The 72,089-nt window shown below is 46.9% G+C and overlaps 1 pseudogene; it reads right to left on the minus strand.

Annotated features, from left to right (window-relative positions):
- Nucleotides 1-1,709: 1,709 nt before the first annotated feature.
- LOC139229684 (butyrophilin subfamily 1 member A1-like) lies at nt 1,710-60,245 on the minus strand (annotated as a pseudogene).
- Between the last annotated feature and the right edge of the window lie 11,844 nt (nt 60,246-72,089).

Consider the following 72,089-nt stretch of genomic DNA (forward strand, 5'->3'; position numbering starts at 1 on the left):
CTGGGGATCGTTTCTTTATATGTTAGAAGGCCGAGAGGTGACCTGACAGAAGTCTTTAAAATAATGAAGGGGTTTGATAGAGTCGATGTAGAGAAGATGTTTCCACTTGTGGGGGAATCCAAAACCAGGGGGGAATAAATATAAGACAGTCACTAATAAATTCAGTCGGGAATTCAGGAGAAATGCCTTTACCCAGAGAGTGATGAGAATGTGGAACTAGCCACCACAGGGAGTGGTTGAGACACATAACATAGATACATTTAAGGGGAAGCTGGATAAGTACATGAGGGAGAAAGGGACAGAAGGATAGGGTGATCGGTGAGATGAAGCAGGATGGGAGGAGCCTCATGTGGAGCAGTTGGGCCAAATGGCCTGTTTCCGTGCTGTAAACTCGATGTAATTCTACGTTTGTTGGTTTGGCAGATTCTTTCTGGCTCCAGTGAAGGGTGAAGATCAGCTCTCTGTCTGCACTGTGGCCCTACCAATCTCTAGCTGTTGGGAGCGTGCTGTGTAAAGGTCTGGAGGGAGATAGAATGTAGTCGAGCCATTTAGTGACTGTCGGTTGCAGGAAAGCTGAATGTTGCCTCCAGATGTTCCTTTGTGTCAGACTGAAGTAAGCAATGAGAAACAAGTGGTGGGACTGTTATTACTTTCTGGAAGTGAAGAGAGGATCTTATCAGAAGGATTTTTATCAATAAAAATAAGAAACCTTTGGAGACTTCTTACTGAATGTTGTAGCTGTGGGTTGAGTGATGCAGGATAAGTTATTTTCTAGAATAGGATGCCATTTCTGGGGTATACCGTCCACAATACACGATTCCCCTCAGCCCCTGCGAGCAGCACTATGAGTAATTACATCCCTCCTGACAGGAGAGAGCTCTGGAGCCAACAGTCTCCATCACAATTGTGTTCGGTAACCAAGGTACCAAGTATACACTCAGTTAGAATCAGAGAATCAGAGAGTGGGACAGCACTGAAGGAGGCCATTCGGCCCATCGAGTCTGCACTGGCTCTTTCGAAGAGTAATCCAGTTAATCCCACTAACCCCTGCTCTTTCCCCATATAGCTGTAATTTGTTCTCCTTCAAGTATTATCCAATTTCCTTCGAAGGCGACTATTGAATCTGAATCCACCACCCTATCAGGCAGTGCATCCCAGATCCTAACTACTTGTTGCTTAAAGTTTTTCCTCATGTCGCCTCTGGTTCTTTTCCCAATCACCTTAAATCTGTGTCCTCTGGTTCTCGACCCTTCTGCCAATGGGAACAGTTTCTCTCTATCTACTCTGTCCAGACACCCCATGATTTTGAACACCTCTATCAAATCTCCTCTGCTCTCAGGAGAACAATCCCAGCTTCTCCAGTCTATCCACTAACTGAAGTCCTTCATCCTTGGAACCATTCTAGTAATTCTCTTCTGGAACCTCTCCAAAGCTTTCACATCCTTCCTAAATTGTGGTGCCCAGAATTGGACACAATACTCCAGCTGGGATCGAACTAGTGGTTTATAAACTAGTTAACAATACAAGCTTCACCAGTCTCTCCACTGAAGCCCTACACCGCTTGTAAGACTTATCTTGTATAAGAACAGGTTTTTATCCTGTAAAATTTTGTCTTGTTCTTTTCACTAAACAGTCAAGACTTATTTACGACTTGACTCTACACTTTCAGAGTTCGAACTTGTGAGACAAAACAATGCAGACACAGGATGTTCCTTCACCACCCCAATCCAGGGGTTATCTTTACTTAGAATAGTCAAAAGAAATACAAGCAACTTACTTGTGCATTAAATGTACAACAATTTCTTAATTATTAGCTCGCACCAACCTATCCCGTTAAATCCCTGATAAGGGTTAAACTTGCCCATCCCCCAAGTGATTAATAGAAAACAAAGACCTTCACACCAGACCGTGGTTAGCGATTGGAAATTAACTCCCTCATTCTCTTGGCACTAACCAGGTGCCAGTTCTGTTGCCTGCCGCAGTTCCTCCTATCTCCCGTGTTACACCCATTTTATATCCTTTTCTGGGACGTTTGACCACCGTGCAACTAATTGCTGAGTTTAAAACAAAGGAATATTCTTAAACAAATCCTTCCCATGAACAGATCTTCTCATTTCTTTATCACCATAGTTGGAGCTTTCTTCACAGTTCAGAGACAATTGAAGGACGTCTCTTAGGGCCTGTGAAAAATGTCTCTTCTCAGCTGTGCGATCTCTCAAATGTTCATTAAAAAAAGGTCACTTGACTTTTGCAGAGCATTAAAAGAAATGGTCGTCATGTGTTCAACCATCTTGGAGCAGTTTGCAAGTATAGTTAATAGCATAAAAATGAGATGAAAAAATACACACTTTTATTTTAATATTTAAGATATCTGTAACCCTTCGAGGAAAAATTATTTTTGGTTTGAAAGGCGGAATTACCGCAGGCTCAAAACAACATAAAATGGAGTGGGCCACACTGCAAAGTATGTCCCAGACACCCCCGGGAAATAAATGTCATGTCTTACCTATATTGTGAAATTCCACACTCCCAACCTTTGCCTTTTGAACATTGGGCAGGCCGGGGTGCGGAATTTCCCAGGAGCACGGAAGTGGGAAGTGTTTATTTTTCCTTATGCAATTATCTTTCAGTTAAGAACATAAAAAATAGGAGCAGGAGTAGGCCATTTGGCCCCTCGAGCCTGCTCCACCATTTAATAAGATCATGGCTGATCTGATCATGGACTCATGTTCTGAATGTCTTGCCTGAATTATCAGATGAGCCGAGTGTTTCAGCATTTTCTGTTTTTGGGTATTCCCGCAGTACCGGTTTCTACCAGCAGGTGGTCATATTGCACCATAAAACTATACAGCTCTCTGTACAGCTCGCCATCACCATCTCCCGGCTGAAAGCGGCATTACAGCGACCTGCAAGGGAACGTGAAACACTCTGGGGTGAATTTTCACTTTTACCACCGGGTGTTAGCGGATCAGCCGTCAGTTTTACACCCCACACGGCAGTAAAAGGGAACATCCAGCCCTTTAAACCGAAGATTACCAAACTCCCGGTGTTTTTGAGGAGAGACAGTTTGTGTATTTCCCATCCCCAATGGTGCGTGGTGCTGAATACCTGAGGAATGTGCTCATTGTCAGAGCACACCTTATACCTGCTTTTTAATACAAAGGAGCGGGGCAGTGATGAGAAAGAGCTGGGATGGACTTGCTGTCGGATTTTACTTTTTATTTAAGTCTCCTCACATTTTATATTTGTATGGGTTGTATTTACAGTCTCATTGGGATCTTACAATGCATCATTTGGAAATTACATTTTCTAACTCCCGACCCCTGACCTCTGCTCCTGACCCTATCCGCGCGGGGTCAAGTCATTGTGAGGTCATGGATGACGTGTGCCGGCCCGAGGCCCCGCCCCTTTTACAGACCCGGATCGGAACCGGAGCAGATTCTCAGCCACTTGTTCTCATCCCAAGTCCCGAAGAAAGGATAAAGTTTCTCCGGGAATTTATTCCCAGTGAAGGTGTGGAGATGGGACTTGGTGTCCGCGCTGTAAAATGTAACTGTCCCGGACTCGTAACTGAGATAAACTCCCACCTTCCCGGGGATCTGACCGGCAGGGAGAGGGGATGGAGGGGAGGAGTTTACATTAAACTGATCATTGTACCGCTCGATGGTCCACAATCCATTCTCCGGGCTCAGTCTGACACATCGCTTCCTCTCCACAGACTCTGCGGCGACTCCCAGTCTCCAGTACCGATTCCCCTCCACCTCCACCTCCCAGTAATGTCTCCCCGATGTGAATCCCTCCGATCCCAGCACACAGAGCCGGGCTGTAAACCTCTTCTCGGTGTCAGGGAGATTCCTCCGGGTCCCGGTCCGTCTCACACTCTTCAGATCCTCAGACACCTCGAGCCATGGATTCGCTGTTTCCACATCCAGGGTCACAGAGACTGGGAGAAAAAGCAGAGAATTAGAGAGAGTCACTAGAGGACAGGGGGGAGAGAGTCACTCGGGGTCGACGGGAGGTCACTCGGGGTCGGGGGGAGAGAGAGTCGCGCGGGATCGCGGCACCGGGGGGGCCGCTCGGGGTCAGGGGGCGCCGCTCGGGGTCGGGGGGGAGTCCCTCGGGGTCAGGGGGCGCCGCTCGGGGTCGGGGGGGAGTCCCTCGGGGTCAGGGGGCGCCGCTCGGGGTCGGGGGGGAGTCCCTCGGGGTCAGGGGGCGCCGCTCGGGGTCGGGGGGGAGTCCCTCGGGGTCAGGGGGCGCCGCTCGGGGTCGGGGGGGGGGGGGGGGGAGTCCCTCGGGGTCGGAGGGGGAGCCGCTCGGGGTCGGGATTGGAAAATACATCTTCTGGCAGAGTTAAATCAGCTGGAGTAAAGCAGCTCTAACAAAATAAATATTTGTTCAGAAGATGTATTCTGATGAGCTGTTTCAGCAGTGACAGTAAAGTGTCCAGGAACTGTTCTTCAATTTGTATTATAAATATGTGGACAGTTGTATTGAATTGTGTAATGGTTCTGTACTTACCATAATCTATATCTACTTCATCATATCCTGCCGAAACAAAAATATTTCACATCTTACACTTCTTGCTGACTGCCAGTTAAAACTATGAGCTGTATCTTCACAGACTGAGAATAGGAACAAGGAATCCCCTCACTCAGTCTGCACCATTCTGCTGGGTTACAATCCAACGATTAACAAGACAGATCAAATGTTCTATTCATCTCAAAATAATCATCCCATTCAATGCAATGAAAAGACTGAGCTGCAGATTGAACACAGAGACTGGAATATTGGGAAGGGTTTACAGTATTTACATCTCATGTGATCAGCCCACAATTATTACATTCCAACTCTGCACCAATCACAAGTTGGGAGCTGAGAACCTGACAGCTCAACCCAACCATAATGCTGCTGTCACTTTCACCTGTTTCTAGCTGGTTTTGGAGCAGATCCCCGTGACAACATGCAGCCTGGACTGACAGTCAAATGGTGGCTGCAGTGAGAGGCCTCTCTCTATTTTTGAATGGGTCACTGGGGAAGGTTAAGGAAATTAGGTGGGAGGGTCCCGTTCTGCTCAAGATAAGCTGTCTTCTGGAGGTTAACCAATCAGCAAAATTTCTCTATCCCCTCCCTCAGTGAAGAAATAAATAAGCAGAGAAGTGTAAAGCGAGAGAACATTTCTGGTATAATTATGAAATACATTTACAGATTTAATTGATGTGAAACAATGGGGCTGAATTTGTAGGGGCCCCACAAGTTCCAGGTTTAGACATTCACTGCGTAATCGCTGAAACCCACAACTTGCGATCTGTCAAGAATCCTCGCCAGATCGTACGAATCCAAAAATAAAGGGCCTTTAAGGGCGGAGAGTTGGGCTATTTGCCCAAATTCTGCCCAGCAACTGTCCTTGAAATTCATACGTCTGGTAAAAGTAGGCACAAGACCTGCTCTAACCAGTGTAGGAGTGTAAAAACTTATTTCATGTGTTTGTGTATTTTCTTTTAAGTGATCCCCATTCACACTTATGGGAGTTCGGTACAAGGAAATCCCATCAGTATGAATGGGGAGGGGATTCCCTTCTTTTATTGGTTGGGTAAGCCCATGTGATCTCGAGATATGCAGGCGTCTACTCATGTGTACCCGGAGAGGCTCAGGAGCGTGAATCTACGAACCACCAGGTAAATTTGCAGATTTTTTGCAGGTCGGAGTCATCTGCTCGTGGGAAACCTCCAACCACAATTTAGCCCCATTATTGTATTTCACTCAGTATTCTGCCCCCACACGTGAAGTGTAGTTTCCAAGAACAGATAGCAAAGAATAATTAAATACTGATAGCAAAAAGGAAAGGACAGTATCTAACACATTGCACCATGGGGTTCCAAAGCTGAAAGGGACAGTATCTGATCCACTGCACTCCCCAGTCTCAAAGGTGAAAGGACAGTTGGAGTAAGCTAGGCGGCATATGTGGAGAAAAACACCAAAGGAAAGTTGATGGTTCTGTGATTTAACGGTCCAATATTTACAGTGTCTGTAAATGCACCAATGGGTTGCAAAAATGAAAGGTCAGTGCCGAACCCAACACTCCACCCAAGCCCAAAGGTGAAAGTTCAATGCCTAACACATTGCACCAACCAGCAGGGTGTTGTTCTAACTAAACAAGGTGTGAAGTTCACAGAAATGTAAAATGGTCAAGACCATTGGTGTACGCTTTTCAGGGAAAATAAATGGGATTATAGAACTCTATCTTCAAAATTCCTGGATTCCCATGCAATGAAACTAATATTTTTATTCAGTCATTTAATCAGAGCCCTGAAATGATTCTTAAATTGCTTACCTTCTAAAGTGCAAAACAGCTGTAGTTCTGAAAATCAAGAACACAGGGATGTGTTAGTGTGAGAAATTCTGCAGCTCCTATATGGCTCAGAGACGTGGACCATATACAGTAGACACCTCAAATCGCTGGAGAAGTACCACCAGCACTGCCTCCGCAAGATTCTGCAAATCCGCTGGGAGAACAGACGAAACAACGTCAGTGTTATTGATCAGGCCAACATCTCCAGCATCGAAGCACTGACCACACTCGGCCAGCTCCACTGGGCAGGCCACATTGTTCGCATGCCTGACATGAGACTCCCAAAGCAAGCGCTCTACTCAGAACTCCTACATGGCAAGCGAGCCCCAGGTGGGCAGAGAAAACGTTTCATGGACACCCTCAAAGCCTCCTTGGTAAAGTGCAACATCCCCACCGGCACCTCAGAGTCATTGGCCCAGGGCCGCCCTAAGTGGAGGAAGAGGCTCCGGGAGGGCGCTGAGCACCTCGAGTCTCATCGCCGAGAGCATGCAGAAACCAAACACAGACAGCACAAGAACATAAGAAATAGGAGCAGGATTCGGTCATTTGAGTCCTTCAGCCTGCTCCGCCATTTAATAAGATCATGGCTGATCTGATCATGGACTCAGTTCCACTTTCCTGCCCGCTCCCCATAACACTTTATTCCCTTATCATTCAAAATTTGTCTATCTCCATCTTAAATATATTCAATGACCCAGCCTCCACAGCTCTCTAGGGCAGAGAATTCCACAGATTTACAACCCTCTGACAGAAGAAATTCCTCCTCATCTTAGTTTTAAATGGGTGACCCCTTAATCTGAGACTATGTCCCCTAGTTTTAGTCTCCCCTATGAGTGGAAATATCCTCTCTGCATCCAACTTGTCCAGCCCTCTCAATGGCCCAGACATTCCGGCCTCCCCGGGTCGGTACGGAGTTTCTACAGACCCGGAAAGGCACCGGAAAACCCAGTTTTCAGCGCACAATGAGCATGCGCTGAAAACCAGCTTTTCCGATCCACCAAGCTCCTCCGCATCTCGGGAGCAAGGACATTTGCAAGAGCAAGATTGCGGTATTTACCCATATCTTGCCCAGCAAATGTCCTCAAAACTCTTGCGCCGGATAAAAGCAGGCGTACAGCCTATTGTTACAGGCGTAAGAGTCTTAAAACACACTTAAAATATAAAAAATAAAATTAAAAATACGCATTTTATTTTTAAAAACCCTGCCACTACGTTAAATTTATTTTAACCCATAATGAAAAAAACTTTGTAAAAACTCAAATTTTTTTTTTCTCCAAGATATTTATTAACTTTAATTTCAATTAATTTTAATTTTGTGAGGTGTGTTTTTTATTTTTTAATTGGTGTTATTGTGTTTGTTTTTTTCTCAATTAATAGCAACGAGAACATATAGATATAGAGTTCCCATTGCTATTGAGAATACTGTACCTGATTGGTTGAGCAGTCCTTCTGCATCCGAACCTCGAGGACGGGAGCGCACTTCGCAGTGCGGGATGATAGGGCCTCCCCACCGGAATTCCAGGCGTCTCCGGGACCGCCAGGTACTTTCCGAAAAATTCTCCGGTCGGAGGCAATTGCCCGCGGGAAGCCTCCGACCGGAATTTCAGGGCCATTATCTTATGGGCCAGAAATCCCTGTTTCTTCTTCCCGCAGGCATTGGATTAAAAAGAAAAGAAAAGATGTGCACTTACCTTTTGGTCGAATGCCCGCCAGAGATCCCGGACTCGAGGCCTCTTCTTGCGCAACGGAGCGCATTCACGTCGGGACACTCAATGCAGGAAAAGTATTTTGTCATTCATAGTAATAGGAGTTTTGTAAGTCCGAAAGTCCTATTACTTTGAATGGGAAACACACCCAAACACGACATAAAATATAAAAAAACACCTCACATAAATACACTATAGAAATTAAAGTTCATAGAAATGTTTTTTAAAGAAAAAAAATTTGCCGATTTTTAAAAAAAGTTTTAATTATGGTTAAAAATAAATGTAATGTAGCAGGGCAGGATTTTTAAAAAATAGGATGTTTTTTTTTTAAATTGAATTTAATTATATTTTTGCATGTTTTTAAACTCTTACGCCTGTAAAAGTAGGCTATGCGCCTGCTTTTATCAGGCACAAGAGTTTTAGGGACATATGGGTATGCAATCTTGCCCTTTGCAAATGTCCTCATTCCCAAGATACGGAGGATCTATCAAGCCAGAAACGCATTACGCACTGAAAACCGACTTTTCCGATGCCTTCCATGGTCCGTAGAAACTCCGTACAGACCCGAGAGGTCGCGATTTCTGGGCCAATATGTTTCGATAAGATCATCTCTCATTCTTCTGAACTCCAATGAGTATAGACCTAACTTACTCAACCTATCTTTATAAGTCAACCCCCTCATCTCTGGAATCAACCTCGTGAACCTTCTCTGAACAGCCTCCAATGCAAGTATATCCTTCCTTAAACACGGAGACCAAAACTGCACGCAGTACTCCAGGTGTGGCTTTACCAATAACCTGTACAGTTGTAGCAGGACTTCTCTGCTTTTATACTCCATCCCCCTTGCAATAAAGGCCAACATTCCATTCGCCTTCCTGACAACTTGCTGTACCTGTATGCTAACTTTTTGTGTTTCATGCACAAGGACCCCCAGGTCTCTCTGTACTGCAGCACTTTGCAATTTTTCTCTATTTAAATTATAATCTGCTTTTCTAGAACATCGCATTTTCCCACATTATACTCCATCTGCCAAATTTTTGCCGACTCAGTTAGCCTGTCTATATCCCTTTGCAGATTTTTTGTGTCCTCCTCACAATTTGCTTTCTCACCCATCTTTGTATCATCAGCAAACTTGGTTACATTACACTCAGTCCCTTCATCCAAGTCATTAATATAGATTGTAAATAGTTGGGGACCCAGCACCGATCCCTGCAGCACCCCACTAATTACTGTTTGCCAACCGGAAAATTACCTATTTATCCCGACTCTGTTTTCTGTTAGTATGGATTGAGGATTGGCTAACTAACATATTACCCTCAACCCCGTGAACTTTTATCTTGTGCAGTAACCTTTTATGTGGCACCTTATCAAATTCCTTCTGGAAATCCAAATACACCACATCCACTGGTTCCCCCTTATCCACCCTGCTCGTTAGATCCTGAAAGAACTCCAGCAAATTTGTCAAACATGATTTCCCTTTCATAAAACCATGCTGACTCTGCTTGATTGAGTCATGCTTTTCCAAATGTTCCACTACAGCTTCCTTAATAATGGACTCCAGCATTTTCCCAATTACAGATGTTAGGCTAACCGGTCTATAGTTTCCTGCTTTCTGTCTGCCTCCTTTTTTAAATAGGGGCATTACACTTGCGGTTTTCCAATCCGCTGGGACCTCCCCAGAATCCAGGGAATTTTGATAGATTACAACCAATACATCCAAATATCTCTGCACTTCTTTTAGGACCCTTGGATGCAAGCCATCAGGTCCAGAGGACTTGTTCACTTTTAGTCCCATTATTTTACCGAGTACTACTACTTTAGTAGTAGTGATTGTACTAAGTTCTTCCCTCCCTATAGCCCCTTGATTATCCACTATTGGGATGTTTAGTGTCTTCTAATATGAAGACCAATAAAAAATATTTGTTCAAAGTCTCTGCCATTTCCCCGTTCACCATTATTAATTCCCCAGTCTCATCCTCCAGGAGACCAGCATTTACTTTAGCCACTCTTTTCCTTTTTATATACCTGTAGGAACTCTTACTATGTTTTTATATTTTGTTTGCGCTAGTTTACTTTCATAATCTATCTTCCCTCTCTTTATTATTTTTTTAGTCGTTCTTTGCTGGCTTTTGAAAGTTTCACAATCCATGACCTCCCACTAGTCTTGGCCACATTGTATGCCCTTGTTTTCAATTTGATACCATTCCTTATTCCCTTAGTTAGCCACGGATGGTTATCCCTTCTCTGACAGCCTTTCCTTCTCATTGGGATATATTTTTGTTGAGAGTTATAAAATATCTCCTTAAATGTCTGCCACTGCTCATCAATCGTCCCTTTTTTTAAATCTATTTCCCCAGTCCACTTTAGCCAACACTGCCTTCATAATTTTGTAGTCTCCTTTATTTACGCTTAGGACACTGGTTTGAGATCCAACTTTCTGACCCTCCAACTGAATTTAAAATTCAACCATGCTATGATCACTCTTTCCTAGAGGATCCTTTACTAGGAGATTGTTTATTAATCCTGCCTCATTACACAGTACCAGATCTAAGATAGCCTGCTCCCTGGTTGGTTCCACAATGTACTGTTCAAGGAAACTATCCCGGATACACTCTATGAACTCTTCCTCAAGGCTACCCTGGCCAATTTGCTTTGTCCAATCAATATGAAGGTTAAAATCGCCCATGATTCTTGCCGTTACTTTTTTTTACAAGCCTCCATTATTTCTTGATTTATACTCCGTCCAATAGTGTAGTTACTGTTAGGGGCCCTATTGACAAAGCCGCTCAGCGACTTTTTCCCCTTATTATTCCTTATCTCCACCCAAACTGATTCAACATCGTGATCCTCTGAGCCAATATCGTTTCTCACAAATGCACTGATCTCATCCTTTATTAACAAAGCTACCCACCTCTTTTTCCTTTCTGACTGTTCTTCCAAATTGTCAAATACCCCTAAATATTTAGTTCCCAGCCTTGTTCGCCTTGCAACCACGTCTCTGTAATGGAAGGAGCGTGCGGCAAATCAGTCCCGCACACCCTTTCCTTCAACCACTGTCTGTCCCACCTGTGACAGAGACTGTAATTCCCATTTTGGACTGTACAGTCACCTGAGAACTCACGTTTAGAGTTGAAGCAAGTCTTCCTCGATTTCGAGGGACTGCCTATAATGATGATGATGACTGCCACACCCTGTAAAGGAACACTTTGTACACAAACAGAACACAACTTAACATGCTTCTGAATCTAGATTAATAAAGAAACAGTGTGGTAATACTAATAAATAATTGATCACATTTTAAACTCTAAGAGCTTTTTTTTCAGTTTGTTGCTGCCTAGGTTTTCGCCCCGGAGGGGCGGTAATGGCGACGGCCCTGCTGGGACATTCGGTGCAGGTTTGCGGGGGGCGGGGAGCAGTACCGCCCGGGACAGGCGAGCCGGTGTGTAACATTCCTCGTTGCGATAATGTCTCAATACTTGTTTCCTGCCTGTGCCATAGTGCCCCGCAGTATGCCCGAGTGAGAACGCCAGTGAAAGCTGTAGCGGCCGCAGTGAGGGAAGGAATGTCGACCTGAGGTAAGTGCGATTGGTTTTTATTTTTGCGATTGATGTTGACGTGGAGTCAGTAATGTATCGGGAATGTTTTTGTTGGGTTTTTCAGATTTTCTTTTTTTCACGGAAGCCTTAGCTCGGGATTATTAGTTGCTCGCCTCCCTTAGTGCTCCGCTCCACACTCAGGGCACAGCTGGTGAATTTTGCGGCTGGAGACACAAACTATTTCTGGTGCAAAGTTTACCGTTCCGCCTGGATTAACGGCGCAACAGAGGCGCGACCAAATTTCCATCCCGAACTCTCTGAAGTTTAAGATCATGACTGAATTTAAAATTCATGTTTTTCACCTTTCATCCAATGTTCCAGTGATGATGTAATGGGCTGTATCTTATTATCTGTTCCAGCTAATGAAACGTGGGCAGTGATAGGATAATAGTTAGTGTGCATATTCATGATTTGAACTTTTTAACCCCGGGTTTCTGCCCTCTCTATTCCCCATTTATTACCAGTATAGATCGATCCAAATCTTGCTGTGTAACCCCACCTCTGTAACTTGAGTTTCCCGGTGTCCAATCACGTGCACCTTTTGGATGCCGATCCAGACCCGAGACGATCACTTCTATTTCCTCTTTTTCTCTTCACCCCTGCTCGGCCTGCTCATTTCATTTCTCCCCTCTTGGGTACTCTGACCAAATCCCTACCCCAATCCCTCAGCACTTCTCAACCTTCCTACTCTCCTGCCAGGATCCTAGGTCTGACTCCCTCTTAGACAAGCCTAGAGCTTCCCTCTGTGCCTCTCTTGGCATCCTCCGAAGGGCCCATTGAGGCACTCGTTGCTGTCTCCAAACGAGAAGCAACCCCAACTGCTCCATCCTACTCTCTCGCCAACCATCCAACCAGTGTGTCAGCTGGGGGCTAATTTTGCCAATCTCTTTTCTGTCCCACTCGCCCCTCCCAATGCTGACCCTGTGGACTCTGCCAGTGGATCAGCTATCACCGCCCACATCCACATTTCCCTCCAGAATGTCCAATTCCTTGTGAACAAGGCCCTTGACATCCATGAGCTTATTGCACATGATTGCATCGACATTATGCCCATCACAGTAACTTGGCTGATGGGTGATGACACCTCCCACCTGGCTATAGCTTCCATCACTTGCCCCGTCTAAACTGCCGTGATGGCGGTATGACTCTCATCACCCAATCACAGCTTGGTCTGTCCCCCTCCTGCTCTGGCACTTACTCTGACTTTGAGCATCTAACCTCGTTCCACCCTCCTCACCTCTCCTTTAAAATCCTTGTTCTCTACCACATACCCAAGTACCATACCAAGTTTCTCAGATATCTTCACTCTTTCCTCCCTCAGCCCCTGTATCGAGCGATTTCTCATTCTCCGTGATTTCAACCTTCATCTCAATTCATCATGCTCTCTCTCCTGAATTCACTGCCCTCCTATCCTCCCTTAATCTCCATATAAACTCCCCCATCCATAGCCACCCCCTTGACCTTGCCAACTCACGAGGCCTCGCTACTTCTATCATGCCAATCACTGATCAGCCAATCTCTGATCAATTCCCTGTATCCCTCTCCACACACATACCCCTTCCTTCCATGTCTGCCCCTGGAAAACATAAGAACGTAAGAAATAGGAACAGGCGGCCATTTGGCCCCTCGAGCCTGCTCTGCCATTCAATATGATCTTGGCTGATCTGATCTTGGGCTCAACTCCACTTCCCCGCCCGCTCCCCATAACCCTTGACTCCCTTATTGTGGAACGATCTGACTACCGCCACCTTAAATATATTCAATGACCCAGCCTCCACAGCTCTCTGGGGCGGAGAATTCCATAGATTTACAACCCTCTGAAAGAAGAAATTCCTCCTCATCTCCATTTTAAATGGGCGACCCCTTATTCTGAAACTATATTCCCTAGTTCTAGATTGCCCCACGAGCGGAAACATTTTCTCTGCATCTACCCTGTCAAGTCCCCTCATAATCTTAAGCGTTTCAATAAGATCACCTCTCATTCTTCTATATTCCAATGAGTATAGGCCCAACGTGCTCAATCTTACTTCATACGACAACCCTTTTATCTCAGGAATCAACCTAGTGAATCTTCTCTGAACTGCCTCTAATGTAAGTGTATCCCTCCTTAAATACGGAGACCACAACTGCACGTAGTACTCCAGGTGTGGCTTCACCAACGCCCTGTACAATTGTAGCAGGACTTCCCTACTTTTATACTCCACTCCACATGCAATAAAGGCCAATATTCCATTTGCCTTTCTAATTACTTGCTGTACCTGCATGCTAACCTTTTGTGTTTCATGTACAAGGACCCCAAGATCCCTCTGTACTGCAGTATTTTGTAATCTCTCTCAGCAAATCTGGCTACATTACACTCAGTTCCTTCATCCAAATCATTAATATAGATTGTACATAGTTGAGGCCCCAGCACTGATCCCTGTGGCAACCCACTAGTTACAGTTCGCCAACCTGAAAATAACCCATTTATCCCGACTCTCTTTTTTCTGTTAGTTAGCCAATCCTCTATCCATGCTAATATATTGCCCCCAACCCCGTGAACTCTTATCTTGTGCAGTAATCTTTTATGTGGCACCTTATAGAAATCCTTCTGGAAATCCAAATACACTACATCTACTGGTTCCTCTTAATCCACTTAAAAACTCTCCCCAAGTCACTTGCAATGGCACTTTCAAATTCTCAACAGTCTAGCCTTTGGCCTCCCATTCACCATGACATTCTGCAGCTACCGATCTGCTCAATTACACCCTCACCTCCACTTTTGATGCCCTAGTCCTCCTTAAAACTGTCATGTATTCAACTGTCATTGTAACCCATGTATAAACTGACCTAAGTTGTACACCGTGAGAACATTGACCACTAGGTGGTGAACTTGTGGAGACACTCCTAACCTGGACTTTCAGGTATAAAAGGGTAAGCTCCACCCACCTTCATCACTTCAGTGCTGGCTAATAAAGGTTACTGGTCACAGAGTGACCTTCTCTCAAGTATGGGCCTCGCGTGCATTTATACTGCATAGTAAGGACATATCATTGGCGACGGGATACTGGGATTTAAACCACGTGAGCATGGCCACTAGCAGCACAGAAGAGAGGTACTGTGTTGGTGATGATTGGGACTGATATGTCCTTACTATACAGTATAAATGCAGACGAGGCCCACACTTGAGAGAAGGTCACTCTGTGACCAGTAACCTTTATTTCCCAGCACTGAAGTGATGAAGGTGGATGGAGCTTCCCCTTTTATACCTGAAAGTCCAGGCTAGGCGTGTCTCCCACAAGTTCACCCCCTTGTGGTCAATGTTCTCACGGTGTACAACTTAGGCCAGGTTATACATGGGTTACAATGATAGTTGAATACATGACATCACCTCCCCCCCAAAGTCTTATTGGGATCACAGATTGAGTCTCTCTGGTGGTTTACGCTCCCTTGTAGAGCACCTGAGTTGGGGCTCCGGTTGTTGAGCGCTGGCCTGAGTGTCTGCTGTTTGCAGTGCCTCGGGCCTGTCCGGACTGCCCACAGTGACTGGGCTCTCCTCCGCTTGGTTCTGGTGTTCAGTCACCTGTGGAGGAGTGAACTCTACATCGTGTTCTTCCTCTGCTTCTTCTATGGGGTTGCTGAACCTCCTTTTTGTTTAATCCACGCATTTGTGGCAAATTTGTCCATTGGTAAGTTTAACTACCAGAATCCTATTCCCTTCTTTGGCAATCACAGTGCCTGCGAGCCATTTGGGCCCTGCAGCGTAGTTGAGGACAAAGACAGGGTCATTGACATCAATAAATCGCGCCCTCGCATTCCTGTCATGGTAGTCACATTGTGACTGGCGCCTGCTCTCAACAATTTCTTTCATGGTGGGGTGTATGAGGGATAAGCTGGTTTTGAGAGTCCTTTTCATTAGCAGCTCTGTGGGTGGAACCCCTGCGAGCGACTATGGTCGGGATCTATTGGCCAACAGGAGGTGTGATAAGTGGCTTTGCATGGAACCCCCTTGGATTCTGAGCATCCCCTGTTTGATTATCTGCACTGCTTGTTCCGCCTGGCCATTTGAGGCCGGCTTGAACGGTGCCGTTCTGACATGGTTGATACCATTTCCTTCCATGAAGTCCTGGAATTCAGTGCTTGTGAAGCACGGACCATTGTTGCTGACCAAGATGTCCGGTAGACCATGGGCGGCGAACACTCCCCATAGACTTTCTACCGTGGCAATGGATGTGCTTGAACTGAGAATATCACACTCGATGCATTTGGAGTAAGCGTGTACTACAACCAAATACACTTTTCCCATGAAAAGACCTGCGTAGTCCACATGGCTGCGTGACCATGGCTTGGCTGGCCAGGATGAGGGGCTAAGGGGTGCTTCCCTGGGCGCATTGCCCAGCTGGGCACACGTGTTGCACCTGCGAACACAAAGTTCCAGGTCTGCATCTATCCCTGGTCACCAAACGTGTGATCTGGCAATTGCCTTCATCGTGACAATGCCTGGGTGCTCATTGTGGAGTTCTCCGATGAACATCTCTCTGCCCATCTGGGGCATGACTACTCGGTTTCCCCATAGTAGGCAATCGGCCTGAATCGAGAGTTCATCCTTGCACCTGTGAAATGGTTTGAATTCTTCGGGGCATGCCCCGTACGTGGCTGCCCAATCCCCATTCAGGACACATTTCTTGACTAAAGATGGTAGCGGGTCTCTATTTGTCCAGACATTGATCTGACGGGCTGTCACGGGTGAGCCTTCGCTTTCGAAAGCTTCAACGGCCATGACGATCTCAGCACCATGCTCAGTTGCCCCCTCGGTGGTGGCTAGTGGGAGCCTACTGAGTGCATCGGCGCAGTTTTCAGTGCCCGGTCTGTGCCGAATTGTATAGTCATAGACGGCTAACGTGAGTGCCCACCTCTGTAAGCGGGCCGATGCATTAGCATTTATGGCCTTGTTGTCGGCCAAAAGGGACGTTAGGGATTTGTGATCTGTCTCCAGCTCAAATTTCCTGCCAAACAGGTACTGGTGCATTTTCTTTACCGCATATACACATGCGAGCGCTTCCTTTTCTACCATCCCGTAACTCCTTTCTGCCTGGGACAGACTTCTGGAGGCATAAGCTACACCGTCTGTAACTGACCCTTGGCATTAACATGCTGCAACACATACCCAACCCCATAGGACAACGTATCGCACGTTAAAACTAGTTTCTTACATGGGTCATATAGCATTAACAGATTGTTGGAGCATAACAAATTGCGTGCTCTATCAAAAGCCCTTTCCAGGCTGTCCCCCCAGACCCATTCGCGACCTTTGCGTAGGAGCACGTGTAGCGGCTCTAACAGCGTGCTCAATTTGGGAAGAAAGTTACCAAAATAGTTCAGGAGCCCCAGGAACGAAAGCAGCTCCGTCGTGTTACGGGGTCTGGGTGCAATCTGGATCGCTTCCGTCTTGAACACAGTAGGTCTGATCCCGTCTGCTGCTACCCTCATCCCCAGGAATTCTACCTCTGGAGCTAGGAAGACGCACTTCGCCTTTTTCAGGCGCAGCCCTACCCGGTCCAGTCTGCGTAGCACCTCCTCCAGGTTGTGGAGGTGTTCTTCAGTATCGCAATGATGTGGGTGTCGTCTTGAAATCGACTTGAGGAGGCTTTCCATATTTCGTTGAAAGATTGCGGCAGCCGAGCGAATCCCGAACGGACATCTGTTGTACTCAAACAACCCCTTGTGTGTCGTGATGGTGGTCAGCTTCTTTGACTCACTCGCCAGCTCCTGGGTTATGTAAGCTGAGGTCAGGTCCAATTTTGAAAAAGGTTTGCCACCGGATAGCGTCGCAAAGAGGTCCTCCGCTCTCGGTAGCGGGTACTGGTCTTGGAGTGACACCCAATTGATGGTGGCTTTGTAATCGCCACATATCCTGAACGACCCATCCGTCTTGTGTACCGGCACAATCGGGCTCGCCCAGTCACTGAATTCGACTGGCGAGATGATGCCTTCCCTCAGCAGGCAGTCCAATTCGCCTTCTATCTTTTCACGCATCACGTACGGCATCGCTCTGGTCTTGTGGTGTACTGGCCTGGCGTCCGGGTTATGTGAATAACAACCTTGGCCCCCATGAAAGTGCCAATGCCGGGTTGCAATAATGAATCAAATTTGTCCAGGATCTGTGAGCATGATATTCGCTCCACAGAAGAAATTGCATTGACATCGCCCCATTTCCAGTTCATGTCAGCAAGCCAACTCCTCCCGAGTAGTGCGGGACCATCCCCCGGGACAATCCAGAGTGGTAACCTGTTCTCCGAATCTTTGTGGGTCACGACTACCGTGGCGCTGCCTAGCACCGGAATGATCTGCTTTGTGTAAGTCCGTAGCTGTGCGTCAATCGGCAATAATTTTGGCCTCCTGGCCTTGGACGCCCACAACTTGTCGAACTGTTTGATACTCATCAGGGACTGGCTGCCCCCCGTGTCTAGCTCCATTGATACTGGGATGCCATTGAGATGCACTTTCATCATTATTGGTGGCGTCCTGGTGTATGAACTGTATATGTGCTCCACATGAACTCGCTGAACTTCAGCTTCCAGTGATTTCCACCAGTGTTCATTTGGCCTCGTAGGGCTTACTTCGGGCCCGTCCTCCTCGTACATCAACCTGGCTGCAGGCTTCCTGCACATACGCGCCAAGTGATCGCTTACGTTGCAATTTCTGCAAGTATATTGCTTATACCTGCAAGCTCTGGCTGGGTGTCTGCCTCCACACCTCCAACATGAGCCGTTGTTGGAAACAAAAGATCCATTAGCAGTCGATCGTCTCTGTCTCTGTAACTGTCCTTACGCGCGCCATTGACAGGTGTTGATGGCCCCCCTACTCCAAATGCATCGAGTGTGACATTCTCAATTCAAGCACATCCTCTGCCACGTTAGAAAGACTACAGGCAATGTTTGCCGCCCATGGTCTATCGGACTTCTTGGTCAGCGACAATGGTCCGTGCTTTACAAGCATTGAAGTCCAGGATTTCATGGCAGGAAATGGTATCAACCATGTCAGAACGGCACCGTTCAAGCCAGCCTCAAACGGCCAGGCACAACAAGCAGTGCAGATAATCAAACAGGGGATGCTCAGAATCCAAGGGGGTTCCCTACAAAGCCGCTATTCATGCCTCCCATTTTGCCAATAGATCCCGACCACACTCGCTCACAGGGGTCCCACCCGCAGAGCTGCTAATGAAAAGGACACTCAAAACCAGGTTATCCCTCATACACCCCACCATGAAAGAAATTGTTGAGAGCAGGCGCCAGTCACAATGTGACTACCATGACAGGAATGCGAGGGCGCGATGTATTGATGTCAATGACCCTGACTTTGTCCTCAACTACGCTGCAGGGCCCAAATGGCTCACAGGCACTGTGGTTGCCAAAGAGGGGAATAGGATTCTGGTAGTTAAACTTACCAATCGACAAATCTGCCGCAAACACGTGGATCAAACAAAAAGGAGGATCAGCAACCCCATAGAAGAAGCAGAGGAAGAACACGATGTAGAGTTCACTCCTCCACAGGTGACCGAACACTAGAACCAAGCGGAGGAGAGCCCAGTCACTGTGGGCAGTCCGGACAGGCCTGAGGCACCGCAAACAGCAGACACTGAGACCAGTGCCCAACAACCGGAGCCCCAACTCAGGCGCTCTACAAGGGAGCGTAAACCACCAGACTCAACCTGTGATCCCAATAAGACTTTGGGGGGGAGGTGATGTCATGTATTCAACTGTCATTGTAACCCATTTATAAACTGACCTAAGTTGTATACCATGAGAACATTGACCTCTAGGTGGTGAACTTGTGGGAGACACTCCTAACCTTTCAGGTATAAAAGGGGAAGCTCCACCCACCTTCATCACTTCAGTGCTGGGAAATAAAGGTTACTGGTCACAGAGTGACCTTCTCTCAAGTATGGGTCTCGTGTGCATTTATACTGTATAGTAAGGACATATCATAAACCATTACGGTTTGTCACATTGCTCATTCCCCGGTACAGTCCTCATTTCCCGTCCCTCAAGTCCAAGGGACACAGATTTCAAGTTTATGGCAGACAACTGGTTTAATATCATCCTAGAATTAAAAGTTAACCCCCGCCCTCCCCCCTCCTCCCATTGGGCTTCCCTTCTCCTCTACAATCTGTCATCTGAAACCCCCCCTCCCTTGCCTCCTCCACCCTCACCTCCAACAACAAATCAGCAATGGCAGGCCTTCAAGGTGGAGATACTTTGGGTACAAACCAAGCATATTCCCAGAAGGAAAAATTGGGCATCCAAAGGTAGAGCTTCCTGGATGACGAAGGAAAGAGGTTCATTAAAACAGAAAAAGTAGGTTCATGACAAATGTTAGGTACAGATTTCAGTCGAAAACCAGGCAGAATACAGTGCAGGGAGAAATTGAAAAAGGATGTAATAACTGCAAAGGGGACATTATGAGAAAAAATTAGTGGGTAACATAAAGGGAACCAAAAAGTATAAAAAGTAAGAGGATTGTTGAAGGAATGGTGGTGCCGATTAGGAACAGAAAAAGTAATCATCTTGTGGAGGCAGTGGGCTGATTAAATTAATGAGAGTACTTTATATCTGTCTTCACTATTGAAGAGGATGAAATTAATGTTGCAGTAGAGGAGGGGGGAGTAGAGATATTGGGTAAACATAGAAAATAGGTGCAGGAGTAGGCCATTCGGCCCTTCGAGACTGATCATTCCGTCAGTGCCCCTTTCCTGCTTTCTCTCCATACCCCTTGGTCCCTTTAGCCGTAAGAGCCATATCTAACTCCCTCTTGAATATATACAATGAATCCAATGAGGATAAAAATAGATAGAAAGGAGGTGCCAAATAGGTTGACATCACTCCCAAGTTAAGAAGGCACCCGGTCCAGATGGAATGCATCCTAGGTTGCTGAGAGAAGTTAGGGTGGAGACAGCAGAGACTCTGGCCACAATTTTTCAATCTACATGGATATGGGATTGGAGCGAGAGGACTGCAGGATTGCAAATGTTATACCCCTGTTTTAAAAAGGAGAGAAGGATAAACCTGGTAACTAATATCAGTGGTGAGTAAGCTACAAGAGACCATTATCAAGGACAAAATGAATTCACACTTGCAGAAACATGGGTTAATAAGAGACAGCCAGAGTGGATTTGTTAAAGGCAAACTGTGTCTGACTAACCTGATTTGAATTCTTTGATGAAGTAGTAGAGAGGTTTAATGAAGATAGTGCAGTAGATATTGTACCTATGAGAAAACACCATCAACGGCAGGTGGGGATAAAAGCAGGAGCGCTCCAGGACCCAGCACGGCACCAACCTGTGAGAAAACACTATCAGCTAACCATCACAAGCCATCCTAGGAGGGTGATGGAGTCGAGGAAGACGATTGGATCGATGGCATCGGAGTCCAGGTAGCCGATTGGAGCATGGACGAGACCAACGGCAGGCTTGTGACCCAGGTGCTGGAGGAGCAGCGAGGCCCAGAGATAGAGACTGGCGAGGAGCTGTGATCGGAGGTGACGTGAGCAGCGTTCGGGACCGGTGGCGATTGGAGCCGGCATGGAGCAGAGGTCGGGACCAACGTGGAGTGGCAATCAGAAGCAGCGGATGAGCGGAGCGAGGTCGAGGCCCGGGAACGGAGCGACGTCGGGGCCCGGGAACGGAGCGAGGTCGGGGCCCGGGAACGGAGCGAGGTCGGGGCCCGGGAGCGGAGCGAGGTCGGGGCCCGGGAGCGGAGCGAGGTCGGGGCCCGGGAACGGAGCGACATCGGGGCCCGGGAACGGAGCGAGGTCGGGACCCTGGGAGCGGAGCGAGGTCGGGTCCCTGGGAGCGGAGCGAGGTCGGGGCCCTGGGAGCGGAGCGAGGTCGGGGCCCTGGGAGCGGAGCGAGGTCGGGGCCCGGGAACGGAGCGAGGTCGGGGCCCGGGAACGGAGCGAGGTCGGGTCCCTGGGAGCGGAGCGAGGTCGGGGCCCTGGGAGCGGAGCGAGGTCGGGGCCCGGGAGCGGAGCGAGGTCGGGGCCCGGGAACGGAGCGAGGTCGGGGCCCGGGAGCGGAGCGAGGTCGGGGCCCGGGAACGGAGCGAGGTCGGGGCCCGGGAGCGGAGCGAGGTCGGGGCCCGGGAGCGGAGCGAGGTCGGGGCCCGGGAACGGAGCGAGGTCGGGGCCCGGGAACGGAGCGAGGTCGGGGCCCGGGAACGGAGCGAGGTCGGGGCCCGGGAGCGGAGCGAGGTCGGGACCCTGGGAGCGGAGCGAGGTCGGGTCCCTGGGAGCGGAGCGAGGTCGGGGCCCGGGAGCGGAGCGAGGTCGGGGCCCGGGAACGGAGCGACGTCGGGGCCCGGGAACGGAGCGAGGTCGGGGCCCGGGAGCGGAGCGAGGTCGGGGCCCGGGAACGGAGCGACGTCGAGGCCCGGGAGCGGAGCGAGGTCGGGACCCGGGAGCGGAGCGAGGTCGGGTCCCTAGGAGCGGAGCGAGGTCGGGTCCCTAGGAGCGGAGCGAGGTCGGGTCCCTAGGAGCGGAGCGAGGTCGGGTCCCTAGGAGCGGAGCGAGGTCGGGGCCCGGGAGCGGAGCGAGGTCGGGGCCCGGAAGCGGAGCGAGGCCGGGGCCCGGGAATGGAGCGAGGTCGGGTCCCCGGGAACTGAGCGACGTCGAGGCCCGGGAACGGAGCGACGTCGGGGCCCGGGAACGGAGCGAGGTCGGGACCCTGGGAGCGGAGCGAGGTCGGGTCCCTAGGAGCGGAGCGAGGTCGGGGCCCGGGAACGGAGCAACGTCGAGGCCCGGGAACGGAGCGAGGTCGGGGCCCGGGAACGGAGCAACGTCGGGGCCCGGGAACGGAGCGAGGTCGGGACCCTGGGAGCGGAGCGAGGTCGGGTCCCTAGGAGCGGAGCGAGGTCGGGTCCCTAGGAGCGGAGCGAGGTCGGGGCCCGGGAGCGGAGCGAGGTCGAGGCCCGGGAACGGAGCGAGGTCGGGGCCCGGGAACGGAGCGACGTCGAGGCCCGGGAGCGGAGCGAGGTCGGGACCCTGGGAGCGGAGCGAGGTCGGGTCCCTAGGAGCGGAGCGAGGTCGGGGCCCGGGAACGGAGCGAGGTCGGGGCCCGGGAACGGAGCGACGTCGAGGCCCGGGAACGGAGCGAGGTCGGGGCCCGGGAGCGGAGCGAGGTCGGGGCCCGGAAGCGGAGCGAGGCCGGGGCCCGGGAACGGAGCGAGGTCGGGTCCCCGGGAACTGAGCGAGGTCGGGGCCCGGGAACTGAGCGAGGTCGGGGCCCGGGAACGGAGCGACGTCGAGGCCCGGGAGCGGAGCGAGGTCGGGGCCCGGGAGCGGAGCGAGGTCGGGGCCCGGGAGCGGAGCGAGGTCGGGGCCCGGGAGCGGAGCGAGGTCGGGACCCTGGGAGCGGAGCGAGGTCGGGACCCTGGGAGCGGAGCGAGGGAGGTCGGGGCCCGGGAGCGGAGCGAGGTCGGGGCCCGGGAACGGAGCGAGGGAGGTCGGGGCCCGGGAGCGAGCTGGAGCCCAGCAGCGAGGTCAAGACCCAGGAATGGCGCAGCGTGTAGCAGCAACAGGGTTGGGGCACAGGGAAGGTGCAGCATGGGCCAGCATCGAGGCCGTGAGGCCCACACTGTGTCCTATGAATCCCAGGGACAGTAGGTGTATGTGTGTGTACTAAGCCCGTGCAGCGGAGCTTGGTCTCCAGTTGTCTTGGATATCCTTGTCACTGGACCAAGACCTGGCTCTGTCAAGCCCGTGTGGTGGCTGGTGTGCAACGGCCATCCCACTTTAAAAGAATTCACGCACGGGCATCTTTCATCATTCAAAATAAAGTTTGGCATAGAAACACCAGAGAACTCATTTTTTGGTGTGGGTCATCCTCGACCCTAACGGACTGCCGAATACTATTTGATAAAGAACCACATAACAGACTTAATCAGAAAATAGAAGCACACGGTATTAAAGGGATGGTGGTAACTTGGGTATGTAACTGGCTAAGGGATAGGAGGCAGAGAGTAATGGTGAATAGATATTTTTCTGACTCGAGAGAAGTAAGCAGTGGGGTTCCAAGAGATCAGTATTCGGACCAGTGCTTTTCTTGTTAAATATAAATGACCTGGACTTGGGTATAGGGACTACAACTCTGAAGTTTGAAGATGTACAAAACTTGGCAACATCGTAAATAGTGAGCAGGACAGTAGCAGACTTCAGGAAGACATAAAGAGACTGGTGAAACGGGCAGGCACAAAGCAGATGCAACTTAATGTGGATAAGTGCAAGGTGCTGCATTTTGGGAGGAACAACATGGAGAGGCAGTATAATCTAAATGGTGCTATTTTGAGGGGGGAGCATCAGCAGAGGGACCTGGGGGTGTATATTCACAAATCTTTGAAGGTGCAGGGCAAGTTGATAAGGTGGTTAATATAGCATATGGGATACTTGGCCTTGTAAATACAAGCATTCAATGCAAAAACAAGGAAGTTATGCTAAACCTTTACAAACCATCAGTTAGGCCTCAGCTGGAACATTGTGTACAATTCTGTGCACCACACTTTTAGACGGATGTCAAGGCTTCGAAGAGGATCAAAGGAGGTTTACCAGGTTGATACCAGAGACGAGGGACTTCAGTGATGAGGACAGATTGGAGAAGTTGGATTTGTTCTCCTTAGAGCAGAGAAGGTTAAGGGGAGACCCAATAGAGTTATTCAAAGTTACGAGGGATTTTGATGGAACAAGTTGGGAAAAAACTGCTTCCTCTGGCAATTGGGTCAGTGATCAGAGGGCATAGATCTAATATAATTGGTAACATAACTAAAGGGGAAATGAGGAGAATGTTTTTCACAGAGGGATGTTAAGATCTGGAACGCACTACCTGGGAGGGTGGTGGAAGCAGAATCCATAGTAACTTTCAAAAGGCAATTGGACAGGTCCCTGAAGAGAACTCATTTGCAGGGTTACGGGGAGAAAGGTGGAGTGTGTTATTGGAAAGCTCTTTCAAAGAGTCAGCACAGGCAAGACAGGCCAAGACTCTATGGGGGAGGAATTCGGTTGCGCCTCAGGTAGGGCGGTAATCCAGGCGGATCAGTAATTTAGCACCTTGAAAATGTTTGCGCCTTCTGCTGAGAAGTTTGTTGGGAATTGGGCGAAGAGCTGAATGTGGTGCAAATTCAGCCGTTACACACTTGACCTGGGGGGTGTGAATGAAAATTCCGGCACTAAATTGACCCATTGCGCATGCACCGAACTCCGATTCAGATCCCGGGAAAAGTCGAGTCTTAAAGGCACATCAAGGTAAGTTAGCGCATGAGCAGCTCCAGCTCCACAGTGTCTTCAGAGCGTGAAAATGGAGGAGCAAGGAGGAAGCAAGCTATCTCCCCGTTCTCGCCCACCGTCCTTGATGCCTTGCTGGAGCCAGTGGAGAGTCGCTGGAATGCCCTCTGGAGGGGGATGAAGGCCACCACTTAGGGTTTTAACAGGGCTGTGGAGGGAGGTGGCACAGCACGTTGCAGCCCGAACACAGTGGCCACAACAGCGACGCAATGTCACAATAAATTCAACGGCCTTACTAGGGTCGTCAGGATGAGTACCCTTTAATTCACCTTCCAACGCCTTCATGTGAACCTCACTGTCTCACACAATGTAAAGATTTTGCAGTGCCAACCCCTTCTCTATGTTTACCAGGCCATTGCTGAAGCTAGTCTGAGAACTCTCCATTGCCTCACCAGTCATGCCCTGCCCATCCAAGCGTCTCTCATCTTCTCGCTCCTTACTCAGCCTGAGCCCACCTAGCAGCACCTTTCAACTCTTCATATGTGGTCACAGGCCTAAGCCTCATACTTACTGGTAGTTGCTTGTGCCCCAGACCCACTGTTCACACATCCACTGTGCGATGTCACGCAGGATGAAATGCAGATATGCTCACTTCGGTATATTACTCTCAATACCCTACTGCAGACACATGTGGCACACCAGCACCTACACAGCCACTAACAACTTTTTGTGTTGGTCATTGCAGGTCAAACTCGCGCACAATATGCGTGTGTTCCAATGTCAGGGAAAGGGCCAGGATCTGACTGACGAGGAGGAGCGAGTGTCTGCCCTCATGAGCGCTGCAGTCGTGGCGGTGGAGGGCAGAGAGGCAGAGCCCCCACTCGGCAGTGTCGGTATGTGAATGCGATGGCCGTTTTGTGTGAGTACCCTTAGCCTTGAGGCCACTTGCCTTACAACATGTTGCAACCAAAATAACGAGCACCCCTCCTTCTTGTCTTCTTGCCCCCTCCCCAGCTGATAACTGCACTTCTGTTGCTTTGTGCTTACGGATGATGAGCGCCAGCCTGCCCATGAGCCGACGTCTTATTACGACGGGGAAGAAGAGGAGGAGGTGGAGAGCAGTATGCTGGGACAGCACGAGACATCCTCTTTGGCGAGTGGGGAGTCCACCTCAGTGGACGAGGCCATCTTCCCGGGGTTAATTGAACCGGAGGCTCCAGGCCCCAGTGGCCTGCAGCAATGTCCAGGGCGAGGGGAAGCTCAGGGACTAGCTCTCCGGAGATAAGTCAGCCCATGAGTTATGCTCACAGACCGGCAGATGAGGCCCTGGACTTGGAGGCTCTGTCCTGGGAGTCAATGCAGATACACCGCGAGCTAATGGGTGCTTTGGCGAGGATCCCGCAGAGAGTGGATGCACTTGTTTTATATGTGGCGGAGGCCGCCTCAATCTTTGCATTTGCACCTCGGGGGCTGATCGAGCCCATCCTTCGTATATTCCAATAGGTGATGGAGGCCACATGACCATGGGGGTCCCAGCCATAATGGCGCAGGCCATGGTGACATAGCAGTAGCCATTGAGCAGCAGGCCGAGACCACACAAATCCTGCATTCTGCCAGGCTGTCAGTGCGTGGTGCCATCATTGTACTTACTGTGTGCTATGTTGCAGGGTCAAATTGATGCCACGCAAGCACGGACTGCTGCCATTGTGTCTGGGGCCCCATCAGTCCATCAGGAAGCTAACAGTGCCGAAACAGTTCAGCAATCTGCACCCTACCGGATTGCTCCGGATGTTGAGGCTCTGCCCCGGGAGAGTGGCAGCCAGTCGGTCTCAGGACGACATCATTCCGGCTCCCACCACTGCCATTCCACCTTCGAACCTGCCGCGGTCTGCACCCCAGCCATCAGAGACTGCTGCTGCCCATTCTCAGGTGGTGCTGTCAGCAGCCGGGCTTTCCAGGCCCAGAGCTGATCCAGGGAGTCGTGCTCGACCATCTGTCCGGTCTCCCTCAGACACACAGCAGCCCTCAAGCGGCTTTGCTGCAGGCACTGAGGACCCATTGAGGAGGTGCAGTAGGCGAGGGAGGGGAGCAAGGCAGAGGGGTGGGAAATGTCTATGTAAGACCCACTGATGAAAGATGCCCCCACGGGTCCTTTGTACAAATACTGTAAATATTATTCATCTGTTGTATTATTTGAAGGGATGGGTGCCCCATTTTGTTTTCTTTGAGGAATGTGGTGTTTTTGGGTTTGTTTGAGGGATGTTTTTCAAATAAAATGTGACGTCGACCATTCCTTCAGCCTGGTGTATGACTGTTGACTTGTTATGGAGAGGTGACATTATTGTGGCACAATACACGCTCATTACTAGCTGCAGCCCTCAGATCACACCATTGAAGCGAAGCGCTCCCTTATCAGCCACCGCCCAATAGCCCTGCCGGCGCCAACATTGGCACGCTGTCTCCTCCGCGGATGCTGCTGGTTCTCGTCATGTTGCGGGACATTCGGGACATCAACAGGCTCCTGGTCCTCTTCCTCCTCCTCCTCCTCCTCATCCTCCTCAGGCCTGGCAAGACCTGGGCCTTCATAATGGCCGAATTATGCAGCATGCAGCACACCACAATGAATAGCGAGACCTGTTGAGGGGAGTATTGAAGGCTGCCTCCAGAGCGGTCCAGGCATCGGAATCGCTGCTTCAGCAGCCCTATTGTCTGGTCTGCGATGTTACGGATGGCGGCATGGCTCTCAGTGTAGCGTTCCTCCGGCTCTGTGTTGGGGTTGCGGAGGCGGGGGTCATTAGCCAGGTGGGCATGTCGTACCCCTTGTCCTGAGCAGCCAGCCTCGGCCTTGCCTTGGTGGCTGAGACAGTCGAGGCATAGTGCTGTCCCGCAGGATAAAGGCATCATGTGCGGTTCCAGGATAGTGAGCATTAGCTGCGAGGATGCGCTGCGCGTGTCCCCTGATGAAGTCTGGAAGGAGCCGGAGGCATAGAAGGCGAGTGCCACGGTGACATTCACTGCGACGGCCAGCGCAGTCTTGTTGCCGATCTTAGGCTGCAGAAAATGGCATATCTCTGTATCTACCGCCTTTCGGAAGTGCAGCCTTCTGACACACTGCTCCTCGGACAGGTCCAGGTATGAGTGTTGCCGCCGGTAAAGCCTTGGGGGGTAGGCCTCCTGACCCAATGTCGAGGGGTTCTCCTCCTTCGGCTGCCGACATGGCCAACAGCACTTCTCTGTCGAAGCCACCTTGCCAGAGCATGTCTAATGCGACGTTGGCTCCATAGCAATGCACCTATCAAAGTTTTAACAAGTTATTTTTTCTCAAGCTGAACTGTTATGTCTATCTGCTGCTGCAAACTTGGAGACTCACGCACCGTGCTCTGTGTGAACGCTGCACTGACTGGGACCTCCGAGGGAAGCGCTGCCTCATCTCTTTAAATAGCCACCATTTAACGACTCTGCAAGCCTGCACCGACTGTGTTTACAGAGGTTGTTATTGGCAGTCGCTAAATGAGGTGGCCTAATTTACCGACCGGGCGCAAGCGTGGGCATTGCAACGGGACTGATGTGAGAATCGCACTGATCGCCAGCAGCCAGGCGCTAATGGTTTACGCCCCGTGAGCCTCCAATGAATTTCCCATCGGGGCGCTAAAAGCTGTGTGCCCTGTCGATAACCTCTTACACCCCCATTAATGCCCCTCCTGGCCACTAACTGAGGCGTTAGACAACCGAAAATCCAACTCTTTGATTCTAACAAGTGCAAGGAGTTCACGGACTTCTTTATCATCAAGATTGAGACCATCCGTTCAGCTGCATCTGCCACTTCTCTTCCTTCCCCACGCCTACCGGGCCAAACTTCCCCGAAACTTCCTCCCTGACCTAGCCCTAAACTTTCTCTCGTTTCTGTCCTATCGCCCCTCATGCCCTCTCCGAGCTCACCTTGTCCATGAGACCCACCTCCTGTTCCCTCAATGATTGGCACCAAACTGCTGACCACCAAATTTCCCTTCCTGGTCCTCACATCAGCTGATAACATTAATGGTTCCCTCCTCAGGTACTGTCCCCCTCCCCTTCAAATCTGCCATCAATACCCCTCTCCTAAAAAACCACCATTGATCCCTCGGTCCTTGCAATCTACGCCCCATTTCCAACCTCCTTTTCCTCTCCAAGGTGCTTGAACATGTTGCAGCCTCCCAAATCTGTGCCCACCTTTCCTGCAATTCCAATCAGGTTTCTGCCCTACCACCCACAGAAACGGCCCTTATCAAAGTCACAAGTGGCATCCTACGTGACCATCATAAACTATCTCTCCTCGTTGTTCTCTACCTGTCTGCAGCCTTTGACACAGTTGACCACTCCATCTTACTTCAACACTTCTCCTCCATCATCCAGCTGGAGGGGGCTGCCCTTGGTGCACTCCCGGTCCTCACTCTCACTCCCCCTCCCCACTCCCGCTCCCCACTCCCGCCTATATCCAGGCGTAGCCAGAGAATCACCTGCAATGGCTTCTCTTCCTGCTCTGTTACCTCTGAAATTCCTCAACAATCTATTCTTGGCCCCTGTTACTTCTCATTTACATGTTGCCCCTCGCAGACATCATTTCAAAGCACAGACAACACCCAGCTCTATCTCACCAAACCCTGTCTCAACCCTGCACTGTCTCTGATTTGTCACGCTGCTAGTCAGACATTCAGTTCTCGATGAGCAGAAATTTCAGCAGAAGACTGAAGCCATTGTCTTTGGACCCCGCCATCAACTCCGTTCCCTAGCCACCGACATCATTCCTCCCCCTAGTCACTGTCCAAGGCTGAACCAGACCATTCATAACCTTGGCATCATATTTCACCCCGAGGTGAGCTTCTGACCACATATTTGCTCCATCACCAAGACCACCTACTTCCACCTCCATAACATTGCCTTTCTCCGTCCCTGCCTCAGCTCATCTGCTGCTAAAACATAGAAACATAGAAACTTAGAAACATAGAAAATAGGTGCAGGAATAGGCCATTCGGTCCTTCGAGCCGGCACCACCATTCAATAAGATCATGGCTGATCATTCACCTCAGTACCCTTTTCTGCTTTCTCTCCATACCCCTTGATCCCTTTAGCTGTAAGGGCCATATCTAACTCCCTCTTGATTATATCCAATGAACTGGCATCAACAAATCTCTGCAGTCGGGAATTCCACAGGTTAACAACTCTCTGAGTGAAGAAGTTTCTCCTCATCTCAGTCCTAAATGGCTTACCCCTTATCCTTAAACTATGTCCCCTGGTTCTGGATTTGCCCAACATCGGGAACATTCTTCCTGCATCTAACCTGTCCAGTCCCGTCAGAATTTTACATGTTTCTATGAGATCCCCTCTCATCTGTCTAAACTCCAGTGAATACAGGCCCAGTCGATCCAGTCTCTCCTCATATGTCAGTCCTGCCATCCCGGGAATCAGTCTGGTGAACCTTCGCTGCACTCCCTCAATAGCAAGAACGTCTTTCCTCAGATTCAGAGACCAACACTGAACACAATATTCCAGGTGAGGCCTCACTAAGGCCCTGTACAACTACAGTAAGACCTCCCTGTTCCTATACTCAAATCCCCTCGCTATGAAGGCCAACATACCACTTGCCTTCTTCACCGCCTGCTGTACCTGCATGCCAACTTTCAATGACTGAATTACCATGACACCGAGGTCTCATTGCACCTCCCCTTTTCCTAATCCGCCACCATTCAGATAATATTCTGCCTTCGTGTTTTTGCCACCAAAGTGGATAACCTCACATTTATTCACATTATACTGCATCTGCCACACGTTTGCCCACTCACCTAACCTGTCCAAGTCCTCCTCACAGCTCACATCACCACCCAGCTTAGTGTCATCTGCAAACTTGGAGATATTGCACTCAATTCCCTCATTCAAATCATTAATATATATTGTAAATAGCTGGGGTCCCAGCACTGAGCCCTGCGGTACCCCACTAGTCACTGCCTGCCATTCTGAAAAGGACCCGTTTATCCCAACTCTCTGCTTCCTGTCTGCCAACCAATTCTCTATCCACATCAGTACATTACCCCCAATACCATGTGCTTTAATTTTGCACACCAGTCTCTTGTGTGGGACCTTGTCAAAAGCCTTCTGAAAGTCCAAATACATCACATCCACTGGTTCTCCCTTGTCCACTCTACTAGTTACATCCTCAAAAAATTCTAGAAGATTTGTCAAGCAGGATTTTCCTTTCATAAATCCATGCTGACTTGGACCGATCCTGTCACTGCTTTCCAAATGTGCTGCTATTTCATCTTTAATAATTGATTCCAACATTTTCCCCACTACGGATATCAGGCTAACCGGTCTATAATTACCCGTTTTCTCACTCTGTCCTTTCTTAAAAAGTGGCGTTACATTAGCTACCCTCCAGTCCATAGGAACCGATCCAGAGTCGATAGACTGTTGGAAAATGATCACCAATGCATCCACTATTTCTAGGGCCACTTCCTTAAGTACTCTGGGATACAGACTATCAGGCCCCAGGGATTTATCGGCCTTCAATCCCATCAATTTCCCGAACACAATTTCCTGACTAATAAGATTTCCTTCGGTTCCTCCTTCTCACTAGACCCTCGGTCCCCTAGTATTTCCAGAAGGTTATTTGAGTCTTCCTTCGTGAAGACAGAACCAAAGTATTTGTTTAACTGGTCCGCCATTTCTTTGTTCCCCATTATAAATTCACCTGAATCTGACTGCAAGGGACCTACGTTTGTTTTCACTAATCTTTTTCTCTTCACATATCTATAGAAGCTTTTGCAGTCGGTTTTTATGTTCCCAGCAAGCTTCCTCTCATACTCTATTTCCCCCTCCTAATTGAACCCTTTGTCCAACCGTTAGCCCAATCAATATGTAGATTAAAGTCACCCATGATAATTGCTGTACCTTTATTGCACACATCCCTAATTTCTTGTTTGATACTGTCCCCAACCGCACTACTACTGTTTGGTGGTCTGTACGCAACTCCCACTATCGTTTTCTGCCCTTTGGTATTCCGTAGCTCCACCCATATCGATTCCACATCGTCCAAGCTAATGTCCTTCCTTACGATTGCATTAATTTCCTCTTTAACCAGCAACGCCACCCCACCTCCTTTTCCTATCTGTCTATCCTAAATGTAGAATGTTGAATACCCCTGGATGTCGAGTTCCCAGCCTTGGTCACCCTGGAGCCATATCTCCGTGACGCCAATTACATCATACCCGTTAACTGCTATCTGCGCAGTTAATTCGTCCACCTTATTCCGAATACTCCTCGCATTGAGGCACAGAGTCTCCAGGTTTGTCTTTTTAACACACTTTTCCCCTTTAGAATTTTGCTATAATGTGGCCCTTTTTGCTTTTATCCATGCCTTTATTACCTCAAGACTGGTCTATTCTAATGATCCCCTGTGACCCTCCAGTCTTCCTCCTTCCATAAACTTGAACTCATCCAAAACTCTGCTGCCCATACCCTAACTCACACGAACTCTCGTTCATCCATCACCCTGTCCTGGTTCCCGGTCCAGCCATACATTGATTTTAAAATTCTCATCTTTGTTTTCAAATACCTCCGTGGCCTCGCCCCTCCCTATCTCCGAAACCTCCTCCAGCCCTATAACCCTTTGAGATCTCTGTGCTCCTCCGCCTCTTGGGCATTCCCAACTTTAATCGCTCCACCACTGGTGACCATGTCTTCCGCTATCTGGGCCCTAGGCTCTGGAATTACCTCCCTGAGCCTCTCCTTCTTTAAGACACTCCTTAAAACCTATCTCTTCACCTGTCCTAATATCTCCGTATGTGGCTTGTTGTCAAATTCAGTTTCATAACATTCCTGCGAAGCGCCTCGGGATGTTTTACTAAATTAAAAGGTGCTATATAAATACAAGTTGTTGTTGTTTCAATGAGAGAAGAGGGGATCACAGCCAGACTGCATTACAGTATCTGTCCACAAAGTAGATGTGTCAGCAGGTTATAGATTAGCTGTGTGTGTATGTGATTATAATGTAGCACGATTACAATAGCATCCAGTACAGGGCTGGGGCGGGGGACAAATTTACCAGCAACCTTTCCTGAGACTCTGATAATGTAAAGTGGTGTCATTACTTAACCACTGAAAGCTGAAAATAATGGGCGTGTTAGCTGCCAAAATAAAAAATGTGTAACTCTCCTGAGTTCAAATGGTTCATGATTCAGTGAGTTCAGCTTTGCCAGGGAGTGGTAAATATTGGTCCGGGCACCTTCATTGATCACCATCCAGTTCCCCAAACAGAAGGGCAGTTTGATTGCGGATAAGGATGGGCAGTAAAGGGCTCAAAGTCCAACAGTCTTATTCCTCCATTCAGGCTTCGACAGATTACCCTCACTGAAATGTAATTAATTTATATCCTTCCCACTCCCTGTTTAAACATTTCCCAATGCTGACCAACAGTTCAAGTTAACAATTGTTCTTCATTGCAATCTGGGCAAGGTCCCTTTTACATTATACAAATTGCATTTATTTAGTCAGGTACCTTTGTACTCAGCTTTTCTTTTCCTATACTAAAGCCAGTTATATCGTGCCAAGTCAATAATGCTTCTTTCTTCATTGGAATTACAGCATATTGATTAAGAAATCATTCCTGAACACACTGAAATAAACTTCTCCTTTTTCACCAATTGTTTTCATATCTCGGTCTTATTTTTGGATGATTACAGTCTCCTACAATTATAATTCTATTGTTATTATACATCTGCAATGTGACTACACATTTCAAACTCAATTCACATACATAAATTTAAAGTTTTATAGACACAATAATGTTCGAACTTAAGAACATAAGAAACAGGAGCAGGAGTAGGCCTTTTGGCCCCTCGAGCCTGCTCCGCCATTTAATAAGATCATGGCTGATCTGATCATAGACTCAGCTCCACTTCTCCGCCCACTCCCCATAAACCCTTATCCCCTTGTTGAACTATTATTTGTGCTCCTACCTTTAATCTTTTTATCTTCTTTTCTGTGGACCATTATATCAGCAGCAACAGCCGTAATCACAAGGCCTGCAAACACCCAGAAAATTACCAGCCAGACGTTGACCACATCGACTTTAGGGAAAAACTCATCTAAGGTAAAAAAAAACAGAATCAGTATCGGATTGTACAACAAACACTGGGTTCTCATTCCAAATATTATTCATAGGTCTTCAGCAATCCTCAGCAGCAATCTCTGGTGCTGACTTCCATCCGAATTATATTGGTAAATAACATCAGTGATAACAAAGACTTACATTATTATAAATGTAAAATACTGCGGATGCTTGAAATCTGAAACACAAACAGAAAATGCTGTAAATACTCAGCAGGTCAGGTAGCTTCTGTGGAGAGAGAAACATTGTATTAATATAGTGCCTTTAACAAGAGAAATACTTTCCAAGGCACTATATTAACACTATTTCTCTGTTAATGCGTGTGGTGTGAGGACAAATTAGTTAAATGAGGAGAGGTGACCAAAAGCTTTGTCACATTTGTGAGTTTTGAGTTTTAAGGAGGATCTGAAAATGAGAAGATGGAGGTGGAGAGGTAGAAGGGTTTGGAGAGGGAATTCCAGAAATGGATCCTAGGTGGCTGAAGGCACTGCACCCAATGATGGGTCAAAAGGAAAATGGAATGGACAAGAACCAAACCTTACAGACGATAAGATTGATATTAATCCTAAAAGTGCAGTAAAAACCGTAAAGGGGCCGAAATTGCCCTCAGTGGGAAATTGGGGAGGGCACTTTGAATCAAGTGGAAATTTACCGCCTGGCGGGAGTCAGAGGGAAGAGCCGGAAAATTTGTCTCTTTAACTCTGACACCGCCTCTCAGCGTTTGAGCGCTGTTTGAGGCGGTACAGGGGCAGGTTTGTGAGGGAGCAGGGCGGTGTCCATCAGGGCCGCACTGACCATGTCAGCGCGGTGGTGATGACGTCAGCGCGACGTGGAAGTGCTGTGTTGCAACATTCGTCCCCTTCACTTAAAGGAGAGGGACACTGTGAGGCCGATGTGGAGCCCACTGGGCCACCAGGAAGGTGTTCGGCTGGACCAGCGGCGCGGGACCAAAGAGCGGGTGCCGGACTGCCTGTTGGCAGCTCGGCGAACCAACGGCCGACAATTAAAACAAAATGGCGGCCGCGGCGTTGCGCCCTCCCCTTCATGGGCGGCTGCACCACCCAGCCACTGGCAGTTTCCCGACTCTTGAAGCTGTCAGTAGCACGAACCTGCGAGGCAAATTCCCCCACGGGGCAGAAAACGAGCCGTCGCTGGTCGGTAAGGGGTCAGCATTCCGGGCGGGGCGGAAACACGGGGCATGGCAGAAACCCGTTCCCACCGCCCCCGGCTCGGGGACAATTCCCAATGGGTTGGCCCCGCCGACTACCCCCGGGCCGAAAGGCCTTACTACCCTATTTGAGGCAGTAATGGGTCTTAAAGAGGGCAATTTCCACCCAAAAAGGTATAAACATATGAACTAAGTGGATTGCACAGACTCTTACACAATAGAACAATGAAATTATATAACTGGAGAATCCTGCAACGCTTGCATATCCTTTATAGGATAATGTAGGATTAATAAACAATCTCCTTGTAAAAGATCCCCTTGGAATGAGTGACCATAGCACGGTTGTATTTTAAATTCAGATGGAGGGCGAGAATGTTGGATCTCAAACCAGCGTACTAAGCTTAAATAAAGGAGACTACAAAGCTATGAGGGCAGAGTTGCCTAAAGTGGACTGGGAAAATAGATTAAAATATAGAACGGTTGATGAACAGTGGTGTACATTTAAGGAGATATTTCATAACTCTAAAGAAAAATATATTCCAGTGAGGAGGAAAGATTATAAAAGAAAAGATAGCCATCCGTGGCTGACTAAAGAAATAAAGGATGGTATCCAATTAAAAACAAGGGCATACAAAGTGACCAAAACTAGTAGGAGGACAGAAGATTGGGAAGCTTTTAAAGCCAGCAAAGAACAACTAAAAAATGATTAAGAAAGGGAAGATAGACTAAGAAAGTAAACTAGCATGAAATATAAAAACAGATAGCAAGAGTTTCTACAGGTATATAAAAAGGAAAAGAGTGGCTAAAGTAAATGTTGATCCATTAGAGGACGAGACCGGGGAATTAGTGATGGGGAACATGGAGATGGCAGAAACTCTGAACAAATATTTAGTTAATATCAGTCTTTATGGTAGAGGACACTAAAAATATCCCAACAGTAGATAGTCAAGGGGCTAGGGGGGAGGAACTTACACAATCACAATCACAAAGGAGGTGGTACTCAGTAAGATAAATCCCCTGGACCTGACGGCTTGCATCCTCGGGTCTTAAGAGAAGTAGCGGCAGGGATCGTGGATGCATAGTTTGTAATTTACCAAAATTCCCTGGATTCTGGGACAGTCCCAGCAGGTTGGAAAACTGTAAATGTAATGCCCCTATTTAAAAAAGGAGGCAAGCAAAAAGCAGGAAACTATAGACCAGTTAGCCTAACATCTGTGGTTGGGAAATGTTGGAGTCCATAATTAAAGAAGCAGGAGCAGGACATTTGGAAAAGCAACATTCAGTCAGGCAGAGTCAGCATGGATTTATGAAGGGGAAGTCATGTTTCACAAATTTGCTGGAATTCTTTGACGATGTAACGAACAGGGTGCATAAAGGGGAACCAGTGGATGTGGTGTATTTGGATTTCCAGAAGGCATTTGACAAGGTGCCACATAAAATGTTACTGCACAAGATAAAAGTTCACGGGGTTGGGGGTAATATACTAGCATGGATAGAGGATTGGCTAACTAACAGAAAACAGAGAGTCGGGATAAATGGTTCATTCTTGGGTTGGCAATCAGTAACTAGTGCCTCAGGGATCAGTGCTGTTTACAACTATTTACAATCTATATTAACGACTTGGAAGAAGGGACCGAGTCTAAGGTAGTCAAGTTTGCTGACGATACAAAGATGGGAGGAAAAGCAATGTGTGAGGAGGACACAAAAAATCTGCAAAAGGACATAGACAGGCTAAGTGAGTGGGCAAAAATTTGGCCGATGGAGTATAATGTTGGAAAGTGTGAGGCTATGCACTTTGGCAGAAAAAAAATCGAAGAACAAGTTATTATTTAAATGGAGAATAATTGCAAAGTGCCGCAGTACAGCGGGACCTGGGGGTTCTGGTGCATGAAACACAAAAGTTTAGTATGCAGGTACAGCAAGTGATCAGGGCCAATGGAATCTTGGCCTTTATCGCAAAGGGGATGGAGTATAAAAGCAGGGAAGTCTTGCTACAGCTATATAAGGTATTGGTGAGGCCACACCTGGAATATTGCATGCAGTTTTGGTTTCCATATTTACAAAAGGATACACTTGCTTTGAAGGCAATTCAGCGAAGGTTCACAAGGTTGATTCCGGAGATGAGGGAGTTGGCTTATAATGAAAGGTTGAGTAAGTTGGGCCTCTACTCATTGGAATTCAGCAGAATGAGAGGTGATCTTATCGAAACGTATAAGATTATGAGGGGGCTTGACAAGGTGGATGCAGAGAGGATGTTTCCACTGATATGGGAGACTAGAACTAGGGGGTATAATCTTAGAATAAGGGGCCGCCCATTTAAAACTGAGATGAGGAGGAATTTCTTCTCTCAGAGGGTTGTAAATCTAAGGAATTCGCTGCCTCAGAGAGCTGTGGATGCTGGGTCATTGAATAAATTTAAGTTTCTTAACCGATAAGGGAATAAGGGGTTATGGAGAGCAGGCAGGGAAGTGGACCCGAGTCCATGATACGATCAGCCATGATCGTATTAAATGGTGAAGCAGGCTCGAGGGGCCGTATGGCCTACTCCTGCTCCTATTTCTTATATTTTTATGTTCCTATGTAATTTTCTCTATGAGAACTTCATTACATTGTTAAATAATATTAATGATAATAAAGAGTTATATTAATTTAAAAGTAAAATAATGCGGATGCTTAAAATCTGAAATAAAAACAGAAAATGCAGGAAATATAAGTGTTCTTGCTCCTAATCTCTATCCAGTGACCACTGTTGGAATATAGACAAGTGGACATTGGGTGAGGTCTGATCAGGCTCAACTGCTGTGCCGCAGATAATCCACAAGCTTGTCAACTTCCTAGGTTGAAGTATGAAAAACTGCCCCTTGGACATGTTCCACAGGAGAACCAATGCTCGTAGATCCACACCCAGTCTGAGTTTGTGCCTTCAGGAGAGGAGAAATAAAGTTCGTTTTTTTTTATGAAATGATTTCTCAGCTCTCACATACCTGATATCTGGATATGGGCCTCTCGTTGTTTGCGCAAGAACCGGTTTTGTATGAAACATGAAAACTTGTTTACAGAATCACTTGTGACATCAATGTGACTCTGGACAGCAATAAGGCCTTTGGAGTCCTTTATGAATTCTGTTTCAGACCATTCTGTCATTTCTTGTCCATTCCCATCCTCCCACCGTATCTGTGGTTCAGGATACCATCCATCTGATTTACACACAACACGAACTCCTTGTTTGTTGTTTTCCTCCAGGTGAATCCAAGGTCGATGTCCAAAACCTGCAATTAGGATTTAATTAGTAATAAAAAATATTACTCATTTTTATTGGTAAATGTGTAATTGCAACAATCTATAATCATTTTTGTCTGTTAAATTGTTAATATAGGATGACCTATTCCTCCATTGAGTGACCCAAGTATTAAAATCGGTGGGGTCATTTTAACTTTCGCCAATAGTATAAACAGGCAATATCGGATTGACAGCATGATGTGACCACCATTTCTGTGCCTTCTTTCTCAGCCAGCAGGGGTCTGCTTGTGAATCTGAATCAGACCGCTTTTCCCGTCTCCAGCATTCTCCATCATTCTAAACTCCTTCATCCCGCCTTCACTCAATCTCTTCATCAACAACTACTCTGTGGCATCAACAGTTTCTGTTTCTTTAATTTATTTCCCTCTCCACTTGTAGCTTTTTGTTCCATTCCAGATACCAAACACACCAAGAAAGAGGGCACTGACGTTATATGGCGGAAGGGCCTCAGACAGGCTGAGGCTGAACATTAATTGTCTGACGATGACTCCCATCTAACGACACACCATGACCCCATGACCAAACACCAAATCGTAATCTCCCAGTGTTAGCAAAATCAACCCTCCCCCAACCCCATGCTTTCAATCTTATTGTTCCCCAACCCACAGCCAATTTCCAATTCCTCCCCAATATTCACAAATAGGACTGACTTGGTAGATTCTACTTACTGCTGTCCCACTAGACTAATATCCTCTGACCTTAACTCTTGTCCAGTCTGTACCCACCTATATCTGTGACTCTTCTGATACCCTCTGCAACTGACGATTTTGCGTTTTCTGCCAATCATTTCCTTTTACCATGCACAGTCCTTCAAAAGCTCCGTCCCTCACCAGCTATGACTCCAGTCACAGGAAAGTTTCCAGCTTATCTGCATTGACTTCAGTTTTACTCGGGCTCCTTGGTGCCACACTCAGCTGAATGCTGCCTTATATCAAGGGTACTCACATCTCACCTGTAGAATTCATGTTGACGACTCCTTCCATCAGTTTACTGATGATTGGAAGTAGGCTTATAGGGTAGAAACTGGCCAGGTTGGACTTGTCCTGCGTTTTGAGGACAGGACATATCTGGGCAATTTCCCACTTTGTCGACTGTCCACAATCAAATACCGATAGGAAACAGGCATTGTGGGTCACACAAGTACAGGGATTTCTGGCATCACCTCTTCAAAGTTAGCACCAGTAAGTTGTGGACACACAAAGCACCTTCCCCCTTTCCAATGGAATTTTGCATTGTTTGCAAAAAGAGGCAGAGAGGACTCAGAAATGCCATACAAGGTCCATGAATACATCCTGTTTTCAGTCGGCCGATGATATTACCCTTCTGTACATGCCCTCTGATGACATCTTTCTATACACATGAATAAAAGGTTTCCAGTGGTGACATCATGCCAGTTCATGGGGTTACATATTTGAATGAGCTCACAAGTGAATTGCTGTATAGGCCTGGCGTTGTCTGAACTCAGGAGTATTAGCGCTGTGTTGTCTGAACTATGAAGGATTATGCCTGCAGTACCGCTATACTTTGGTATCTCTGTATAGTCGAGCAGAGCTTAATATCATCACTGCCTGCCTGTGGCCTGACTACCACTGACTGGATCAAATTCCAGGCCGAATCCTGGATGAGTGGAGTCCAATTACACCTTCCACTTCCCTGTGTTGTCTGTACACTATTTTAATTGGTATATATTTCCAGTCTGTGCCAAAGATAGCAGTTTGAATTATTAGCAAAAATCTTGAATTTTCCAGTAAATTGTTTGTAGTTTTAATTTTCAAATAACATGGAGCTTGCTAATTGTCAATCATGATTTTAAAAATACTGGAACTTGAATATTGTGTCTTATACCCAGCACCCAATAGTAGTTTCCAACTAGGGGGACTAACCTTCAACTTGTAGATCTATCACTGCTTCCGCGTGGTATGTTTCGGAGTCAATGAAACACGTGTAGTTCCCTTCATCTGATGCTTTTACCTTCTGCAGTTTGAGAGAGGCATTTCCACGGGGAAACTCCTCTTTAAATAGTTCCGTCCTCCCTTGATAAGCTTTGTCCTGCACATCAGGTCGATCCTGTCCACCGGTGTATAAATGTACTGGCGAAGCCGAGTCTGATGTAAACCATCGAATCTCCAGGTTATCCAGCGATATATCTGGTACCAGTTGGCATTCTAATACAATATCTTCACCTACAGTGACTCTGATGGGATCGTCTGCTACAAGCACACGGAATTTCTCTGGTAAAATATAACATTTTGAACAACATCAGCGATATTACTGTCGCAAAGGATTTAATCTTAATGGAGGTATTTTAAGGGAAACAAATAAAATTCCATTTTTAGTGTTACTAATTCTTCCAATAATCATGAATCTGGAAAATAAATTTGGAATAATTGCCTAAATGGGACAGATCATTGTAAAAACTATCACTGTCTCACTATATACAGTGTATATAAATAGGTAGGGGTAATAAAAGGGCATTCTGAACATTAACCTTAATATTATAGAAATTGACACCACAGGAGGGCATTTGGCCCCCGGTGTCTGTGTCGGCTGAAAAAGCTATCCAGCCTAATCCCACTTTCCAGCTCTTGGTCCATAGCCCTGTAGGTTACGGCACTTCAAGTACATATCGAAGTACTTTTTAAATACGATGGGAGTTTCCTGCCTCTACCACCCTTTCAAGCAGTGAGTTCCAGACCCCCACCACCATCTGGGTGAAAAAAGTTCTCAACTCCCCTCTAATCCTTCTACCAATTACTTTAATCAATAACCTTTCTGCTAAGGGAATTACATCCTTCCTATCCATTCTATCCAGGCCCCTCATAATTTTATGCACCTCAATTAAATCTCCCGTCGTCCTCCTCTGTTCCAAAGAAAACAACCCCAGCCTATCCAATCTTTCCTCATACCTGAAATTCTCCTGTCCAGGAAACATCCTCATAAATCTCCTCTGTACCCTCATTAGTGCAAACGCATCCTTCCTATAATGTGGGGACCAGAACTGTGGCCTAACTAGTGTTTTATACAGTTCAAACATAACCCCCCTGCTCTTGTATTCTATGCTTCAGCTTATAAAGGAAAGTATCCTGCATGTCTTCTTAGCCACCTTATGTACCTGTCCTGCTACCTTCAGGGATTTGTGAACATAGAGAGGGCTATAAGGAGGCAGGAACTTAATACAATCACTATCACTAAAGAAGTAGTACTCAGTAAAATAATGAGACTAAAGGCGGACAAGTCCCCTGGAGCTGATGGCTTTCATCCTCGGGTCTTAAAGGAAGTGGCCTCAGACATAGTGGATAGTAGATGCATTGGTTGTAACCTACCAAAATTCCCTGGATTCTGGAGAGGTCCCAGCAGATTGGAAAACCGCAAATGTAACGCCCCTATTTAAAAAAGGAGGCAGACAGAAAGCAGGGAACTATAGACCAGTTAGCTTAACTTCGGTCCCTGGGGAAAATGCTGGAGTCCATTATTAAGGAAGCAGTAGCAGGATATTTGGAAAGCATAATTCAATCAAGCAGAGCCAGCATAGTTTTATGAAAGGGAAACCATGTTTGAAAAATTTGTTGGAGTTCTTTCAGGATGTAACGAGTAGGGTGGATAAGGGGTAACCAGTGGATGTGGTGTATTTGGATGTCCAGGAGGCATTCGATAAGGTGCCACATAAAAGGTTACTGCACAAGATAAAAGTTCACGGGGTTGGGGGTAATATATTAGCATGGATAGAGGATTGGTTAACTAACACAAAACAGAAAGTCGGGATAAATGGGTCATTTTCCAGTTGGCAAACAATAACTAGTGGGGTGCCGCAGGGATTGGTGCTGGGGCCTCAACTATTTACAATCTATATTAATGACTTGAATGAAGGGACAGAGAGTTATGTAGCCAAGTTTGCTGATGATACAAAGATGGGTGGCAAATCAAATTGTGAGGACACAAAAAATCTACAAAGGGATATGGGGCTAGATTTTCCACTTTTTTTTGCATGCTTAACACTCATTTAACATCCATTTTACCGCTAAAATGACATATAATGCCCATTTATCGCCCATTTAGCTACAAAATGGAAACTGACAGGCATTTTTCGGAAAAATATCACCGAGCATTACTTTCCCTATGTGTGTAATGCCGGAAAAAAATAATACCGCCCGCCCACTTTTTTTGTGCGAAATCATCAGAATGGGCGAAATCAACACCCAAAATATCGGCCAGCATTACTTTCCGCACGGAATTAACGGCAAGATTCAATAATACCGCCCGTCCACTTTTTTTGTCGTAAAGATCATATTTGCCGAAACTAACGGCCATGAGATCGCCCAGCGTCACTTTCACCACCTCACACATATCGCCCACAATATCACTCGCCCCAAAAAACGTCCAGAAAAAGTGGAACTAACTGAAACTAATCACAGCGTTAAGGACACCATGTTCTACATCACATGTCGCATTCTTTAAAAGGCTGCTGTGCTTCAACCTTGGGGGAGTTCAGATGTTCTCTGAAGGTCGTTGGAGTTGATGTGAACATCTCTACAAACATCTTGACCATACTGTGAGCGATTGGAACTTAATAGGTGTCTTCGTCGGGACATTCATTGTTTGTGACCAATCGGTGGAAAACAGAGAGCTACTGCAATGGGGCCTGTCCTTTCCCACCCTCTCTTGATGACCAATTGCATGCTGCAGACTCGAGAAGGCCGAAGGTACGCTCCACAGCATTATGAGCCCAATGTAAGACGTGACAGACTGATGAGAAAGGCCAGACGTTACACCTCCCGCAAGTACAGGGAGAAGCAGTCTTACCTCGACTTGCCCGACACCACCTGCCTTCGGAGACTGCGCTTCCACAAAGAGGTTATCACTGAGGTATGCCAGCTCATAAGCGAAGATCTGCAGCCTGCCAGCACCCTCAGAACTGCACTGTCCGTCGAGGTCAAAGTCATCGCGGCACTGTCGTTCTACATGTCGGGTTCTTTTCAGGCCATAGCTGGCGACATTTGCGGTCTGTCTCAGTATGCCACATATTGCTTCATTAGACAGGTCACTGAAGCCCTGTACGCATACAGGAGGGACTTGATCAGCTTCCCTATGACTAGGGAGGCAGAGTGAGAGGGCTCTAGGATTTTCCAGAATTGCAAACTTCCCCAAGGTGCGGACACTTTTTCAGGATGCTGAGGTTTTCAGGAACTGCAAGGGATTCCACTCCCTGAATGTCCAACTCGTTGTCGACCACCAGCAAATTATAACGACAGTGAATGCTAAATTTCTGGCAGCATCCGTGATGCTCACATCCTGCGAGAGAGCACTGTATCTGACTTGTTTAACAATCAGCCAATGCTGGATGCTTGGTGACAAAGGATATGGCCTCACCACCTGGCTGATGGCCCCACTGCGTGACACCCACACCGAAGCCGAGAGGCGATACAACGAGAGCCACAGAGCCACTTGCAATATTGTGGAGAAAACCATTGGAGTGCTGAAGCAGCACTTTAGATGCCTGGACCACTCGGGAGGCAAACTCCAATACCACCCTGAGCAGGTAGCTCAATTTGTGGTGGTGTGCTCCATGCTGCACAACTTGGCTATGAGCGGGGGACAAGAATTGCCTGATGAGTCTGACAGTCCACCTCACCAGAGAGAGGAAGAGGAGGACGAGGAGGCGGACGCTGACATCGGCCCAGACAATCAGGCTGACGCTGAAGCCATGCCCCCGGCCCCTGTAGACCGCATGAAAGGGCCCGTGGTGGCATGATAGCTCCAAGAGCCTTACATCAGGAGCTCATTAATGAGCGCTTTGCCTGAAAGAACTTTGGTGTTATTTACAAGGCTGACACACTGCTGGGTCTGCAGCTCATACATCAATGGTGGGCATCATCTTGGTGACAGTTAAAGTTTAAGTTGATTGAAGTTAAGTGTCATTATACTCTTTGATGTTAAGGAATTACCAGCGTGTAACGGTGCAGCTATCTGTGTCAATGCGCAACAAGGTTTTGTTAAATAAAAAACATTTAAACCAAACAGTTGTCTGAAATCATCAGTATTTCTGTAAAAATCAACCATTCCCCCTCTGCTTCTCCTCCCCACCTCTATCCCTTCCCCTTCCTGTCCTGACTCCAAGCCGCCTGACCAAGGGGCTCCTCAGGTGATGCTTCATTGGGGTGTAGCGGGGAGGAAATGACGGCCGAACCGCTGCCTGGACGGATACAGGAGAGGACAGTCCTGAGGTGGGAATGTGCTCCGAGCCAGAAGCAAGATGCTGCTCCTGACTCTCATGTGTGGTTGGCAATGAGGGTGTCGTGCTGCAATCCAGGACCACTGGGAGCCCTCTGCCATCAGTATTTCTGGCTACCAGCTCCAGGGCCTCCATCATCCCTTCCATGTTATATATTATTTGTTGGACAAAAACTCGGTGCCAACTCTATTCTTAGTAGGCTTTTTGCTGCTGGTGAACCACCCTCGAGCCTCCCACAACAGCCAAACAAGCACACACCACACCCACACACGCCTTCAGTCCCTCTCAGCTCCCTCTCTCTCTGTCTCCTCTTCTGCGCATGTCATGATGACCCTTGACCTCCTGAATCGCGGAAATTGAGCGTTGCCATACCGTTGCTAAGGACGGTGAAACTGTACGGCAGAAGGTCAGCGAGATTTAACGCTACCGCCCATTTCATTTCGCTCGCGGTAATGCCCAATTTCAAAAATGGAGACTAGGTGCTTTGAGAATGGGCGAGAAGCCAATGATCTGAAAACCCATTTTTACCGCACATGCCGGAAATAACGCCCATTTTTGGGCGATATGCACAAAAGTATAAAATCTAGCCCATAGACAGGTTAAGTGAGTGGGCAAAGATTTGGCAGATGGAGTATAATGTGGGAAAATGTGAGGTTATCCATTTTGGCAGAAAAAAATAGAAAAACAAATTATATTTTAAATGGAAAAAAATTGCAAAGTGCTGCAGTACAGAGGGACCTGGGGGTCCTGGTGCATGAAACATAAGACGGTTAGTATGCAGGTACAGCAAGTGATCAGGAAGGCCAATGGAACGTTGGCCTTTATTGCAAAGGGGGATAGAGTATACAAGCAGAGAAGTCCTGCTACAACTGTACAGGGTATTGGTGAGGCCACACCTAGAGTACTGCGTACAGTTTTGGTCTCCATATTTAAGGAAGGATATATTTGCCTTGGAGGCTGTTCAGAGAAGGTTCACTAGGTTGATTCCGATGATGAGGGGGTTGAGTAGGTTGGGCCTTTATTCATTGGAGTTCAGAAGAATGAGAGGTGATCTTATCGAAACATATAAGATAATGAGGGGGCTCAACAAGGTGGATGCAGAGAGGATATTTCCACTGAGGGAAAACTAAAACTAGGGGATATAGTCTCAGAATAAGGGGTCGCCCATTTAAAACTGAGATGAGGAGGAATTTCTTCTCTCAGAGGGTTGCAAATCTATGGAATTCTCTGCCCCAGAGAGCTGTGGAGGCTGGGTCATTGAATATATTTATGGCCGAGATAGACAGATTCTTTGAGCGATAAGGGAATAAAGGGTTATGGGGAGCGGGCAGAGAAGTGGAGCCGAGTCCATGATCAGATCAGCCATGATCTTATTAAATGGCAGAGCAGGCTCGAGGGGCAAATTCTTATGTCCTTATGACATGTTCTCCAAGGTCTCACTGCTCCTCTACACTTCTCAGTATCCTACCACTAATTGTGTATTCACTTGTCTTGGTAGCCATCCCCAGATGCATTACCTCACACTTCTCCAGATTGAATTCCATTTACCACTTTTCTGCCCACCTGAACAGTCCATTGATATATTCCTACAGTCTGGGAAGAATCATAGAATCATAGAAATTTACAGCAAGGAAGGAGACCATTTCGGCCCATCATGTCCGCGCTGGCCGACCAAGAGCTACCCAACCAAACCCCACTTTCCAGCTCTTGGCCCGTAGACCTGTAGGTTGCGGCACTTTAAGTGCACATTCAAGTATTTTTTAATTGTGGTGAGGCTTTCTGCCTCTACCACCCTTTCAGGCAGTGACTTTCAGACCCCCACCACCCTCTGGGTGAAGAAATTCACCCTCATAGCCCCGTAAACCTCCCCCCAATTACTTTAAATCTATGCCCCCTGGTTGTTGACCCCTCTGACATGTATTCAACTATCAGTGTAACCCATGTATAAGCTGACCTAAGTTGTACATCTTGAGAACATTGACCACAAGGGGGTGAACTTGTGGGAGACACTCCTAACCTGGACTTTCAGGTATAAAAGGGGAAGCACCACCCACCTTCATCACTTGAGGTCTTGGTCATAAAGGTAACTCCTTCTCTCAAGGATGGGCCTCGTGTGCATTTATACTGTATAGTAAGAATATATCATCCTCTGCCAAGGGAAACAGGTTCACTATCCAAGCCTTTCATAATTTTATACACTTCAATCAGGTCTCCCCTCAGCCTCCTCTGTTCCAAAGAAAACAGACTGAACATCTCAAATCTTTCCTCATAGCCAAAATTCTCCAGTCTCGGCAACGTTCTTGTAAATCTCCTCTGCACCCTCTCCAGTGCAATCACAACTTTCTTGTATTGTGGTGACCAGAACTGCACACAGTACTCCAGCTGCAGTCTAACTAGTGTTTATACAGTTCAAGCATAACATCCTTGCTCTTGTATTCCATGCCTCGACCAATAAAGGCAAGTATTTCATATGCCTTCTTAACCACCTTATCTACCTGGCCTGCTACCTTCAGGGATCTGTGGACCTGCACTCCAAGGTCCCTTTGTTCCTTTTCAGTGTCGTACCATTTAATGTGTATTCCCTTGCCTTGTTAGACATCCCAAATGCATTACCTCACACTTATCCGGATTGAATTCCATTTGACACTGTTATGCCCACCTGACCAGTACATTGATATCTTCCTGCAGTCCGCAGCTTTCTTCTTCATTATCAACCACACAGCCTATTTTAGTGTCATCTGCAAACTTCTTAATCATACCCCCACATTCAAGTCCAAGTCATTGATATATACCACAAAAAGCAAGGGACCCAGCACTGAGCCCTGCGGAACCCCACTGGATACAGCCTTCCAGTCAAAAAACACCCATCAACCATTACCCTTTGCTTCCTGCCTCTCGAGCCAATTTTGGATCCAACTTGCCACTTTGCCCTGGATGTCATGGGCTTTTCCTTTCGTGACCAGTCTACCATGTGAGACCTTATCAAAAGCTTTGCAGAGGAGTTATCCCCAGAGCTGACACTTCAGTGCAGTTGTATTGTTGGAGGAGCTGCCTTTTTGATGAGACATTAAACCAAAGCCCAGTTTGTCTGCCTGTTCTGGTGGCTGTAAATGATCCCATGGCACTATTTAAAGAGGTGGGAATTCTCCCAGTGTCCTGGCCAACATTCCTCGCTCAACTACCACCATGAACAGATTATCTGATCATTTAACTCATTTGTAGTTTGTTTGACTTTGCGGTGTACAAATCGGCTGCCACATTTGCTTTCATTATTTGATTTGCTTTCTCTGGCAAAGAGGAGAAATTGGGTCATTTAACTGAAGTGTTCAAGATTATAAGAACATAAGAAGTAGAAACATAGAAAACAGGAGCAGTAGTAGGCCATTTGGCCCTTTGAGCCTGCACCGCCATTCAATATGATCATGGCTGATCCTCTATCTCAACACTATATTCCTGCTTTCTCCCCATATCCCTTGATGCCTTTTGTGTCTAGAAATCTATCATCTCCCTCTTAAATATATTCAATAATTTGGCCTCCACAGCCTTCTGTGGTAGAGAATTCCACAGGTTCACCATCCTCTGAGTGAAGAAATTTCTCCTCATCGCAGTCCTAAATGTCCTACCCTATATCCTGAGACTGTGACTCCTTGTTCTAGACTTCCTCCCCGCATCCAGTCTGTCCAACCCCTTCAGAATTTCATACGTTTCAATGAGATCCCCTCTCATTCTTCTAAACTCTAGTGAATACAGTCCGAGTCGACTCCTCATACCATCCCAGGAATCAGTCTGATGAACCTTCGTTGCACTCCCTCTATGGCAAGTATATCCTTTCTTAGGTAAGGAGACCAAAACTGCACACAATACTCCAGGTGTGGTCTCACCAAGGCCCTGTATAACTGTAGTAAGACATACTTGCTCCTATACTCAAATCCTCTTGCAATGAAGGCCAACATACCATTTGCCTTCCTAACTGCTTGCTGCACCTGCATGTTTGCTTTCAATGACTGGTGTACAAGGACACCCAGGTCCCTTTATACATTGACATTTCCCAAGCTATCACCATTAAAATAATACTTTGTCTTTGTTTTTCCTACCAAAGTGGATAACTTCACATTTATCCACGTTACACTGCATCTGCCATGTGTTTGCCCACTCACTCAACCTATCTAAATCGCCTTGCAGCATCTTAACATCCTCCTCACAACTCACAATCCCATCAGCAAACTTAGAAATATTACATTTGGTTCCCTCATCCAAATCATTTATATATATTGAGAATAGCTGGGAGCAAGAGTAGAGCATTTGGCCCCTCGAGCCTGCTCCACCAAACAATAAGTTCATGGCTAATCTGACCTTGGCCTCAACTCCACTTCCCTATCTGATAGTTTGATGCTCTTGTCACTTTAAAAAGAAGGATGAGAAGTCCTGAGTCCCAGGATTGGTCAATATAGGAAGGTTTTCTGTTAGTACACCTGGGTTCTATCAAAACCCTTCCTCGATATCAGGGCCAGTGAAAATACCTTAGAGACCATAATAGGAGCAGGAGTAGGCCATTTAGCCCCTTGAGCCTGCTCTGTCATTCAATAAGATCATGGCTCATCTGACCCTGGCCTCAGCTCCACTTTCCCGCCCGTTCCCCATAACCTTCGACTCCCTAATCATTCAAAAATCTGTCTATCTCCACCTTAAATATATTCAATGAACCAGGCTCCACAGCTCTCTGGGGTAGAGAATTCCAAAGATTCACAAACCTCCGAGAGAAGAAATTTTAAATGGTAACCCCTTATTCTGAGACTATGGGGGAAAACATCCTCTCTGCATCCACCTTGTTGAGCCCCCTCAGAATCTTACACATTTCAATAAGATCACCTCTCAGTCTTCTAAACTCCAATGAGTATAGGCCCAACCTGCTTAACCTTTCTTCATAAGATAATCCCTTCATCTCAGGAATCAACTTCGTGAACCTTCTCTGAACTGCCGCCGATGCAAGTATATCCCTCTTTATATAAGCAGACCAAAACTGTACGCAGTATTCCAGGTGTGGTCTCACCAACGCCCTGTACAGTTGTAGCAGGACTTCCCTACTTTTATATTCCACCCCACTTGCAATAAAAGCCAACATTCCATTTGCCTTCCTAATTACTTGCAGTACCTGCACGCTAACTTTTTGTGTTTCATGCACAAGGACCCCCAGATCCCTCTGTACCTCAGCATTTTGTAATCTCTTACCATTTAAATAATAATTTGCTTTTTTATTTTTCCTAACAAAGTGGATAACCTGACATTTGCCCACATTATACTGCATCTGCCAAATGTTTGCCCACTCAATTAGCCTATCTATATCCCTTTGCAGATTATTTGCATCCTCCACTAAACTTGCTTTCCCACCTATCCTTGAATCAGTAACAAATGTGGTTGCATTGCATTTGGTCCCTTCATCAAAGTCATTAATATAGTATGTAAATAGTTCAGGCCCCAACACTGATCCCTGTGGCACTCCACTATTTACAGCTTGCTAACCTGAAAATGATCCATTTATCCCAACTCTCTGTTGTCTGTTACTAAGCCAATCCTCTATCAATGCTGATATGTTACTCCAACCCCTTAATCTCTTATCTTGTGCAGTAACCTTTTATGTGGCACCTTATCAAATGTCTTCTGGAAATCCAAATACACGACATCTACTGGTTCCCCTTAATCCACCCTGCTCGTTACATCCTCAAAAAACTCCAGCAAATTTGTCAAACATGATTTCCCTTTCATAAATCCATGCTAACTCTGCTTGACTGTATTATGATTTTCTAAATGTCCTGCTATTGCCTCAATAATAATGGGCTCCATGCATTTTCCTAATGACACATGTTAGGCTAACTGGTCAATAGTTTCCTACTTTCTGTCTCCCTCCTTTTAGTGTCTTCTACCGTGAAGACCGAAACTATTTGTTCAAAGTCGGTGCCATTTCCCCGTTTCTCAATTTTAATTCCCCAGTCTCAGCCTCTAAGGGACCAACATTTACTTTAGCTACTCTCTTCCTTTTTCTATATCTGTAGAAGCTCTTACTGTCTGTTATTATATTTCTTGCTAGTTTACAATCAAACTATCATCTCCCCTCTTTATTATTTCTTTTAGTTGTCCTCTACTGGTTTCTAAAAATTTCCCAATCCCCTGGCCTTCCACTATTCTTTGCAACATTGTATGCCTTTGTTTTCAATTTAATACCATCCTTTACTTCCTTAGTTAGTCACGGACGGTTCATCCTTCTCTTAGAATCTTTCTTTCTTACTGGAATATATCTTTGCTGAGAGTTATGAAATATCTCCTTAAATGTTTGCCACTGCTTATCGACCTTCTTACCCTATAATCTATTTTCAAAGCCCACTTTAGCCAAGTTTGCCTTCATACCTTTGTAATCTCCTTTATTTAAGATCAGGACACAAGTTTTAGACCAAGCTTTCTCACCCTCAAACTGAATTTGAAATTCTACCATGCTATGATCACTCTTCCCAAAAGGATCCTTTACTATCAGATCATTAACTAATCCAGTCTCATTACACATTACCAGATCTAAAATAGTCTGTCCCTGGTTGATTCCACAATGTACTGTTCAAGGAAACCATCTCGGAAACACTCTACCTTTGCCAATTTGATTTGTCCAATCAATATGAAGATTAAAATAACCCATGATTATTCCATACCTTTGTTACAAGCCTCAATTTTTTTCTTGATTTATACTCTGTCCTACAGTGTAGCTACTGTTAGGAGGGCCTATAGACTTCTCCTATCAGTGACTTCTTTCCCTTACTATTTCTTAGCTCCACCCAAACTGATTCTACATCTTGATGTTCTGAGCCAATATTATTTCTCACCTGCACTGATCTCATCCTTTGTTAACAGAGCTACACCACCTCCTTTTATTTTCTGCCTATCCTCTCAAAATGTCAAATATTCCTGAATATTCAGTTCCCAGGCTTGGTCACCTTGCAACCACGTCTCTGTAGTGGTTATGAGATCATACACATTTATTTCTATTTGTGCCGTCAACTCATCTATCTTGTTATGAATGCTGCGTGCATTCAGATAAAGAGCTTTTAATTGTTCCCTCCTCTGACCCCACTTTCTGACGCACTCTTCTATGTTTATACACTCTGTCCCTTCCCATCACACTCTGGTTATCATTACCCCTATTGCTACCCTGCACTATTGCCTTCTCCTTTGTTTTTTACTTTTTAAATTTCCGCTCACCTGATCCCTCCCGCTCCCTCCCTCCCACTATTTAGTTTAAAGCCCTATCTACAACCCTATTCAATTCGCCAGGACACTGGTCACAGCCTGGTTCAAGTGAAGCCCATCCCGATGAAACAGCTCCCTCTTATCCCAGTACTGATGTGTGCCCCATGAATGGAAACCCGTTTCTCCCACACCAATCTTTGAGCTACAAGTTCACCTCTCTGATCTGATTTACTGTGTGCGCACGTGTGTTCCCGAATAACTTACTCCACATAGAGTTGTGCAATAAGATGCAAGTGAATGCCATTTAAGCAAACTGTATAACGGCTTCAAGAGACATTGTGGAGAGGGACCAAATTAAGGGATAGAGGGGTAGGTGAGTTCGATCCATGAAAAAGGCCCTTGTTTAGGCTTAATTGTCTTTTCCTGGTTATAAAAACACATACTATAAATTAGCTAAGCAGATGGAAATACACTTGTTTCAAAACAATGGATCAGTAAGATTTACATTAGTTCCATTGCTTACCCAACATTACAGTACGAAGACCAAATAGGAACACAATACTGAAGCATCTTCCTTTCATCTTTATACAGAACTGATTGAAGTTTATCACCTGAAAAGAGAATTTGTTATAGTTCTTAAAAAGGCCTAGTTACAACACTGAAATAAGGTGTATTAACACATTCTTTGAATTCAGTTCTCTGCTCATAAATAAGGTGCAACCCATTTAAAATAAATCAGTCAACATTTCTCGTAAAATAAGAACACAAGAACTTAAGAATAATGGAGAGTGGAATTTCTGAACGTGAAGCATTTGTACGACAATATCCCACTGCGTAATTTCAGCATCGACATTTGTTACTTGTGTCATGTCCATGTTTTTCAATAAGTCTTTTTTAAATATTCGAATTCAAAAGTTATACAGTTTACAAATGTCCTTGTTTTAGAACAGTAGGCACATTCCTCAGCAAGATCATTCTCATAAATACTGCAGAGAAACACTGAACGAGAGAGAGACCCAGGAGTATTACAGTGGATACATCTGTGACATCATCAGCATGTGTTAAAATGCAGGAAAAAGGCTGATAACCTCAATGTAAGGATATTGTTGCCTTTAGAAGGTACAGAAATAACAAAAACGATTCCAGGCATCAGGAATTTACAGTGTGAGGAAAGGTTGAAGACGTTGGAGGTGTTTTGCAAATGGGGAGACTTTGAGGTGATGTAATTTCACATTTTAGGCTTAAAAGGGAAATTGATAAATTAGGCAACTTGCTCACTATAGTGAAAGGGTCAAATACCAAGGAGCACAGCTTAGAATTAGAAAGTTAGGAGTTCAAAGCAAAGTCACTCTGAACCATTTTATTCAAAGGTTTAGAGTATTGTGGAATAAGTACCAGAGAGGAGGGTACTGATGTAATGGTATTGACATTGGCCTCGTAATCCAGAAGTTTGGACTAATAATCCAGAGAATGAGTGTTCAAATCCCACTATGGCAGTTCGAGAATTTGAATTTAATTTTTTTAATAACTATGGAAATAATAAGCTGGTGTAAGTAAAAGTGAATATGAAGCTGTCAGAATGTTGTAAAAACCCAACTTATTCACACTAATGTCCTCTGGAGGAAATCTGCCGTCCTTACCAGGTCTGAACTACATGCAGCTCCATTCACACACCAATGCCAACAGCCGACACATCCCAAGAATGCATGAATTTAAAAAGGCAAATTGAAATGAACTATAAATGGGATCAAGGGATAAACAGATGCATTTCTGAAGGATATGGTGAAGAGGTGGTGTTGATTTCCAACAAAAGGATGGGCTTATTGCACCGTGTACTTTTCCTTATGTTCTCTATAAATGCCAGCACTCTCAATGCTACAGGTGCAGCGTCGAGAATCTGCAGTTCCGGAATCCAGACCGATCAGTGGCAGGGTCGTCCAGGATCCGTAAAATGTTCCAGAATCCGGACCCGACAACCCTGCCGATCTCAGGGCCTCGCCACCGCTGCCCTTACCCTCGGAGCCTCCTCGCCGCCCGCCCGAACTCCTCCTCGGCGGGACCCCGCCCGCCCAAACACCTCCTCGGCTGGGCCCCACTCGACAACCTCCTCGGCGGGGCCCCACTCGACAACCACCTCGGCGGGGCCCGTCCAACGACGGCAACCTCGGCGGGGCCCGTCCAACGACGGCAACCTCGGCGGGGCCCGTCCAACGACGGCAACCTCGGCGGGACCCATCCAACGACAACAACCTCGGCGGGGCCCGTCCAACGACAACAACCTCGGCGGGGCCCGTCCAACGACGGCAACCTCGGCGGGGCCCGTCCAACGACGGCAACCTCGGCGGGGCCCGTCCAACGACAGCAACCTCGGCGGGGCCCGTCCAACGACAGCAACCTCGGCGGGGCCCGTCCAACGACGCCAACCTCGGCGGGGCCCGTCCAACGACCACAACCTCAGTGGGGCCCGTCCAACGACCACAACCTCGGCGGGGCCCGTCCAACGACAGCAACCTCGGCGGGACCCGTCCAACGACCACAACCTCGGCGGGGCCCGTCCAACGACCACAACCTCGGCGGGGCCCGTCCAACGACAACAACCTCGGCGGGACCCGTCCAACGACCACAACCTCGGCGGGGTTGGACGGCCGGAACAGCTCTTCAGCGGGAATCCGCCCCCTCCCCCATTCTGATGTTTTGAAATCCGGAAATACCCGAACCTGGGTTCAGGTGTTTACGGATTTGTGACATCAAAAAAGAAATCGAAAATCTGGAAAAGCCCGGAATCCGGAGCGGCCTCAGTCCCGAGGATTCCAGGATTTAGGCCCTGCACCTGTATAAAATTCCTTCATTTCTCCCTGTCCCTCATTTTCCCCTGAAAGGATGTCAGGCATTTGGATCGGGGTTTTGGCCACATGTACTGTTTGAGACATTTGTGCAATGCCCTGATTATTCATCCCTTATTGTACCAGCTTCATGTGAGCCAAGTCCTCCCCTTCTCCCTCCATAATGTACCTCATCCTCAACACCCCTCCGCTTGTCTCAGTAACATAGCACAACTGTGAAAATAACATTTATATAGCGCCTTTCACGACCACTGAACGTCTCAAAGTGTTTTACAGCCAATGAAGTACATTTAAAGTGTAGTCACTGTTGTAATGTGGGAAATGCAGCAGCCAATTTGCACACAGCAAGTTCCCACAAACAGCAATGTGATAATGACCATTTAATCTGCTTGTGTTAAGTTGATTCAGAGATAACTCCCCTGCTCTTCTTCAAAATAATGCCATGGGATCTTCTACGTCCACCTGAGAGAAAAGGCCTCGGTTTAACATCTCATCCGAAAGACGGCACCTCCGACAGTGCAGTGGGCTCCCTCAGCACTGCACTGGAGTGTCAGCCTAGATTTATGACCTCAAGTCCCTGGAGTAGGATGTGAACTCACAACCTTCTGACTGAGCCACAGCTGATACCAACACTAAAATGAGAGGGGCTGAAGAATGTCATTATAAGCTACTGCTGTCCCAGCCTCTCTCATTGTCTCATACTGGTCTAATATTGCTGCAGTGAGGACAGATGTTCAAAACAGTCAACACTAAACCCACTGCTATGATGGCCCAACAAGTTTATCCAGTGATCATACAAACCAGAACCGTCCTAAGTTTGATCCCGGCCTGTAATGTGTGTTCAGTGATATTAGCCAGGGCGGGTTTCACGCTCACTGATTGCCGGGGTTAAATCCGAAAGTGAACTCTTTGGCCCAGTGATTCTCACCAACTTCCCGTACGGTGAAATATTCCGGAGCCCACTGACCTGTTCAACGCTTCGAGCAGCCGCTTGCCTTCTTACCGGGACCCTCCTGACCCAGAACTTGCTGCCGGCACCTTGTCTTCTCTGAGTTTGTAACCTGTGCACAGGAACAATTTGTAATAAGCGGGATCAGCGCGGAGCACTCTCTTTAATGTGGAGTTAATGGACACAACAGGAGGGGGAAACAGCAGCCGCTCGGGGAAAAGGAAGTAATTTTAAGTTCCGCAAAATGGATGCAATAAATGGGCGGGACCGAGAAAGTGAAACTGCAAGATACAGCTGAGTGTATCGGTGTAACTGCACCTCATCGAGTTACCTGCACCTCCAAGTTGCCTTTTCTTAATGAAACTGTAAGGAGACACTGAGTCATCAAACGGAAAACTTCACAAAAGTGCCCACTTTTTACAGGGACGCTACTAATAAAGAACTGAAGCAAAAATAAAGGAAAGGAATGAACTTAAATAAGACTTGTAGATACAGAGTTCTCATTGCTATTAATACTGTACCTGCTGCACCTTCTGAGTGGGAATCTAGAGGACAGGAGTGTGCTTCGCCGCGTGGGAAGAGAAAACCTCCCCACCGGAATCCCACGCTCCTCCGGGACCACCAGGTAAATTCGTAAAAATTCTCCGGTCGGAGGCATTCGTCCGAAAGAAGCATCCGACCGGAATTTCAGTGCTAATTAAATAACCCAGCGAGAATATTGAGGCATTGGCGTGGAAATTCCAGGCTCCCGAGTCTATACGGAGTTTCTACAGACCTGGAAACACATCGGAAAAGCTGGTTTTCAGCACACAATGCGCAAGCACTGAAAACCGGCTGTTCAGATCGGTCAAGCTAAAGCTTGACAGATCCTCCATATCTCCACAGCCGGGACATTCGCATGGCCAAGATTGAGGTATTTACCCATATTTTGCCCAGCGGATAGAACATAGAACATAGAAAATAGGTGCAGGAGTAGGATGTCCTGAAAACTCTTGCGCCTGATAAATGCAGGCACATACTGTTACAGGCGTAAGTGTTTTAAAACGTACAAAAACCTAACAAATAAAATTTAACAAACACATTTTATTGTTAAAAACCCTGCCCACTACAGTAAGTTTATTTAAAACCATAATTTTTTAAAAACTTTTTTAAAAATTGGATAAATATATATTTATGAGACATTAATAACTTTAATTTAAATTAACCTTAAATATGTAGTGTATATTTTCTATTTTTTATTAGTGTTTTGGTGTTTGTGGTCTGTTTCTCAATCATAATAATGGAACTCCAACTTACGGGAGCTTACTGTGCGCAAATTGGCTGCCGCGTTTCCCACTTTACAGCAGTGACTACACTCCAAAAGTACTTCATTGGCTGTAAAGCACTTTGAGACGTCCGGTGGTCGTGAAATGCTCTATATAAATCCAAGTCTTTCTTTCAATCCCAATTATTCAGAAATATCTACATTTCCCCATAAGTTCCACCAATTTGGTTTATATAAGCTGCCTGAACACCACCAGTGAAGTAATGTCTGGTGCATTGCAAAGTTCTGTCTGTTTTAATGTCCAGTGCACGGCAGGGAGGGAGCCTGTCCATGCTCTTCAAACACTGCTGAAATTTCTATTATTTTTAGTATATTGAACCACTTCTTTGGGAAAACTTGCCTTAGGTCACATGATAGAACACACAAACAACCATCCAGTGCGAGTCAGTTCTGCAATTTGACCAGAGGAAACCCGTTAGTTGGGCTTGTGCCCCTAAATGTTCACTGTGATGTTGCAGTGAATTCACTCAATACAAAATAACCTTGCTGGGTGTAAAGCGGGCTGCCGAATCGCCTGCCCAAAGACCAATTTCACCCCCGTTCAGTCTAGTTCCTCAGGACGATGTCACTTGAGGTGAAATTTCCGGCTGTCCCTCTCACCAGTGGGGTCTCCCATGCAGCGCACCACTGATCACAGCATTGTGGGCACACTGCACTCCATTTCCCACCCTCCCACATCACATGATGCAAAACGTCAGCACTGAAAGTGCAATTTTCTGATAAGCTGCCCACACCATATGAGGCTCTGCCAGTTGCACACGGCCTCGTAAAATGCCACCCTGGCTCTTCACACCTCCGGTGACAAACATAAAAATACTTGGGACACCGAGATAGGATAAAATCAAACTGAAACAGTGTTGGGGTAAAAAGAAGACTTTTCTTCATGGTGGACTCCCTGATATAAGGAATCGACACCCGCCCATATAGCGACCATGGAATCACTCAGATGAAACCTCGGTTCAACTAGTTTTAATTCAAGCATGCAGGGGAAGTGTTCACAGATGAACCTTCTCAGAACAAAGGTTTTACATCTACAGTTATACAGTTTCCGAGGTGTACGACACTCCTACAAAACCACCGATTGGCCCACTGCTATCAGCGAAGTTACATCAGACTAGCTCTGAGTGGTTCCCACCACCTATCCATCTCCCATCACATGTCACCCTTCCTGACTGTTGTTCAGTGGTGTCAACTTTGCCTCAGTTCCTCATGATGTGTGAATTAACCTTGTTTCCCAGGGTTTACTATCTTGTTCCCCAAACATCCCTTCAGATGTTGCACAATAGATTGTTGACTCCCCTCCTGTCCTTGGTGGATGTGTTATTCAGTACTGAATGTAAGCTTCCCTCAGTCTGTATTAAGGGTAACATAACAAATGGTTCATTAACCATCAAGCTTTGCTGCATCGCAAGCTTTGCTGCTTCCCCTTCTTAAAACCCATTGTAAACGAGTGTATAAGCGTGCTTTACATACAATCGGTCAATTTACGATATATTACAATCCCTATCATAAGGTAGAGGAACTCCCGATTCCTCAGAACCTCCTCATACTGATCAGCCCTACAAGCTGGACCATGTGTCAGATTAATTCATGACCTTTAGTATCCACTTTAGTGACCATCTGTCTGTCTGTCTACTCCCACTTTAGTGACCGTATTTTATCCCCTTACAAACAGTAACAGGTGATGTGGGATCCATTCTGAGGACAATTTGCACTGTGGCAAGCTGGCTCTTGGCAATTCAATTTCTTCACTTTATTTGCTTCACTGAAGGTTTTCCTGCTCTATTTGCAAAAATTATTATTGTAGCATGAACTTAATAACCATTCACACACCCTGAACAATCAAAATAATAAAAAAAACATACAGCTGGAAATCTGATCTACAAATGCTGGAAATACACAGGAGAAAGTGAAGCAAGTGAATGGGAAAAGAGAGAAAGAGAGATACATTCTGGGTATACATCCTGCATGGGAACTGAAAGATCAGCGAGGGCCTCTGTAGTGCTGGGGGAGAGAAGAAACAAATCGATGGTGAATTATAGAGAGGGACTCACTGCGTGGAATGAGCTGAGTGCTGCAGGAACCCGCTGACCTTCCTGCCTGTAATGTTGCTCCACACAGGCAGCTGGTGACACCACATTGTCGCGCTTCCGGTGGATTCCCGCTGACCGGGTCTTCATATCCGTTTCATCCTTCGCCTAATCCGACGCTTTAACAAAACAACTTTTAGTTTCTTCCTCCCAGGTGTCGGGACCGCAGGCTTCACTCACTCTCAGACCAGCATGTGTCTAACACACAGTTTCATCCAATTTAATCCCATCATGGTATCTCCCCTACCCCCTTTCCCCGCCATTCACTTTGAGTCCAGCTGCTTTCCCACCGTGCTATAACCCACACTGAGTCACCCTGATTCTCACTTTACAGTCTCGGTGTAAGTGGTCCCTGGATTTGGTCTCTGCGTGTAAGTGGTCCCTGGATGTGGTCTTTGGGTGTAAGTGGTCCCTGGATTTGGTCTCTCGGTGTAAGTGGTCCCTGGATTTGGTCTCTGCGTGTAAGTGGTCCCTGGATGTGGTCTTTGGGTGTAAGTGGTCCCTGGATTTGGTCTCTCGGTGTAAGTGGACCCTGGATTTGGTCTCTCGGTGTAAGTGGTCCATGGATTTGGTCTCAGGGTGTAAGTGGTCCCTGGATTTGGTCTCTCGGTGTAAGTGGTCCCTGGATTTGGTCTCACGGTGTAAGTGGTCCCTGGATTTGGTCTCACGGTGTAAGTGGTCCCTGGATTCGGTTCCTTGGTGTAAGTGATCTCTGGATTTGGTCCCTTGGTGTAAGTGGTCCCTTGATTTGGTCCCTCCGTGTAAATGGTCTCGGGATTTGGTCTCAGAGGGAAGTTCACTGTCACGACCTCTTTATCCCAATCTGCTTCTCTCAACCAGCTTCCCATCTTTTTCTCAGCTGTCTTTTTCATGCTTCCTGTTTTGGTTATTTTAATGTGGGGCCGAAGCTGAACCTCTCCCCATCGATCCCCCTGGTCTTCTCCATTCCCCTGCTCCACCTTTTACGATCAGCTGTGTGTGACTTTAGGCGGTGTTTCACTGCCGAGCAGAGGAGCGCGGCCCCGCTGCAGAGTGAGTGAAGGCGGCTGGAGAGCGGGCGCGAGCGGAGCGGGAGCTCAAAGCCCAACGGTCAAAGCGCGAGCGGGGGAAATGGGAGGCTGTGATTGGAGGAGAGGCGAGCATGCGCGGGGGGAGATTGCCTGGAGTCTGAATTTCCCCCCTTGTTTCCAAGCCCAGTGATGGAGATTTATACTGTTTCTGTAAAAGTTTTGTGAGGAGGGGTTAAGACTGGCTTTTGGCAGCTGCCCCAGCTTTAACTGGTCGGAGCTATAAAAAGAGCTGGAGCCCCCGGCCCTGGAACGACCTGTGAGAGAACACCACCGCAGGCCGCGGCTATAAAAAGAGCCTCTGCAGCTTCCAGCGCGAACCGCTCGACGGCTTCCAGGTGACGTCATCAGGACCCAGGTCGTAGTTTGCAGCGTGGGCAGGAACATCGGCTGGGCCCTGGTAAAACAGTGGAATAGGAAGATCATGGCGGACTTGCGACAAGTGATCGGGGCGGAGGAGCGGTGAGGAATCGCCCTGGTAAAACAGTGGAATAGGAAGATCATGGCGGACTTGCGACAAGTGATCGGGGCGGAGGAGCGGTGAGGAATCGTGGCTGCGATTTGGTGGATGATCGTGACGGAGATTCGGCGAATGTTTGTGGTGAGAGATCGTGGCGGAGGTGCGGCGAATGTTTATGGTGGAGGAACGGCGAGAGATGGTGGCGGAGGAGTGGTGAATGAGGTTACGGGGCCCAGAAGAGCCGAGGGCCCAGGGGCAGCACGGGTCAGCCCACACTGCGATATGTGAGCGCACTGGGTCCGTGCAGCAGAGCAGGTCTCCAGCCGTCCTGGTTAACCCTTGCCACTGGGTAAAGGCCGAACTCTGTCAAGTCCGTGTGGTGGCTGATGTGCGACGGTCACCACACATTAAAACAATTCAGGCACAGGCATCTTCCACCCTTCAATTGGAGTTCAGGACTGGAATATCGGGCCCTCCATTGAAACATCTGTGAACCCATGTGGAAGCAAGTCATCCTTGTTCGAGGGACCCTATGATGATGATGCCTCCACCTGGCCTCTGCAGCTCGGGGAGTATTTACACTCCAGCTTTAACTGGTGTGGTGTCAATCCGGATTCCAGGACTGGGCTTATATTCATTGGAGTTCAGAAGAATGACCGGGCATCTCATAGAAACGTTTAAAATTCTGACGGGTTTAGACAGGTTAGATGCAGGAAGAATGTTCCCAATGTTGGGGAAGTCCAGAACCAGGGGTCACAGTCTAAGGATAAGAGGTAAGCTACTTAGGACCGAGATGAGGAGAAACTTCTTCACCTAGAGAGTGGTGAACCTGTGGAATTCTCTACCACAGAAAGTTGTTGAGGCCAATTTACTAAATATATTCAAAAAGGCGTTAGATGTAGTCCTTACTACTAGGGGGATCTAGGGGGATCAAGAGATATGGCGAGAAAGCAGGAATGGGGTACTGAAGTTACATGTTCAGCAATGAACTCATTGAATGGCGGTGCAGGCTCGAATGGCCGACTCCTGCACCTATTTTCTATGTTTCTATGTCAGAGAAGATTCACATTCACTCCCCCTTAACTCTGGCATCAGGCTGAACTTACAATGTTTGACTGCAATGTACCCTGATAAGAAAGAATTCTTCACAATGACTTGCAACCCTCTCAGAGAAGAAATTGCTCCTCATCTCAGTTTTAAATGGGCGGCCCCTTATTTTGAGGCTATGTCCCTTAGTTTTAGTTTCCTCTATAAGTGGAAATATCCTCTCTGCATCCACCTTGTTGAGCCCCCTCATTATCTTATACGTTTCAATAAGACCACCTCTCATTCTTTTGAACTCCAATGAGTATAGGCCCAACCTGCTCAACCTATCCTCATAAGTCAACCCCCTCATCTCCGGAATCAACATTGTGAACCTTCTCTGAACAGCCTCCAATGCAAGTATATCCTTCCTTAAATACGGAGACCAAAATTGCACGCAGTACTCCAGGTTTAGCCTCATCAATACCCTGTACAGTTGTAGCAGGACTTCTCTGCTTTTATACTCTATCCCCCTTGCAATAAAGGCCAACATTCCATTTGCCTTCCTGATCACTTGCTGTACCTGCATACTCACTTTTTGTGTTTCATGCACAAGGACCCCCAGGGCCCTCTGTACTGCAGCACTTTGCCATTTTTCTCCATTTAAATTATAATTTGCTTTTCTATTGTCTCTGTGGATAACCTTACATTTTCCCACATTATACTCCACCTGCCAAATTTTTGCCCACTCACCTGGTTTGTCTTGCAGATTTTTTGTGCCCTCCTCACAATTTTCTTTTCCGTCCTCATCATCATCATAGACAGTCCCTCGAAGTGAGAATGACCATTTCCCACCCATCTTTGTATCATCAGCAAACTTGGCTACATTACACTTGGTCCCTTCATCCAAGTCATTAATATAGATTGTAAATAGTTGAGGCCCCAGCACCGATCCCTGCGGCACCCTCATTAGTCACTGTTTGCCAATTGGAAAATGACCCAGTTATCCTGACTCTGTTTTCTGTTAGTTAGCCAATTCTCTATCCATGCTAATATATTACCCCCAACCCTTTATCTTGTGCAGTAACCTTTTATGTGGCACCTTATCGAATGCCTTCTGGAAATTCAAATACACCACATCCACTGGTTCCCCCTTATCCACCCTGCTCGTTACATCCTCAAAGAACTCCAGCAAATTTGTCAATCATGATTTACTTTTCCCTGATATTGTTAATCTTCCTCCATATTTGTGTTTTCTGATACCAGGCAGCATCCCAGTCAATCTATGCTGCATCCTCTGTACATCCACAATATAGTCCCTCTAGTGTGGAACCCAAAACTGCAAACAGTACTGCAACTGATTGCTCATCATTACCTCTTGGGATTTCGAATATATACCTCTTGTGAAACAACCGGGAACTTCATTAGTTTCTTTTTTCAGCCTCATCAACCTTCATCACAGGCAGTCCCTCGAAACGAGGATGACTTGCTTCCACGCCAAAAAGGGATAAGTTCACAGTTGTTTCAATGAGGGATCTAATATACCAGTACTGAGCTACATCTTGAAGGGTGGAAGATGCCTGTGCGTGGATTTTTTTAACGTGTGGTGGCCATTGTATACCAGCCACCACACGGGCTTGACAGAGCTAGCTCTTTGTCCTGTGGCAAGGATTAACCAAGATGACTGGAGACCAGCTCTGCTGCACCGACCTACTGCGCACACACATCACAGTGTGGGCTGGCCCGTGCTTCCCTTGGGCCCTGGCATCATCTGGGCCCTGAACTCACGCCTCTCCTGGGCCCTGATCACGTCCCTCTACGAACTCTCCTTCGTCCCGACATCGCCGCTTTCTGCTGCTTTCTGCCGCACTCTCCTTCGTCCCGACATCGCTGCTTTCTGCTGCTTTCTGCCGCACTCTCCTTCGTCCCGACATCGCCGCTTTCTGCTGTACCTGCCCGCACTCCAATCAGCGACCTGGATTTGGGTGACATCAAATCCAGTCGCCCTCTTCACAGCCATCGCCCTTCTGCAGCAGTACGCGCTGCTCCCTGCAGTGGCATGCCACCACACGTTGCTCCCTCTAATGACCCCAGCCTGCTGATGGTCCTTACTGCTCTGTGAACCGATACCCCTAAATTCCTTTGCTACTCCACAGCAACGAGCCGACTTCCATTCAGAGTAGCATTTCTGTTGTTAGTTCACCTGCCTTAGCCTCACCGTTACTGACATTTAGTTCTGCCTGCTAAGTTTTGGCCCATTGCCCCATTTTATCAATATCCCTTTTGCTGCTTCCTTTGATCTACGAAATGAGCTTTTCTGCCCTATGGTATAATTTGTCTTGTATGCAAATCATTGATGCGCACAGTGAGAAGAAGTGATCCCAGAATGGAACCCTTTGGGACACCACTATACATCTCTAGGGCCCTGGCCTTCCACCTTCCATTAGTCAAAATAACTTGTCCAAAGTTTCCCCTTTAGCCATCATAATATCGCTCATTTTGCTCTCATCCACTTTAGGATCCACCTCCTACATACGAACATAAGAAATAGGAGCACGAATAGTCCATACGGCCCCTCAAGCCTGCTCCGCCATTTCATAAGATCATGGCTGATCTGATCATGGATTCAGCTTCACTTCCCCACCCGCTCCCCATAACCCTTTATTCCCTTATCGGTTAAGAAACTGTCTATTTCTGTCTGAAATTTATTCAATGACCCAGCCTCCACAGCTCTCTGAGGCATCGAATTCCACAGATTTACAACCATCTGAGAGAAGAAATTCCTCCTCATCTCAGTTTTAAATGGGCGGCCCCTTATTCTAAGATTATGCCCCCTAGTTCTAGTCTCCCCTGTCGGTGGAAACATCCTCTCTGCATTCACCTTGTCAAGCCCCCTCATAATCTTATATGTTTCGATAAGTTCACCTCTCATTCTTCCTCTCTTTAGTAACAACGGATGCAAAATGCTTATCAAATAACTGCCATTTTCTGATCACGTCTACAAATGGACACCTCACCTTTCAGAGTTTCCACCTCACCTTTAATAATTCTCTGCTCACTGATCTACTTGTGAAATACTTTACTGTTCCTGGAGACTTTTAAAATATATCTCTTCATATTCCCTGTCAACTTTCCCTAACCTATTCTTAACCTCCTTTTGTTATTTTCTCATCTTCTCCTTTAGTGTATTATTATTATTGCCTTTCTCTTCCATTTGAATCGGTCTCCAGTCGACTTGCTTAACCCTTGCCAGTGGACTAAGACCTAGCTCTGTCAAACCCGTGTGGTGGCTGGGATGCAACAGCCATCAAACGTTAAAAAAATCCACGCACAAGCATCTTCCACCCCTTTAACATGCAGGACCTGGAATATTAGGTCCTTCATTGAAACACCTGTGAACTCATCGAACTCATCCCTTTTTGGTGGGGAAGCAAGTCATCCTCGCTTCGAGGGACCACCTAAGAAGAAGAAGATCACCATAAGGGGGCGCTATTGTATTGTCATCCTTCAATCTCTGAATATCAGCAGCTTGGGAAATACTCCGTTCAATGACATGGGGCTGAATTTGGTCAAGGGCCGTCCAAAGTGCTGCCGATGGCCGCCGAGGTACTGGACGCTACTTTGGGCGGGGTTTTGATCGCCGAGGTCCCTCGAAGGGCGGCGGATGGCAAATCATTATGTACACCGCCAATCTGGACAGCAGCAGGCGGGAGGTCTCATTCTCGCTGTCCAAGTACCGAGGATAGAGTCGGGCCCACGGAGGGTCGAAGAGGTAAAAATAAAAATCATAAACAAAAATAAAGAACCATCTGAGGACCTTCAGGGGACCCCATCCAGGTGAGTACCTGTAAAGAAATAATTTAAAAACATTCCACTGACCTTTTTTACAGGACCTTGACACTCACCTTTCAGGACAGTGCAGCCTCCAGGCAGCAGTCCACCGCCGGCCTCCAGCCGACTCCCGCCCGCACCAATCTGGCATCTCGGCGGACGGGAGTCTGCTTGCGTGCATCGGCCATCCGCTAACGTCGGCAGGGGCTTCACGGCGGCTTTCCCATCCCGACCACTCCAGGCCATGTGGAAAGTGGCACTGGGCAGCTCATCATAGTTTCTGACGTTCAGTATCCAATTATAGTGCTACCTTTACTTGGATTCAGGCACTTACAGGCCCCAAACTGACTCACTGTACTGAGTCCAAGCGGTGTGATATCCTAATAGGTGTGTTGCCCACCCGGTGCCAGGCTAAGGGATATCTCATGAAAGAACATAAGAAATAGGACCAGGAGAAGGCCATACGGCCCGTTGAGCCTGCTCCACCATTTAATACGATCATGGCTGATCTGATCAAGGACTCAGGTCCACTTCCCTGCCCGCTTCCCATAAACACTTATCCCCTTATCGGTTAAGAAACTGTTTATCTCGGTCTTAAATTTATTCAATGACCCAGCTTCCACGGCTCTCTGAGACAGCAAATTCCACAGATTTACAACCCTCTGAAAGAAGAAATTCCTTCTCATTTCAGTTTTAAATGGGCGGCCCCTTATTTTAAGATTATGCCCCCTAGTTTTAGTCTCCCCTATCAGTGCAAACATCCTCTCTGCATCCACCTTGTCAAGCCCCCTCATAATCTAATACATTCCGATAAGATCACCTCTCATTCTTCTGAATTCCAAAGAGTAGAGGTCCAACCTACTCAACCTTTCCTCATAAGTCAACCCCCTCATCTCCAGAATCAACCTAGTGAACCTTCTCTGAACTGCCTCCAAAGCAAGTACGGTATATCCTTTCTTCAATATGGAAACCAAACTGTACGCAGTATTCCAAGTGTGGCCTCACCAATACCCTGTAAACTGCAGTATGACTTCCCTGCTTTTATACTCCATTCCCTTTGCAATAAAGGCCAAGATTCATTTGCTGTACCTGCATACTAACCTTTTGTGTTTCATCCACCAGGACCCCCAGATCCCGCTGCACTGCATCACTTTGCAATTTTTCTCCATTTAAATAATAACTTGCTCTTTGATTTTTTTTTCTGCCAAAGTGCATAACCTCACACTTTCCAACATTATACTCCATCTGCCAAATGTTTGCCCACTCACTTAGCCTGTCTATGTCCTTTTGAAAGTTTTTTGTGTCCTCCTCACACATTGCCCTTCCTCCCATCTTTGTATCGTCAGCAAACTTGGCTACGTTACACTCAGTCCCTTCATCCAAGTCGTTAATATAGGTTGTTAATAGTTGGGGGTCCCAGCACTGATCCCTGCGGCATCCCACTAGTTACTGATTGCCAACCTGAGAATGAACCATTTATCGAGACTCTCTGTTTTCTATTAGTTAGCCAATCCTCTATCCATGCTAATATATTACCTGCAACCCTGAGAACTTTTATCTTGTGCAGTAACTTTTTATGTGGCACCTTGTCAAATGCCTTCTGGAAATCCAAATACACCACATCCACTGGTTCCCCTTTATCCACCCTGTTCATTACATCCTCAAAGAATTCCAGCAAATTTGTCAAACATGACTTCCCCTTCATAAATCCATGCTGACTCTGCCTGACTGAATTATACTTTTCCAAATGTCCTGCTACTGCTTCTTTAATAATGGACTCCAACATTTTCCCAACCACAGATGTTAGGCTAACTGATCTGTAGTTTCCTGCTTTTTGTCTGCCTCCTTTTTTAAATAGGGGCGTTATATTTGCAGTTTTCCAATCTTCTGGGACCTCCCCAGAATCCAGTGAATGTTGGTAAATTACAACCAAAGCATCCACTATCCCTGCCACTACTTCTCTTAAGACCCTAGGATGCAAGTCATCAGTTCCAGGGGATTTATCTGCCTTTAGTCCCATTGTCTTACTGAGTACCACCTCCTTAATGATTGTGATTGTGTTAAGTTCCTCCCCCCCATAGCCTCTTGACTATCTACTGTTGGGATATTTTTAGCGTCCTCTACCGTAAAGACTGATACTAAATATTTGTTTAGAGTTTCTGCCATCTCCATGTTCCCCATCACTAATTCCTCGGTCTCGTCCTCTAAGGAACCAACATTTGCTTTAGCCACTCTATTCCTTTTTATATAACTGTAGAAACTCTTGCTATCTGTTTTTATATTTCGTGCTCGTTTACTTTCATAGTCTATCTTCCCTAATCATTTTTTTAGTCATTCTTTACTGGCTTTTAAAAGCTTCCCAATCTTCTGCCCTCCCACTAGTTTTGGCCACTTTGTATGCCCTTGTTTTAAATTGGATACCATCCTTTATTTCTTTAGTTAGCCACGGATGGCTATATTTTCTCTTTCATCATTTCCTCCTCACTGGAATATATTTTTCTTGAGAGTTATGAAATAACTCCTTAAATGTACGCCACTGTTCATCAACCATCCTACACTTTAATCTATTTTCCCAGTCCACTTTAGCCAACTCTGCCGTCATACTTTTGTAGTCTCCTTTATTTAAGCTTAGTACGCTGGTTTGGGTTTCAACTTTCTCACCCTCCATCTGAATTTGAAATTGAACCATGCTATGGTCACTTATTCCAAGGGGATCCTTTACAAGGAGATTGTTTATTAATCCTGTCTCATTAGACAGGACCAGACCTGGTTGGCTCCGCTACATACTGATCAAGGAACCCATCCCTTATACACTCTATGAACTCTTCCTCAAGGCTACCCTGACCAATTTGATTTGTCCAATCAATATGGAGGTTAAAATCACTCATGATTATTGCTGTTCCCTTTTTACAAGCCCCCACTATTTCTTAGTTTATACCCCGACCAACAGAGTTGCTGCTGTTAGGGGGCCTATAGACTACGCCCACCAGTGACTTTTTCCCCTTATTATTCCTTATCTGCACCCAAATTATTTTAACATCCTGATCATTTGAGCCAATATCATTTCTCACTATTGCAGTGATTACATCCTTTATCAACAGATCTACCTCACCTCCTTTTCTTTTCTGTCTCGTCGTGGTTGAAGAGGAATTCGTAAAGGGAGGGTATAAATCTAGTTGTTGTCCATGTCGGAATAAGCAACATAGTTCGGAAGAGGGAGGAGGTTCTGCTGAGGGAATATCAGGAGTTAGGAGCTAAATTAAAAAGCAGGACCTCGAGGGTAATACTCTCTGGATTATTGCCCGAGCTACATGCAAATTGACAGAGAGGCAGTCAGATCAGGAGAATTAACACGTGGCTAAAGGGTTGGTGTAGGATAGAGGGGTTGCTTTTCATGGGGCATTGACACCAGCACTGGGGCAGCAAGGAGCTGTACCGATGGGACGGGCTCCACCTGAACCAGGATGCGACCTATGTCCTCGCGAATACAATAAATAAAGAGGTGGCAAAGGCTTTAAGCTAGTAAGACAGGGGGAGGGATCTACAAGAAATAAAAGTAGCCTAAATATAAACAGGAAAGGAGAGTATAGGAAAGAATATATTAAGGCAGGACATTGATGGCCAGGAAATAACTAGGATTACAGAACAGGAGCTTAAAGAGATAGTTAAACATAAAGTGAGAGGAACTGCTTTGAAAATGAGTTAAAGTCCATTAACAGCAATGCACACAGTGTCCGTAATAAAACAGGGGAGCTGGAGGCAATCATTTGTTGCGGGGAATCAGACATAGTAGGGATTACTGAGACATGGCTACTGAAAAATCAGGACTGAGAATTAAATATTGCAGGGTAAAACATATTTAGAAAAGTTTGAGATGGAAAAAGGGGAGGTGGAGTAACTGTATTTATTTGGGATAACATAATGGCAAAGTGACACAGCTACCAGCAAGACAGAAATGGAATCCACGTGGATAGAGATAAAAGATAATAAAGGATCAAACATTCCAATAAGTCGAGTCTCCAGACCACCTAATAGTGGAAGGGAGGCGGAGGAAGAAATATGCAGACAAATTAGGGAAATGAGCAAAAGACATGGGGCTAGACTTCCACTTTTTTTGCATCGATACCGCCACTTAACATCCATTTTAATGCTGAGATGAGGTATAACGGCCAGATATCGCCCATTTAGCAACAAAATGGAAACTAATGCCCATGTATCGCTCACTTATCGTCCAGCGTTACGGCATGTACTTAACGCCGAGAAATAATAATACTGCCCGCCCACTTTTTTTTGCGAAAGTAACGCCCATAATATCGCCGAGTGTTACTTTCGACACCTCGCCCACATATCGCCGAAAATATCGCTCGCCAAAAAACCTGCTGAGAAAAAGTTGCTCTCTCCTGAACTAAACCCAGCGGTATGGACGCCATTTTGTAAATCGGAGGTTGGTTCATATAAAAGGCTGCTTCAACTTCTGGGGAGTTTTGATGTACTCTGGAGGTCTTTGAAGGTGAATTGAACATCTGAACGAACATCTTATCATACTGTGGACGATTTGAATTTATATTAGGTGTTTTAGTAGGTAAATTTATTGTTTGTGAACAATAGTATAATACTGATTGTGGCTAATGGGGCCTGTCATTTCTCAGCCTGTCTTGATGACTACGCACATGCTGCAGACTAGAGATGGCAGAAGGTATATTCAACAGCATTATGTGCCCAATCAAAGAGGTGCCAGACTGCTGAGGAGGACGAGAACTTACACCCCACGCACTTACAGGGAGAAGCGGTCTTACCTGAAATTGTCCGATAACACGTGCCTTAGGAGACTGCGCTTCCGGAAAGAGGTTAAGAGTGAGATATGCCAGCTCATCAGGGGAGATGTGCAGCCTGCCAGCACCATCAGGACCACACTGTCCATTGAGGTCAAGGTCACTGCGGCACTTGCCTTCCACGCATCGGGTTCCTGTCTGGCCTCAGCTGGCGACATTTGCGCTATATCTCAGCATGCCACACATTGCAGTATTCGAAAGATCACTGAAGCCCTTTACACACACAGGATGGACTTTATCAGCTTCCCTATGACCAGGGAGGCACAGACTGAGAGGGCTCCAGGATTCTCCAGAATTGTAAACTTCCCCAAGGTGCAGGGAGCAATAGACCGTACACACATCTGCATGCGGGCACCTTTTCAGGATGCAGTGATTTTTCGGAACCGAAAGGGATTCCACTCCCTGAATGTGCAACTCGTTGTCGACCACCAGCAAATTATACTGGCAGTAAATGCAGAATTTCCAGGCAGCATCCATGATGCTCACATCCTGCGTGAGAGCACTGTATCTGACATGTTTACCAGTCAGCCACAAGGTCAATGCTGGATGCTTGGTGACAAAGGATATGGCCTCACCACCTGGCTGATGAGCCCCCTGCATAACACCCAGACAGAAGCCGAGAAGCGATACAACGAGAGCCACAGAGCCACACACAATATCGTTGAGAATACGATTGGAGTGTTTAAGCAGCTCTTTAGATGCCTGGACCACTCAGGAGGCGAGCTATAATACCACCCTGAGCAGGTAGCTCAAGTCATGATGGTGTGCTGCATGCTGCACAACTTGGCTATCAGGAGGGGACAAGAATTGCCAGAAGGGAATGCCGGTCCACCTCAGGAGAGAGAGGGAGAGGAGGACGAGGAGGTGGATACTGACCTCGGGCCAGACAATCAGGCTGATGATGAAACCATGCCCCCGCTGCCCCCCTCTAGACCGCAGGAAAGGGCCCGTGGTGGCTACATAGCTGCAAGACTCTTACATCAGCAGCTCATAAATGAGCGCTTTGCTTGAAATAATGTTGGTGGTATTTACAAAGCTGCAAGTCTGCTGTGTCTGCAGCTCATACATGAATGGTGTGCATTACCTTGGTGACAGTTAAAGTTTAAGTTGATTCAAGTGACGTTGAATTATCCCCTTTCATGTTAAGGAATCACCAGCGTGTAACAGTGCAGCTATCTGAGACAATGCACAACAAGGATCTTCCTCCTGGCTCTCATGTGTCGTTGGCAATGGGGGTGCGGCACCTTGGGGTGCAGTGCCGCGCTCAGTGACCACTGGGAGGCCTCTGCCATTGCTCCAGGGCCTCCACCATCTGCTGCACCTACTCGCTCACGGTGGCGGACATACTGGCCAGCTGGTGCGATATGCCCACCATTGTCTGTAGGATCTGCTGAGCTATGTCAACACTCCTCCTGGACAAGTGTACCATGTCCCCGCTCAGATCTACCGCTCGTTGAGCAGACCTGCTGCGTGGTTGGTGCCATCCTGGAAACACCTCGGGTGCCCTGTGGCAAGGTGCTTGGGCCCGGTACCTCCACGGTGGAGGAGAGAATGGCTGCAGGAGCACTAGATGTCATGGGTGTCATAAGAACATAAGAATTAGGAACAAGAGTAGGCCATCTAGCCCCTCGAGCCTGCTCCGCCATTCAACAAGATCATGGCTGATCTGGCCGTGGACTCAGCTCCACTTACCCGCCCGCTC

Source organism: Pristiophorus japonicus, chromosome 19 (genome assembly GCF_044704955.1).
Source record: "Pristiophorus japonicus isolate sPriJap1 chromosome 19, sPriJap1.hap1, whole genome shotgun sequence".
NCBI classification, from domain to species: domain Eukaryota; kingdom Metazoa; phylum Chordata; class Chondrichthyes; family Pristiophoridae; genus Pristiophorus; species Pristiophorus japonicus.